The sequence below is a fragment of the Rhopalosiphum padi genome, chromosome 3, assembly GCF_020882245.1.
Source record: "Rhopalosiphum padi isolate XX-2018 chromosome 3, ASM2088224v1, whole genome shotgun sequence".
In the NCBI taxonomy this organism is placed as follows: Eukaryota; Metazoa; Arthropoda; class Insecta; order Hemiptera; family Aphididae; genus Rhopalosiphum; species Rhopalosiphum padi.
In genome coordinates, this window is record NC_083599.1 from 74,204,962 (window position 1) to 74,265,909 (window position 60,948).

A 60,948-nucleotide genomic window follows, 5' to 3' on the forward strand; every position below is an offset into this window, starting at 1 on the left:
AATCTCACGAAAAGAAATATCCATTAATCGCTCAAATAGCAAAAAAATATCTATGTATACCAGCAACGTCGGTTAGCTCGGAACGTTGTTTCTCTACTGCTGGAAATGTCGTCACACCTAAAAGAAGCTGTTTATCAACAGAAAATGTTAACTTATTAGTATTTTTGTACCAAAACCGTCAATTATTGTAGAGATATATTTTGTTAATTATTTATACTTGTAACTATTTTTGTTTTTCCTTTTTGTATCGAGAATTTTGTTTTCTTATTCACCGTTAAACATATTATTATTTATATATTTATTAGGTTATTTAAAATGCTATAAAAATTAATATTTTTTTGATTTATATACTGTGTGAAATCATCGAGCATATTGTCATATTTAATTATTTCCTTAACATTTTTATTAATGTTGTATGTAAACTGTATTATTATTTATTACTTAAAAAAACTTTATTTATTAAAATCAGATTAAAAATGAATAAAACAATCATATAGACCGGTAATGGAATTTTTTTTCGAAATTTTGCATGATAAATTATTTCTACAATCCACTATTTGGAAGTATTTACATTGAAAAGTAATGAAAATTTCTCCTAAGATATTGTCCGCTGTTAGAAGGTATCCATTAAGGTAAATTTTACTGTAATTATATTATGTACAAATATTAATGCAAACACACGAATACACGGACTGAAACAAATACACGAATACACGGACTGAAGCAAATACACGGGTACACGGATTTCAATATTCATTTACCCGTGTATTTTATTTACACGGACTTTAACACCGTTTTGTTAAAAACACGGGTATCCGTGTTTTTAAATACATGTGAAATAGGGACCTCTAATTTAGAGAATAGTATAATAATATAGTATTATAATCAATAAACACAATATTCAAATTATATCACACCGAGTCAGTCTTTTGATTAGGCATAATATGAGAATAAAAAATAACAATCAAAATTTATAAAAATGGAATAATAATATAGTATTATAAGTACTTAATAAACAAAATATTCAAAATGTTTATTAATGTGTCAGTCTTTTGACTAGGTTAATATTTTAAACAAAAAAAAATCAACATATATCAATTTACATTAAAATATTAACTAGGTTGAACTTTAATCTTCTTCAGAGTCTATGACATCATTGTCAGTCATTGATGTAAGTGCCATGTAATACCACATATATTGAGGAGACACATACTTGGAACTTAGGTCTCTTACATCCTTTAATTTGGCTAGTTTTAATCCTAATGGCCACATTGTACATTTTGTATGAAGGTGGTGGAAGACTTAATATTTTTGTGCTTGGCTTTTGAAGTATAAAATTTTCTTTGGCTGTTGAATGAACTGATATACTGACATTTAACCCTTGTTTTGTATACTCCATGAACCGATATGATAAAATAGAAAATGTTACTTTATTTCTATTAGTAACAATTTTTTTAAACAGTTGTTTGAAATGTTCTGCAAAATTTAATATCATATCTTGCTTTACATCAATTACTGAAAATGTTTTACAAGTGTTTTTAACAAGTTCTCGGTAAGTGTCAGGTAAAAATGCATGTTCAAGTTTTTATTTTGAGAACTACAGTTGTCAGTGAAAATGTAAACTGTATCCACTAAATTATCCATTATCTCAGATAAATAATGGTGGAGAAAACTAATAACTTCATTTTGACCTTTCCTAGCAGTCGCTTCGTCATATAAAAAAAAATATGTCATACCTGTTCTTCCTGAGCTAATACATAGGTTATAAACCCATAGCTGTCTTTTATAAAAAACGTCCCCACAAGGAACATGGGGTAGTGGTAAATTTTGTTGGAAATCAAAAGCAAGTACTTCTAATTTACTAGACTCTTCTTTTGTTTCTAATGTTTTTTGTTTGATATCCGAATAAAAAACCTCAGCTTTCATTAAATGGAGTTTTTTTCAGTTTCAAAATTTGTTTTAGCTACTTCGTCGACTGATGTTGTTATACAATTTTGCAAACGGTCACATGTCTGACATGTATCAGAGCGAGGATACCCAAATGACAAGTTGTAGTTTGTTAAAAAGTGTTTACGATACAAATCATATGAAACAATTGGTTTTACCCCTTCAATTTTATCTTGAATACATTTCCAAGTATATTCCAGGTTCATATTTAAGCATATATAGCTCATAAATTTTAGTTATATTTAAATCTGGTGATAAATATTTGACATTTTCATTTTTACTACGACTATAATGTGACTGTCGTGCAGGAAAACTTTCAATATGTGATTCAATTTGAAACATGACTATATCAGATTTTTTATTGCTTCTATTATTATGTTTTCCACGTTTATCTACTGGGGAAGGAACATTATTTTGCATTAATTTTACTATTCGTTCTACTCTACTTTTTCCAATTCCAAGTATTGAACAAAATGCTTTTTTGCACACACATTTTTCCACATTACCAATCCGAAATTTATAAAAGCAAGATATTTTTTTTGATTTGCTATTTTTTCTGGGCCTATTTCTACTAATTGCTTGAAGTTTGATTAACCCAAATATGTATGTGTCTTGTTTTTCTTTATGGCCAATTTTATTAAAATTTTCTAAAATCATATCCCTCTCTGAACTGTTCACTTTGGTAAAACATTTGCTTCTGCATTTACAATCAGGATCCATAGATCTGGGCATTACATGTTTACCACGTATACTAGTATGTTCAAGCCCTAGTGCTCTACTATTTTTTGAACTATTACGTTTCCAAGTTTCTTTTTTTTGTATTTTTTTCTTACCTTTGGGCTTATGTACCTCATCTTCTTCTGTTGAATCATCAATCACTTGAACACTGCCAACATTTGCACTGCCAATATTTTCATCAAAGTCAGTATCATATGCTAAAATATTATCCGCGGGAGTTGATTGTTTGTTGAAGTAATTATATTTTTCATACTCAAAGTTATCCTCGAAATCCGACACTTCAATAGGAGAATTCGGATTGCCATAGTCTGGATCATTATAGAAATCATCTATACTAGAACCACTTATACTTGAAATACTCATTACGTAAGGTATAATTTATTAAATTTAAATTCACTTTTATTAATTAATAAATAACATAAACATTAAAATATAACAACATGACTAGTAACTACAAACTACTGTTATATAGTTAGTAATTTATTATTTTTTAAACTACATACCTATTAATATGAATACAGAATTACAGAATAATGTCGTTGATTTTCATTATCAAACTATCAAAGCGGTATCTAATAGCTACTATCTATAATCATTAATTTATTGATAAACACGTTGTTTTACAGTGTTACCATCATTTGGAGCAACAACCAGACTTGTCCGGACATATCTTGTTGTTGCACCAAAAAAACAACAAGACAAGTCCATTTATATTATAACTCCATATATAACAGTCGGACATATCCGATTGTTGCACCAATCGATTCAGTTTTTTTTCCCTATTTTATTACGTGAAAATGTGATTTTGACCAAAACATGGACATGTCTCGTTGTTGCCCCAAGGTCTTCAATTATAAATTAATTTTAACAGCAATTTTAACTTAAATACCTCATTTAATAATGGTACTTTTCCTGAGTTCTGAAAACTTGTGTTGTTTCTCCCGTCTTTAAGAAATGTGACCCTTCTTTAATTTCAAATTACCGTCCAATTTCTAAATTATCTATTATCCTTAAACTATTTTTTAATTTAATTTAATTTAAAGCTTTAAAAGAAAATTGACTCTTTATATATACCAGTTAATTTGAAATCATTTGTGTTAAGATCTTCTGTATAGTTTTTAGAATTACGAAGTAATAACTAATAGATTAATTTTTGTAAACATAGATCATTACCAAATTGTTTCATATCAACTGACTTCAGTAAGGCTGCAATAAATATGTTACATAATTTATATTAATCACTTAAAGGGAAACTATAATTTATAGCACTAATGGAACGGCAAGAAGAGTGAGGACTTCATGAGTTATTTACTTCAACGTATAAAAAATATGGTAGTACGAATTACAATGTTATTATGATACAAAGCGATTTTATCTTTCCATAAATCCCCTGGATAAAATGGATTAAGAGGACGTGTCACCTGTAATAATACGGTTAACGTTTTATAACGGACTAACTTTATTGAAAAACATACCAAGACTTGTTAGGTTATGTTATCATTACAATGTTGTCATATCATATCATTACATCTCTCCCCTGCTACATAAATAAATAATAATTTTAAGTATTCCAGACATACTAAAAAATACTTATTAAATAAAGAAAAGTATAACAATCTTATATGTAAAAATTAGACAAGAAACAGGATGAGAAACATCTTAATAATGATATGTACCGGCGCGTTAATTACGTGGGTGGAAGAGAGTCAGGACGTTGCGAAAGAATTAGACAAGAAAACGATTAAAATAATAGGTTATAAGATAGGTTTATTACTTTAGAACTACGATTTACTTTATAAACTTATAGAGATGCTTAATTTAATACATAGAGTTTCTGCTTGTAAATAAATAAATGTCTTATTGCGTATAAAGAATCACATTTATTTACTGATACATGTTCTCATAGGCGTAGGGTGATCAAATATATCGGGGGGGCTGCAAAAATAATAATACTTAATAAGAAAAAAAAAACACTAAACTAAATGAAAATAAGACATTTATTTGTTTTCAACTATAATTCCAAGCGTCTATTAGTTTTTGAATAGATATTTAATATATCATTAAAATCAATATTATTTGAAATATCTCTTTCAATATTTAGTATTGCCAGTGAGGAAAAACGGTCTTGAGTCATAGTTGACCGTATATATGTGTTGATACGTCTCATTGTCGAAAATGACCTCTCACATGATGCTGAAGAAATTGGTAAGGTCAGAGCTAAATTTAAAAGTTTATATACATTAGGAAAAGTTGAAATAGTTATATTTTTTTTGAATAAATTTATTTGATTTTTTTGTTCAGGTCCCGGTTCAGGTTTATTATTATAGTTTTGAATACAGTTTTTGGCAACCATCATTTCAGCTTGAAGTGAATTCAAATCAACTTTCAGTAAATCCTATATTAATTAGAACACATTATTAATACAACTTTAAGTAATAAGACAGTTAGTTAGTACTTTCATGCTTCAGTTATGGGTTACATTAGTTTTATAAGTTTTCACTTAAGTTGATTTATTTATTTACATTTAACATACCTTATATTGTTGAATAAAAAATGAACTTTTTTCATAGTCCAGATTGAAAAAGTGATCAATAGAAATTGCCAAATTCAAACTCTCCGCAGAAAATCTTGTCTTTAGATTATTTACAACCTCGTCTATTATTGGATAGTAAGCATGTACTTTCCAGTAATCAATTAAATTAGTTTCATTATTAGAGTCCTCGTGTTCAGCTGCAGTTGTTGTAGTTACAACAAAATTTTTCAGAAATTCAGGCTCTGTTCTTTTCCGTTTAGATACTATTAATAATGAAAATATGATATATGTTATAATCAATTAATAACCTTACTAAAATTAAACTATTTATTACTTTTATTGGGGACTTCTAATTCTATATTATGTTGTTGAGCAAATGTTACTATAGTTTCCCAAATTGTCATATATATTTTACTCTGATTTCGACTATCTTCAAAAGTTTTTATGACTGCATTTATTAAACTGGCTGCTTGACCAAGGGTCCCACTGTCGTTTTGTAATTGTTTGCTAAGAATATTGATTATATTTAAAACATAGCTAATAAAATGAAGGTGTATAATAAATGATCCTTTTTGCACACATGAAAGAATACCTAAAAAATATAATAAATAATTGTTGTTTTATTTTTAACTAGTTTTTCATATTATATTGCTATATCTTAAATAACTTTTTACAAACTAATCGCTCTTGAGACATCTCTGTCGTTATTATCTTCAACTTCTTTATTTAAAATATTTATAATTGATTTAAAGTTGTCTATAACTGCCTTGCAGTTTTTATGGCGACAAACCCACCTAGTATCACTGATTTGTGAAAAAGTACATATTTTTATATTTAGAAGTTTTTGCATATCATGCAACTTTTTGTTCTTAGGTGGCATTGAGAAATGCACATATATGGCCTCCAACATATTAAAAACCTGCTTTGAATACTTTAAAAAATACACATATTTTTATAAATTAACTGTTGATTTATTATAAAGATAATAGGTAAGTTCAAAGTTGGAACTTACTTTAACATTCTTACACATATCAACTACAATCAAATTTAGTTTATGAGCCATACAATGAATGTAAGTTGCATATGGATAGTGTATTTTCATTTTAGTTTGAACGCCTCCTTGTCTGCCTGACATAACATTGGCTCCATCATAGGACTGCCCGACAATAGGAACTTGGTCTAACTTACATAATTTAAAAAAATTGAGAATTGCATTTACTAGGGTCTCGGCATCTTGTTTTTCAGATACATTTAAGAAGCCAATAAACCGTTCATATACTTCAAAATGTTTGGTATATCGAATACACACTGACATTTGTTCTTGTTTATGGCATCTAAAATATTATATTAAGTTATTTGAATAATTCAAATTGAATTACATTAATTTGAAAAGATAAAACTTCAGAAAATATACCTTGCTTCATCACACATAATAGAGTAAAAATCTGCACTTTTAACTTCGTTGATGATGTAGTCAAGAACATAATTTGAACAAATTTCAATAATAGTGTTTTGAGTTGTAGCACTTGTATAGTTTATAAATTTCTCATATTGGTTTTGGAAATCAGAGTTATGTTTAAAATATAATTTACAAGCTTCTTTAAAATTACCTAATAAAAAAATATAAATAAATAAAATAAATAACAATGATTGAACGTTAATATGGGACAGAGTATTCATATTATTTAAAAATAAATCCAATCTAGTCCTATAATATATAACATTTAATTATACCTTGGTTTAGTGAGTTTTTGTCTTCTAGGTGACCCCTAAATGCTATACCTTGGCGACTCAAATACAAAATTATATCTATTATGCACTTAATATAATTCCGGTTCTTAACTATATCTTCACGATTAGCAATTGTCAATAAAGTGTGAACAGAACCTGTAATTTTAGACTTTTTATGGGCCGACCACTTAGCCATACAAGTCAAATGATAAGGAGAACTACTATGAACTTCCAATTTTGATTTACAATTTTTTCCTTTTCCCTTTGAACCACTTACCTGTGATCGTAAGATAATTTTGTTAATAATACTAGTTTATATTTTAACATTAACAAAATAAAGGTAAAATATGTATTTATGTATAGTTATTAAACAAATTTTAAGTAATAATGGACTAAATAAATACATTTTATAAATACAAGCATTAAGCACTTACTTTTTTCCAATTATTAAATCCTTTGGTTATAAATATAACTTCTGATGTACCAGTACCAAAATTACGGCATACAAAGCAAAATATACTATCTTTTAGAATGCTGTATTCAAGCCACTCATACTGATTATATAATGTTGAAGAAAAAGCACGATTTTGAGACCCAACGCTAGTTTTAGGATATGCCTAGATAAATTTCCATCAGATGATAATTGGTAAGTGTATAGTTATTCTAATTCTTAGGTACACTATAATAGTCAAATATCTGTAACGAGATTTTTTGACCATTTTAAGGAGGTATCACAGATTGTATACAAATACAATTATATAACCTGTAGTAGTTCATTAAGATTTTAAAAATTTTATACATTTCATACTTTCATAGAAATAATTGATCAAAAATATTATTTATTCTGTAACCAGTAATATGAATAATTAGAATAAATAATTTATTAAAACAATAAATTATGACATTATGAGTGAATCAGATACCTAATTGAATCGTAAAAAAATACATTTTAGTAACACATTGCATTTTTTAAATACTTATAATGGCTACATGGCATAATTACTTGATTTAGTTAACGGAAAACCAAATTAGGTTAATTAAGTTAAGTTAATTAAAAATTTATTTTGAAATATTATTACTTTAGTTGCATACTATGGCTTGATCAGTGTAAAAACCAAAAAATAATAAATGAATATTATAATTATGGAAAACAAAAAATACAAAATTATACCATTTGCTCAGAACATTTTCAAAAGGAAGATTATTGTAATTATACACGCGGAGTTCGGTAATATTGATTTGATTTGAAAAAAAATTAAAAAATTTCTTACTTATTTGATTACAATTAGGAAAATTCTAAACAAATGGGCAGTGCCTGTGTTAACATCGTGGCAACCGCCAGATATGAATAAATCAACTACTGATACTACTGCAGCATCATCTGAAAAATCATTAGTTGGTAAAGAAATTAAAATGTTTAAAAAATAAATATGCATATGTGATTTATTAATTTTTACTTCATTTAATTTTAAACAATTCGATACAATATTAATTTACATTAGATCATAGTGAAAAACAAACAGACCTTGAAAGTCTCTCAAATGCTAAAATTGACCATACTGAAAATCAATTTGCGAGGAAAGAACCTGGGTGGAGCCCTCGAAACCCAAATCTTAATGATAATGGTAGTAAAATTTATTAATTTAACTTCAATACTAATAATTTTAACTATTATAATAGCTTGTACAATATTTTACTTTACAGGTAGAGAGCTTTTTAAAATTTCAGTAAATAAAAAATGTAATAAAAGAAAATTTATGCCACGCTCTTTAAATTTTGACAAAAATTCTATAAAACCAGAAGATTTACTTGAATGTAAGTTTCCTCTTTTTTTTACTTTAGAAATGTACCGTTTGAGAATTTAGTATCAATTCAAAAAATATTTTTAAATAAATTATTTAAATTAATGATTCATTTATATTGAATAACAAAAAAAAAAAAATATCTACAGTGGCCAAATAAATAATCACATAACAATTTTGATTTTATTTAAAAAAATAAACAATGGATCAATATATTTTATAAGATAGTTGAATCAAATAAACTTCAATGTTTGTTTACAGGTAACTTATTATCAGATACTCAAAATAATTCAGAACTTCAAAAAAAAATAACCAAATTAAAAACTAAGATACGAGTTTACCAAAAAATGATTCACACTAAAAATAAACAAATACAAAATTTAAAAACAAAAAATTGTAACAAAACTAAAATTATGGTAGAAAAGACAAATAATAATTTTTTGTTAAAAACACAGATGAGACTAATGAGTTTAAAAAAAAAAATCATGGCGATTTAAAGAGGATGAAAAAAAGTTTGCTTTGAGTTTATATTATAACTCTCCTAAAGGCTATACATTCATGAGAAAGTTTTTATGTTTACCTACAGTAAGATCACTTAGGCGATGGCTCCAAAATTTAAATCTAGCTTGTGGCATAAATGAAAACATTTTAGAAGTGCTTAAATTTAAATTATCATCTTCACCACTATCAGATAGAGCTGTGTCAATAGTTTTTGATGAAATGTCAATAAAACAATTTATATCCTACAATTCCCAAAACGATATGTTTTCGGGTTATGAAGATTTTGGCAATTTGGCAAATTTTATTGATTCAAAAAGTATTTTACAATGTAATCAAGCCTTAGTTATAATGTTAAAAGGTATAAAACATTCATGGAAACAAGTAATTGGTTACTTTCTTTCAAATGGACCTATATCAGGAGTTAAACTTAAAACTATTATATCAAGTACAATTCACAAAATATATTCAATAAATCTTATTCCAAAAGTCATTATTTGCGACCAAGGTACAAATAATCAACAATTAAGAAAACTACTCGGCGTGACAAAAAATGAACCATGGATAATTTATGAAGATAATAAAATATTCTTTATGTACGATACACCTCACCTTTTAAAATCGGTTAGAAATAATTTTAAAAAGTATGACTTCAAGCATCAAAACGAAATATACTCATGGACAGATATTGTAGCTTTTTATAATCTTGATAAAGATAAAGTGCCAAGACTAGCCCCAAAGCTTAAAGAAATACATATCAAGTTGCCTCCATTTTCTCCAATGCGTGTATGTTTGGCAGCACAGACTTTTAGTCACACTGTAAGCTCTGCAATCTTAACACTTGTATCAAATAATCAACTTTGTTCCAAAGCAGCCTATACTGCAAAATTTATCAAGCTATTAGATAATTTATTTGATGTGTTTAACAGCGTCTCATTTGATGAATGCAAAGTATTTCGCAGACCTCTATCTGAAAATACAATCCATTGGAAAATATTAAATGAAGCACTACAATTTTTTAATGAATTGGAAATAAAAAATGCAATGAATAAACAACCTCCGTGCATCACAGGATGGATTGCAAATATAATATGTTTAAAACATTTATATCAAGATTTACATGAAAATTTTAATTTTGAGTACCTTTTAGTAAGACGCTTAACTCAAGATTGCCTTGAAAGTTTGTTTTCGGTGATTCGTGCAAAAGGAGGTAATAACATCACACCAGACTCCTCCAAGTTTCATTCTGCAATACGAATGTGCATTGCTCAACAACTTCTTATGCCTCCCGTTAATGGAAATTGTGAGGTTGATGCATGTGCATTTTTAATTAGCTGTGCTGATTTACTTAAAAATAAAAAAAAGTTTAAATTTGAATTTCAACAAAAAGAAGTAAATATTTCTTCACCTGATGATATAGATTCCAGGTTTGATGATAATTTAAGTGACATGAACATAAAAGTTATACAGTTGGATATTCATGAAGAAAATGCTATAGCTTACATAGCTGGTTGGGCTTGTTCAAAATTAAGCCACACAGAATGTGTAAATGAACTGGCTACAAAGGATAAAGACCAATTAATGACAATGAAAAACAATTTTATAACTATGAAAGAATACGAAGAATGTAACTTACTTTTACCACTTCCAGGCACTTCAAAATTTGTTGAAAAAATAGTTTGTCTTTTCAATAATAATATAGAAAAATCATTGATAGACAACAAACATGGTATAAAGAGTAGAATGTTGGCTAAAATTGATTGTTACATAAAAATATGTCCAAACATTTGTCAAAATTGTAAACTTTTATTTATTGATAAAATTTTGAATGTAACTATCAATTCTTTTATAAAAAAATGTAATAATACACCAACTTTTAAACAAGTGAAAAGTAAAAAATAAAAAAAAATAATGCATTTATAATAATATGAATAATAATGTAAGTACCGAGGTAAGTACCTAATTAACTTGTATAGTTGTATGAAATATGAATATTTTTTGTAAATAAATTTATTGTATATTATATTATATAATAACTGTTAAATATAAAAATATTATGTAATATGTATTTAATGTTTTAGAGCTGATCAAATTTTTCTGTTACCTATATAGCAGAATATTACAAATTACAATCCTAGAGCGCGTTAGTTGCTTTATCAGGGGGCATACTTTTGTCGCGATTTTTAACACTAGTTGTCCCGTATTGTCATTTATAGTATTTGCTGTGGCGTCGCGTCATGGTGAACACGAACATGCGGGTACGGGCGCACGGCAGTCGACAGCTCGTCGTAATAATGTAATATCGAGTACATCATAGCATAGATTAAATATACATAGATAGCCCATAGGCATGGGCGATATGGAAACCGATAATTTAATTGAACAATACGTCTACAGATAGCGCAAATTGTTTTGTCAATACGAGTATAGACATGGATATAAAATTTCAAAGTTTATATTTTGGCATTCATCATAATGCGTATATACTTTGTCCAGCGAGAGAACACGATGCCGCTCGATCACAATCGGCTCGGTCTGCCGGCTGCGCGTCTAAAAATAAATCTATATTGTATAATTTTATATTAATATCCCAAACACTACGACTTTTAATCAATTTATTATTATGTTATTAGTTAGAATCTATAAACAATTATAGTTCCCGATCACGTTCACAAATAATGTGACAGTGACAACAGCAACTTATGACACCACTCATACATTTTTAAATCCTATTTTATTGATTTATTCCACTTGAATTTTATTGTATTGTTCACAATTTAATCATGACAACAAAAGGAAACAAATGTATGTTTTTTGGTTGTGGTAAAAGTAAAAGAACACAAGATAATCTTAAACTATTCCGATTCCCAAAAGATCAAACCAGGGCAAAAGAATGGGTTAAGCTATCAGGTTAGTTAAGTTATATTGTTGTAATTATTAATAATTTGAAAACGTTTATTTTACGGAATAATTTTTTATAACTTAAGATTTTATAAATATATTTAAATTAGACGTTTGAAATTCAAATTTATATAAAATCCGTCAAAAACACTACCTAACGTTTTCCTATAATTTCGGTTTTAGAAAAATAATACCAGGGACGTAGCTCAGCTATAATTATGTCGAGTAGGCCTCGTTATTGAGTTTGTTACTGTGATAGATGTGTTAAATTTGAGTTCAATAATAAATCATTGTATACGATGAAAAACGAATCTGAATGGAGACAATCTGTCAGCCTAGGCCCTAGGACATTGGCGCAACTATTGATTAACTAATTTTTGATTATTTAAAAATTAATAATAATTTAATCACGAGACAGTGAGAATGTGACAAACAAATTACTTGAAAATTTAATAGGAGGGTCCACATAAATTTTTCTAACTTTCATTAAAAAATTATAAAAATACATAGGCACAATTTTTTTTTATTAGCATTTGAAGCTCAAATATTGACAACAATTCTTCAAAATCATGAATATTTTTCACTATTTGGTAGTTAAAAATTTATAAATATTTTACTATCAAAAGCTAAGAATTGAAAATGTAATACTATGCTGTCCATAAGTTAAGCTTAGAATAATTATAAAAAAGTTTGAGTATTATTCAATTTAAAAAATTCTACAAGTGTTTAAAGTTTTAATTTAAATTTTAAATAAAAAATACACGTGTAAAATAACGTTTTACTACTAAATAATTTTCGATTTTTGTATTTTTAAAAAAATTACCAAACGTAGGAGCTTGAGACTTTTACTTAAATGTTTGAATTTGTTTCAATATAGAATATTATATGACAATATTTAAATATAATATATCCTAGACTGACAAATCATCTCCGTTCAGAATCGTTTTTCGTATACAATGATACCTATCATTGCATTCAAATTTAACTGAATCGAGGTCCACTCTACCCTCTACCCCTACTGTACAACAGAGCGAGTTCCCGATTTTATTTTTATATAATTATATTGATATTAATTAATACGTATTTTGACGAGTTTTATAAAAATACTAACTTCAATCGGTCATTTAAATATGTTTTTTTTTAATTCTTAGGTAATATCTTACTCGCTGATTTGAGTTTCGAACAACTAAATAACCGTCATGTTTGCCATTTGCATTTCAAACCCACGGATTATAATAATATTAACACACAGCAACGACTAAAATCAACTGCAATTCCAATGAAATATGATTCATCCGAATTTAATACATCTCCTGTAACTAATGTTTTAGTAAATGCATTGCCAAACCAAAATTATAATCCTGAATCGCCAAACTTACACGTAAAAACACCACTGAAGACGTATAAAAAAAAATCTCAAAGAACGCCAATTGAATCTCCACATCTTCCGGCTACTTTAAATAAATCTCCGTCTTCACCGATTTTAAACTTTGAATGTTCACCATCAACTAGTTTAATGGTTAAAACGTTTATAGATATGCCTTCTCCTATCAGTACATGTACAAATAAAGCAAAAAAAGTTCTTTTTCCTACCAAATATAGTTTAGAAACGAGCGAAAAAAATTTAAAAGAAATAATTAAAAAAAAAAATATTTTGTTAAAAAATAAATCGTCCACTATTTGTAAATTGAAAAAGAAAATACAAATGACTCGTAATAAATTTAAGTTGTGTAAATTAAAGAACGAAGTGTTATTTCCCAGTTTAGGCTCTAAAGTTATTGCAGAAATGCAAATTTTTCGTAAACATAATTCAAGGTTACCGTGGACATTAACAGAAAAAAATTTTGCAATTAATTTATATTATAAATCTGCAACTACATACAAATATCTTAGGAAATACCAACAAATTATTTTACCAAGTGAGACAACTATACGTAGGTGGATTGGAAATTCAAAATTTTGTCCCGGTTTTAATTCTCTTTGGCTAAAACAAATTAAAAATAAATTAAATACTATGTCAAATGAGGAAAAGTATTGTGTTATAGTATTTGATGAGATGAAAATTAAATCGTTTTTAGAATATTCAAAATATTTAGATATGGTTGAAGGCTTTGAGGATTTGGGGCACAAAGGAAGAACAAAAAAAATGGCTACACAGTCCATGGTTTTTTTAGTTCGAGGTTTATATAGTACATGGAAATTACCTTTAGCTTATTTTTTATCTGGTTCATCAATGAATAGTGTGATATTAAAAGATTTAATAGTAGATATTATTGAAAAATGTATTGAACTGGGTTTTCAACCTGTGGCACTAGTTTGTGACCAAGGTTCTAACAATTATTCAGCTTTAAAACATTTAGGATTTAATAAAGATAAACCATTCATTGAAATAAAACAACATACAATTTTTTCTATTTTCGATGTACCACATATTATCAAAAATTTTCGAAATAATTTTTTAAAAAATAATTTTAAATTTAAAGGTCAAGAAGTTTCTTTTTCGGATATAAAATTAGCTTATAACATAGATAAATCTAGTAGTACCAGTAGAGCCCTTTTAAAACTCACCGACAGCCATATGAATCCCGGACCGTTTCAAAAAATGAACTGTAAACTAGCTCTACAAGTTTTTAGTAACTCTGTAGCAGCTGTTTTAAAAACGTGTGTAACTACGGGTCAAATAAAATCTAAAACTGCTCCCGCGACCGCTGAATTTGTTAGAGAAATGAATAATCTATTCGACTGTCTTAACTCTAAAACTTTGTATAGTTCAAATACGTATGCATGTGCTTTAAATGAAGATAAACCTCAAATATATAATTTTTTGATGTCAGCTAAAGAGTGGTGTGAACAATTAGAGTTGGTAAAACCTATAAAAATATATGGAAAAGTCCTCCCATGTTTTGATGCAATGGTGTGGTCTATAAATGCTATAAGTATGCTTTTTATTCAACAAAAAAATGAAAGTTTTAAATATCTCCTTACTAGTCGCTTAAACCAAGACATAATAGAAAATACTTTTTCAGTTTTTCGTCAACGAGGAGGTTTTAACAGAAATCCTACCGCTCGTACTTTTAGAACTTCGTTTCGATTTCAAGCTAAACACAACCTTATGAAATCTACTGATTTATCAAACTGTGAAACTAATTATGAATATAATTTATTTGATAATAGTAGTTCACAGAGTACGACTATTTCAAATACATGTGATAACTCTAATGATTCTGACTCATGTAAATCTTTATCTGATAATGATGGTTACGATGATGAGTACAAAAATATTAACAACGATGATGAACAATATATAACCCTTGAAAGCTGTTCAAACACCTATTTTGCGGGATATTTGGCTAAAAAATGTATGGACCAATTTAAATGCACTAAATGTGAACTGATAATATTAAAATGTAATGAATTTTTTTTTGACGATCAAGAATATTTAATTTTTTATAAACAGTTCGAAAGTACCGATCCTGAAAAATTTAGTCTGAAAAAACCTTCAGTCTTATTTACAAAATTTGTTATGCAAGCTCAGATAATTTTAAAACATTTCATAGAAGTTAACCCTCAAAAGAGAAAATTGTACACAACAATCCAACTAAAAATTAAAAACGAAATTTTTTTTGATTTAAATGTTGATAAAGATTGTGAACAACATTTTGATTTTATTATTCAAAAATTAATTTATTGCAAATTATTAAGACATTTTAACTGGACTTCTAAACATTTAAAAGGGCGATCCAATAAATCGACAGTTAGTAAGTTAAACATTTTGAAAAATTTGTAGATTTGTTAACTATTTATCTATATGTTTTAACTTTAATTATTTTAAAACAATTACAACTTATAAATTGGTTAATAAAAACAAAAAACCCAAAAAGCAATTTATTTTATTTTAATTTGCAAAATAATATCTACAATAACAATTATTTTTATAATTATTAGTTTTTTGCATTTTTTTTGTGGACTATTTATTTTTTGATTGTATTTTAATATTATTATATACCTTTATTTACAAGGCGCATAATTTATATATTTAATTGATTTATATAGGAATTAAATACCTATATTAATTATTATATATATATTTTAATCTATAAAAATAACTATTTGTGTTATGGCTACTTTTGTTATATTATATTTTACTAGTGTAAATAGTGTTATATAATATTATACCAGCTACCATTATTATGTTTTTTTTAAATAAAAGTAATTTGTTGATATTAAATTAAAAGTTTATAAATGATATTGTAATTGTTTGTAATATTAATTGAAAATATTTTTTGAATTGTAATATAAATTACATAGGTATATTTATATATTATGTAATTCATATTACTTATTTATAAATCTGCCAAGTTGTCAATATTTTAATATGATTAATCGAAAATCGGTAAAAAATATTAGGTAAATATTTAGAAATAGAAATCATAATAATAATCTCAATGTTAAACAGCAATAAAGTTGCGGCGCTGCGTGATAAGCCTACATACGCTAGTGGCGCCCCCAACAATCCTATCGGCGTCCAGTGGAACTTTGATGCCGGGGTCCAAATAGTTGGCATATGTGGTTGCCGCTTTTCCCCTTGGCATGGGCTATCTATGTATATTTAATCTATGATCATAGTGATTAGTGAATAAAATATGCCATATAGGCCATATGCCCATAGAGCATAAAAATATTGTTTCGTACCTTCGCTTACTGAAGTAGTTAACAATAAAAATATTAATAATTATTATAAATATTAATTTTATATAGAATAGTATTGAGTCTTATTTTTGATATTTCAAAATACATTTAAATATTGGATTTAAAAAATATCGAAAATCGGACTCTATACGATTCTAGATAAAATTCTTCTTACAATTTTTATAATAGGTGTTTTAATTGTGAACCCCTTCAGTAAGCCGTATTCCTGGAAGTAAGAAACTACGTTTTACAGGAAAAAAAGAATAACTAGGATGGAATTTGAACAATAAATAAACAGTTTAACAAATGATCATTGTTTTATAATATTATATAATAATTATAACCACAATTTAAATTAATGATAAAAACAAGTATAAATGAACATAATTAATTATACCTTAGTACAAATGTTAAAATATTGTTGTAATAAAAAATAAAATTAATAAAAAAATAAAAAAATTTATATATGATTTAAAATCTTTAATTTACTTATTTTGGCTAATTGAGACGTTGTGGAATGCGTTCGAGTTTTTTTAAATATCTTACAAATTAACAATAAGTCTATAATATATAATTTATGTTCCATACAAGATTCAAACTCATTTATCCATTTATTTATTAAGATATCATTTTTTATTTTTAATGTTAATTTGAATCGTATTTTTTTCTGGTGTTGAATTTTATCAAAATTTTTTTCAAAAATGTCCAAAACGTGATTAATTATTTTATTAAAATCAATTGATGGTGCCTTTAGGGCGATATCATTTTGATAAGAAGAATAATTTTTATTTATTAAAAGCAGTTGGTTTTTATCATTTAAATTTTTATTAGTTTGTAAATTATTTTGACAATGGTGGCAATTAAATTGTTTATAACATTTGTATATAAGATATCCAGCAAAATAAGTAACTGAACAATCTTCTAGGGTGACCGTGACGATGTCTGTTTGAATTTTATCTACACATTTAAACTTGTTATCGGCAGATGAACTCGAAGAAATACTTGATTCGTCATCAGAATAAGTTTCTATAGTTTCTGTGTTAGTAGATATTTTATTTACATCGATTGATATAAAATCATTTGTGTCTTGTAAAGGTTCACAGTTAGTTGCTGTCGAAGCACACAAGGAAAAAATACAGCTACTTCTAATAGAAGTCCTTATTGTCCTCGAAGTTGGATTTTTATTATAGCCTCCTTTTTGCCGAAAAATACTAAATAAATTTTCAAGCATATCTTGATTGAGTCGATTTGTAATTAAAAAAAAAATGTCATTACATTTTTCTTCTTCAAAAAATTGTAAAATAGCATTAATAGTTTGCGTAAATCCTTTAAAGCATGGTGGTTGTGAAATTTTTCCGTTTTTGATTTTTTTCAAGTTTATAAAATATGTTGAAGCATTTATTAAAAAAGTTTTGACTATTCCCGTATGCGTTAGAGCAGAGTTATATGGATTATTACTATAAAGTGACCTACTATTTAAACAGTCGAATAAATTGTTCATAAATTCTACGAAATCTGCAGTATCAACTGCAGTTTTACTGCAAAGTTGACCAGTCTCTGCACATGTGCGTATAGCTGATGACATAGAATGGCTTAAGACTTGTGCAGCTAACTTTACACGCATTTTTTGGAAAGACGTTGGATGGATATGTGCGTCAGTGATTTTACCAAGAGCATTACTTTTTTTACTTAATTTATCTAAATAATAAGTATTTTTAATATCTTGGTATGAAAAAATTTTATCGTTCTTTTGAAAACAAGTTTCAATGAAATTGTTACGAACGCTTTTGAGTAAATGCGGAACATCGAATAAAGAATATATTTTATGACCATTTACAAAAAAAAACGGATTTGTCTCATTAACATTTAACAATTTTAAAGCACTTTGATTTGATGTCCCTTGATCACATACAATGAGTTTTGGGCTTAAGCCAATATCAAATAGTTTATTTAAAATGTCAACAATTAAATTTTTTAAGATTTCTTTGTTTACGCCAGAATTAGAAAGATAGTATGCAATAGGAAATTTCCATTGATAATATATACCACGAGCTAAAAACACTAATACACAATTTGCAGTTTTATTTATTCTACCGTAAGTTCCTAAATCTTGAAATCCTTCGATAAAATCATATTGTTTAGAATATTCTAAAAATTCTTTGATATACATTTCATCAAAACAAATGCTACATTCTTTCTCTTTATAATTGGTATGCTCAAATTTTTTTTGTATATGATCAAAAAAGTAATTATTAAAACCAGGTAAAAATTTTGATTCTCCGATCCAGCGTCTAATAGTTGATGGAGCAGGTAAATTAATTTTTTGTAGGCGTATAAAATTATAGGCAGATGGGGATTTATAAAAAAAGTAAAAGCTAAATTTCTCTCTGCAGTTGTCCATGTACGACGTTTGGTTTTTAGCTGCATAGTTACTAATGCCCTAGAGTTACATGATGGAAATTGATATGCATTTATAAGATTTTTTAAATTATTTTGAACCTTAAATTTAGAAGCATAGTTTTTTAATTTAGAAATATGACTGTTTTTGTTATGAATTATTTTCGATTTTTTTTCAATTTTTTGTTTTAATTTTATTTTTCTAGGCGTATCGGGATCTTTATCATACGAATGTTTTCTTTTAAAACTCGGACTAGGCATATCAATTAAATCGGAAATTTTTTCTTTTTGCGGCGTAGACATAATTGAATTAGGACTAGAGAATATTAACTCTACTTCAGTACTGGTTTTGTATTTGTTATACGTTTTGGTTGGTGTCAATAATGTTAAATCATCTTCATCTGCTGTTTGATATGACGTTAAAACACCTTGAAAAATAATTGTAATACCAAATAGTTAAAAATATTCATGGTTTTGACGAATTTTTGTCAATATTTGAACTTCAAATGCTAATAAAAAAAAATTGTGCCTATGTATTTTTATAATTTTTGAATGAGAGTTAGAACAAGTTATGTGGACCCTTCAATTAAATTTTCAAGTAATTTATCCCAGCTAAATTTTTTTTATCAACATTTATAAAAAAAAATAAAAAAAAATTGATTATTTCAAATGCCTATAAATAGATCAAAAAAATTCAAAATATTTTGAAAATCAAATCACGTAAAGAAAATGGCAATCTTAATAACTGGTAAAATGTTCAAGTATTTACGACTTATACTGTTTGAATAACAACAAATATCAAAAATCGTTTGAGGCTAAACCGTTATTTAACGCGGTTTTGTAAAAATTTAAATTTCAAACCCCGGTAGAGTTTTTTTTACAGATATTTGAAGAAAAATTTATGGAGAACCTTGTACCAAATTTTCAAAACTTAGTTATAAAAGAAAAAATTTTACGATTTTTCAACCACAAAATTACTTGCAAATTTTCGCAATTGTGACATATTTCGTATAAATTCGAACTTTAAGCACTTATAAAAAAAAATTGTGACTAACGATTTCGGATTTTTTTTTATCATTTTAAGAACAGCTCATAAGAAACCTTGTATTAAATTTTCAAGATTTTCTGGCCGGCCAAAAAATTTTTATCGTTATTTAAAAAAAAAATACTTAGAATAATTGAAAATTTCAATTGTCTATAAATAGATCAAAAAAAGTCAAAATTCTTTGAAAATTTAACTGTGTATGGAGAACGCTAATATAAACATTTGGTGAAAATTTCAAGTGTTTACGTCGATTAGTTTTTGAGTTATAGCAAAATAAAAAATTAAATTTTGTCGAAAACTGGTTTTGCGTAAAAATTCCCGTTTTTCTGTCACTTTTTTTTTGTTTTTCTCGATTTTTTTGAAAACTGTTGGAAAATGTTTATTTTTCATCTCTATAATGCACCAAGGATATCCACTTTGCCATCGGAAACCACCCCCAAAGTTTGAAATTGAAGCATTATTTCGACTAGTTATGCTGTACACAGGCACAAAAACAAAAAAACCAAAAAAAAAAAACACACATCATTGTATAAAATCAATACATTCATCAGAATCTAAAATTTTATATTCATAGTACATACTTATATAACTAAAAATAATTTAAACGTTATCAAAAATTTGGAATTTCAAATTCTAGTCGGCAATTTTAAATAGTAAAATATGACTCACTGGACCCCAGTCTTATATAATAAAATAATTAATTCGTACCAGATGACGTAGACGGTTGATTTTCATCTAAAGAATTAAATTTGAATGGAACTGCCTTTGGTTTTAATTTCTTTTTTTTATCGTACATATAAATAAAATCATCCGGGCTAAAATGTTCTTGGCAAATGTATCTACTGTATAGCTTTTCCACATCCAGTGATAGTAAACTAACATTTCCTATTATATAATTGGTAATAATTACTCAAGTTAGTACCTAGTCTAATATTTTAAAATGTATAATACATAATAAATAGTAACTTGTAAGTATATTATTTACCAGAATTTATTGCCCAGGTTTCAGATATTATTCTATCTTTTGGAAACCGAAACATGCTTAGCCCAGGATACTTGATTGTATTTTTAAAGCAATTAAAATACTGGCATTTATTGCCAGGCATTATTAAAAACAATATAAACCACAAATTAAAAATAATAAAAATGGATGGTACACGGAAACAATATAATATTATTCTGTTTGAGACCTTATACTACGAATGTCCATTCGTAAACTGTTCAACTTTATACAGTTGTCATATTATTATAGACAATAATAGGCATTATATTATTATAATATTCAATATTGTACTGTGCCGTTAAATTTATAATAATTTATTTATAAATATCGTGAATATTGAATAACAATGCCGTCGCCGGCGCCCGCGCCCCGCCATTCAAAACCAATACTATGGCAAGGTAAGTTCCCCACCGAACTGACAGCAACGACAACAGCGCTCTGCAGCGGCTGACAGCACGGAATCGGTTGCCACTATTTTCTACGGCATGGCGTATCTGTATATTATAAAATCAATGCTATTACCATTCTTACCTAAAGTAGTTAAAGCTGTTAGAGTTCCTCCAGATGGAGCTTCAATGTCATCTTGCTGAACAACTAATAGTATTAAAATATAATATAAAATTAGATAAGTACTTCAATGATATTATTACTTTTATTAGTTTAATATTATTTTGTGTATTTAATATTATAATAATATAAGCACCTGTGATATTTTTCAGTGGTATAATATTATTTTCCAGAAGGTCATGCATTTCATTATATTCTGTACTTTCTTCAAAATCTAATAAATCAATGATTATTATAAAATGTAACACAATAAATTTATATTCATCTGTACTATGGTATTCATAGTATTATTGTACCTATTAACATTCTTACCTAAAGTATTAAACACTGTAAGATTTCCTTCAGATGGAGCTTCGATGTCATCTTGTTGAACAACTAGTAATATTAAAATATAATATAAAATTAGATAGGTACCACGATGATTTTATTAGTTTAATAGTATTTTATGTATTTAATATTAATAAATTGTATTATAAAGACTATTATCGTTCAATAATTACTATACAATAGTAATCATTACAGTAATGCAATTCAGTATTATGTTACAATATAAGTAACTTTTTAAAATGTTAAAATAAAAATAATTTAATCACCTGTGCAAGGATTATCGTTTATGATGTTTTTTATAAAAGAGTGTTGCATCAATACTTCAATATCATCTTCATGGCCTGATAAATTTGATGCATCACACTCCCTTGATTCAGGTTTATAGTCTTTATCAAGATCTGAATCATCTACATCTGACATGTCTGTTGGTCATAATATTAATTAAAATAATTTCACTTACCTAATTTGTTACCCACAGTTAAAATGTTAAATTGTTTTAAATGTGTATTTCTGAATTAGTTATAGATACTTTACCTGAATAATCTGATGATATTTGTTTTTTTTGCTCGATAAAATGACTTGATTTATTATTTGTGGCTGTTAATTAAATAGAATATTAAAGTAAATATCATATTTTGTATTACTTATTATAATATATTATTATTAACAATTAATTGGAATATTTACCTGATGAAGAACGCTTTGATGAACTGGTCATTTCGACCATTTGAATAGTTCTTCTTTTCATAATTGGTTTTTTACAAAATAACAATTAAGTGTAAATTTAAAAAATAAAAACCAGGCAAGTACTTATACTGTTTAGTAAGGAAACAATAATAATTAATAAACCAAATTGGAGCGAAAAGTTTAATAAACACCAGCATTTTTACATAAGTTATAGAACAATACCGTGGTTACTAATTAATAATATAAACATTTTCAAAACGTCATAATATTAAGTTATCTAAAAACAGACTATAATAATATTATTATATTATCATCTGTACTATTTTTGTACAATTTGTGATAATAGTAATTATCGTTTGTGTTATTATTATAATACATTAATTATTATTATGAGAATTTTTGATATCACTAATAATGATTTTGTATTAAACATTTTATTCTTGACTTATGCTATTTATAGACATATGATAATCACGCTACTAAAGGCATAAGTCATAATAAGTCTTTTATACCTGTACCATTTTTTTTTTGTTTTTCAATCCGGAGATTGGTTTTTTTTAGCAAATGTTTCACAATAAATGACTTCTCCATTTTTCTCTATCATTCGCCATATTTTTAAGCTCCCTGTAGGAAGTGACTCCTGCATCCTGCATTATTTGACTAATGTATCTCGTCCTAGGTCTTCCTCTTGATCTTGTACCCTCTATCATACCTTCGATTATTATACTATGCAGTTCGTCTCCGTGCCTCAACGTGTGTCCTATCATCTGCCATCTCCTTCTCTTTATGGTGTCTATCAATGTTCGTTTTTCATCTATTGTTCTCAGGATGTCTTCATTTGATCTTCTATCAGTCCAGCTTATTCTCTGCATTTTCCTCCAACACCACATCTCGAGAGCTTCTAACATATCTTTTTCTTTCTTATTAATTGTCCAGGTCTCACTTCCATATAATGCCACACTCCAGACATATGTTTTTATGAGCCGTTTCTTCGTTGCTATGTTCATATTTTTTGATGTTAGTATTTTTCTCTTTTTAAGGAATGTGCTTTTTGCTTGACCTATCCTATTTCTGATTTCTTTAATAGATTTCCCGTTGTCTGTTATAATGCTGCCCAAGTATTTGAAATGGTCTACTTGGATAATTTCTTTGTTTTCTAATGTTATATTTATAGATGGTACGTTTTTCTTGTAGCATACTAAGGTTTTGGTCTTAGCTGAATTTATTTTCAGACTATATTCTTTAAACGTAAAATTCATTACATTTAATGCTGCTTGTAGATCTTCCTCAGATGTTGCGAGAACGACTATATCATCAGCAAAGCGAAGCATGGTTATTAGTACCCCTCCTATTTTCACTCCGATTCCTTTTTGTTCTAACCAATGCTTTATGACATTTATTGCTCTTTCAATAAATACATTGAACAATGCAGGTGAAAGTGGGCACCCTTGTCTCACACCTTTTTGGATTCTAGCAGTCACTGTTGTTGTATTAATGTTGATAGTGGTTTCTTGTTCTTCATAAATCTTATAGAGAATACGTCTGTCTTTAAAATCTATCTCTGTTTCTTCCAAAATTTTAAAGAGACTTGTCCAATTTATGCTATCGAATGCTTTTTCTAGGTCTATAAAAGCCATATAAGTGATTTTTTGCCTCTCGATTTGTTTTTCAAGTATTACTCTCAGACCTAAAATAGCCTCCCTGGTTCCTTTGTTTTTCCGGAAACCATATTGGTCGTTGTCTAATCTAACTTCTATCCTTTTACTTATCCTTTTACTTACAATTATTGTCAGTAATTTAGCCGCATGCGATATCAGGCTTAAGGTCCGAAAATTTTCGCATTGATTGGCTCTTGGTTTTTTTGGTAGGATGACTAATCTACTGCATCCAAAATCTCTTGGAATTATTCCAGTCTCGTATATTTTACATAACAGTTCGTACAGAGCGTTCTTTATTTCATCATCTGTCTGTTGTAGGAGTTCTGTGTTTAGTTTGTCCGGGCCTGGTGCTTTGTTTTTTTTCATTGTTTGAAGTGCGTCTTCAAATTCTGATTTTAGGATCCTTGTATTTGCATTTAAATCAAAGTCACCGTCGGTTGGGTTTTCAACGAGTAGGTCGTTGTTTTCTTCTTCTCTGTATAGTTCTTCTACGTATTCTTTCCATCTATTCGCTATTGCTATTTCATCTATGAGTAAATTTCCTTCTTTATCCTTTACGTGTGTGCATTGTGACTTTTTTTCATTAAAGTATCGTTTGATGAGTTTATATGCCTTGTCCTGTTGATTGTATTTCATCATATTGTCTATTTCAACACAATTCTTTTCGATCCACATTTCTTTGGCCTTTTTCGCTTCACGGTTGATTTTATTTCTTAACGTCTTATATTGTTTTTTACTTACTTCATCTGTTTTGTTTTTAAACAATCTTCTTCTTTCCAAGATGAAAGCTTTACTCTTTGGGTGTTCTAAGTCAAATAAGTAAATGAATCTTTTTTCGAGACTAACAATTAATAAATGAGCCAATTTTTTACAATATATTAAATTTGTTAACTGAATTAACTTGAGCCTTAAAGCAATAATTGTAGCAAAAAGTAATTACACAGTAATTTGTAACAAATCCTAAGAAACAAGATTGTTCACCCTGTAGCTAGTCAAGGGCTAAAGCTAAAGGCTCCATGGCTAAGCAATACTCTTCGAGGAACTTCCATTCGGATATTTTAAGTTTCTTTCGTTTTAATTCCTCAAATGCATTTAAAAGTTTATCTTTATGAGTCAAAACTTTTTTAACTGCAAAAAATAGTGAATTCCACCTTGTTATAATAGGCACCGGAAATTTACAGTTAAATAAATCAAAAATTTTGTCTGATGCAACAGAACTTCTACTGACTAAATTCCAGAAAGCGTATAATTTTTCAAACATAGGCTTAGATATTTGTTTGTAAGAATGGTCTTCAATTTTATTTACATCGGTAGTCGCGATTAAACTCAAAGTATGAGCAGAACATGTTAGATGATCTGGTAAGCAGATTTCATCTTAATTATCAGAAGAATTAATTACATCTGGATTTGAAAATATGGTTGACAATTCTGTAATATCAATATTTTCAAAAGTATCATCAACCTCTAAATTATTTTCTTCATTACTTGATTCATCGTTATCACTACAAAACTAGTTATTTGTTAAATTATTTGAGTTGGAAGAATTTGACTGTGGCTGAATTGAAAATGTTCTAAAGGCTTTATTAAAATTTGATGCATTATCGGTTACACAATGAGAATTTTTAGAACTATTGATGTTGAATATTTTAGTAATTTTATTTATAACCTCAGCAATATTCAAATATGTGTGACTACCTTTAATACGCTTACAACCCAATCAGTGGCGGCTCGTGCTATAGGGCACACGGGCACGTGCCCCACCTAAAAAATTGAGAAGAAAGAAGAAAAATGTATATTCAATTATTAAAATTAATATTGAATAAGTATTTCTTCCATCATGATATAAGTTGGTACTTGGTAGTTTGAATATTATCGAAAACAATGTTTTATCAAATACGGGTGCTCCTAGATACGGTACGTGTATACTATATATACGCATTGGGCGGCGGGCACAACGAAGTTGTGCCCGGATAATCCAATCAACAGTACTAGATTTCCCCCACTTTTCGACACGAATTAATACGGCATTGCCGGGCACAATCCGATTGTGCCCGAATTCTAATTTTATTACGATTTATAATATTTTGTCGGTTCTATTGCCTTCGTATTGTTATTGTCGACCGTCGCCGGTTTTGAAAACATGATAAGATAACAATTAATTATTATTTCTTCATTCTAATAATTCTGTTAAGTGTGTTTTGTTTATTTTATTATACGTTTAGTACTTTTGTACTGTCATTTATCGCCTTATCGGTGCATTTTTCAATAATATTATAAAATAAGTATTTTTACTATTTAGTGTATGGTGCATAGTGTATAGTGATTAATATCTAATTAATTAAATATTTTTATTATTTGTCATCATGGATACATATGTTACGATCGAGCATTTACTGAATATCCACTTTTCAAGTTTACCTCTTGAGAAAAAGATTGAAATAAAAAAAGAAGGTAGGCCAATGCCAAATTTAAATATAATACAAATTAAGAAAACAAAGTCTAGAGAATTTAAAAGAAGTTTTAATAAAGACATTTATTCAAAACATGATTGGTTATGTGGTTGTTCTAAAACGAACCGTTTGTTTTGTTTTCCTTGTATACTTTTTTGTCGTACTTCTGGTGATAAAAATTGGTCACAAAACGGAATAAATGATTTAGCTCATTTGAACGATAAAATTAGTACACACATAAAATCAAGTTTACGTTTAAATGTTCATTTAAATTTGAAACTTTTGGGTAAACAAGATATAAGGCAACAACTTTCAAATGCATTTAGGCTTAGTATACAAAAATATAATGAATCCCTCGATCATCAAATACAAGATGGAACTTCAAAAGCCGTATTGTTAATACTGTACACGAAAATCGTGAGTTATTAATAGAATGTATGAAGAGATCGAAAATACATTTAATCAAAATATTGCAATTATTCAGGCGTGCGCTATACGTAGAATGTTAAATGATGAAAAATTTATATTTTGGTTAAATGTTTTTCATTGTTTAATGCCACATGTAGATATATTATATAACCAGTTGCAAAAACGGAAAATTGACTCTATCGAAGTGAAAAATGCCATTTCTCGATTTGAAGAAAATATTCAAAAAGAAAGACGAAATTTCGATAATTTTAATATAATTATATACATATATATATGTATATATATACATATTAATTTTAATAAGTAACTCAATGTAGACAAAAAAGAAAACGTGATGATGATACACTACTTTCTAGAATTTGTGTTGCAAAAGAAGTCTGTGATATTCTTATTGTCTGTGTTAAAGATAGGTTCGAATATAAAGCTCATTTAAACGCGTCTCTATTATTTATGTCCACTGAATTTCCTTTGTATGAAAAAAGTTTTCCACAAACATATGTTGATGAAACAATTGAAGCTTACTCTTTTTTAAATAAAAGTAAGCTTCAAACTGAATTGGAACTTATATATAAACGAACAGATTTTCGTAGCGTAATAGGTGCTGTTAATTTACTACAGTTTATTATTGATAACAACTTGGAACAAATATTTTCAGAAACATTTAAACTTATACGTATTATAGCAACAATACCTATGACATCTGCAGAAGCAGAAAGATCGTTTTCGACATTGAAGAGGATAAAAACATTTCTTCGAAATAGTATGGCAGAAGAGCGATTAACAGCATTAGCGATGTTATCAATTGAAAAGAAAATGGTGAACCAAATATCAAATTTTAATGAAGAAGTCATCAAAGTATTCATGAAGAAAAAAGACAGACGGATCGATTTGGAATTCAAAAATATAACTACTGTATAATATTGTGTTAATTGTTAAAAGTACTTATAACTTATATTTAAATTATAACGGCATAATAATTATATTCAATATTTATTTTTAAACCATAATTTTTTTTTTAATTATTTGTTTTGCAAGATACTTTATAAGAGTATAAGGTTTTGGTAAAAATTTTTATTTCATTTAAAAAATCAACAGGAATTGATGGTAAGTTCAAAGTTCTCATAGTGGAAAAAGAAGGAAATATTTGTGCTCCACCTTCAACGAACCCCACGAGCCGCCACTGAACCCAACACATACGAATGTCTACTAAAATCTTTTTCATTAATGAAATGGCAGGTCATGCCTAAATAGCTTTTATTATTACAAGACCATATATCAGCTGTTGTACAAATAAATGATTGTTCTGAAATACATTTTGTCAACATTGTAACATAGGACATGTACCTTAATTTCAATTCTTTGCTAATAACTTTTGAGTCTGGAAGAAATGATGTGTCTGATATGCCAGTGAGACCCATTATTAATTGCCTGAATGCTGGTTTTTCACAGGTAATTATTGGCCTCATTTCTTGTACGATATAATCAAAGACTAAATTGATAATCTGTAAATAAAAATATATGATTGAATGAACAATTTATTTATATACTTACATGACACTTTGATAAAGACTTCGAAGGAGATAACTGTAATTTTGGCTGAAACATAGATGCTAATGACACATCTCTACTATGGTTAGACTTTTTTACATTTTTCATCTCATTTTTATACTTTTCTAATTTTGATAATATTGATGCATGTTTAAGCTGAAATATTAATTAAAATTTATTTTAACGTTAAACGTTAAACAATAGCTATCAGTTTAGCAAAACTATAGTTTAGCTATTAGTTTATTATAAATATTAAATATAAATGTTTAAATAATAATACTGAATGTATCTAAGAAATTATTTTAATCAATACTTCAATAGGTATAGAAGGTATACCATTTATAAATTATAATAAGTTAATTTTTATATTTTCTTTAATTTAAAGGACAACTGTAAAGTGAAAAAATAATAAAAATTTGTCAAGGTACCTGATATTCCTTAAACGAGTAGATTATCTAAATTAATTTTATTTAAAAAAATATTTTGATATTCTTAACAATTAGATAGGTAAGTAGTTAAAATGCAGGTTAGATACTGATTATTTAGGCAATATCTAATAGGTGTATTTTTAATTATATTATTTTTCTTATATACATACATACATACATTACATTATATATATTATATTATATTTTATTATATATATAATACCATTGATTTTATACTATACAGATAAGCCATTATATTGTTTATTGTGGCAGCGGCTAATTGCATTCAGCCGTTAGACGTCGCTGTGTTCGACTGCATTCAAGAGGGGTAAACATAGGATGGGTGCTGTTTTGCTATACGCGTACTACGATAGGCGATAACGTACTGCGATTCTATTTTTAGTATTTGTTTTGATCGATGATATATTTTTCTCTGACGAAAAACACAACAGTGTTTTGGATAATTGAATCAATTGAGTGCTAGTCGCATTACGTGATAAATGATAATGAACCAAATTTGTAAAATATAATATTATCATTGATTTTATGGAATATAAAAAATATTCATTTTACTGTACTTCATTTAATTAAGCTGTTTCCACATCCAGATTTACATACACGGCAACTTCAGTATATTTATCTTAAAATATTTAATTAATTTTATAATTTATAATGTCGGGTAATATCTGTCAATATGTAAATTGCAACAAATCGAAAAAAAACTTTCCATCATTGAAAATGTTTCGATTTCCGAGAGATGAAACTAGATTAGACGCATGGACCATTAATGCAGGTTAGAACATTTTTAATTTATGTTAGTTATTATAGGTAGATGGTTATAAGTACTTAAATTTGTTTAATTTTATATTGACATTTATGATATTTATAGTATTAGGACACGGATTTTAATGAATTTGCATTTACAATTGTATTAGTATTTTAAATCGACGTAATAGACGTATTAATTTATTGTTTTAGGGAATTTAAAATTATTATCTCTTGATAAATCTAAATTGTACACTAAATATTTATGCCAAAAACATTTTTCACCTAAATCTTTTATGAGTAAAGAAATGTCGAAGTTGAAGCACACTGCTATTCCTTATAAATTTAACGATACAGATCAACCATCAACATCTAGTGGTAATGTTACTTTAAAATTATCATAATTGCTTATAAACAGGGCTCGGAAGTTGTAATATTCACATGGTTTTTTTTTTTTTTGGGGGGGGGGGGTGGGGCTAGAAGACTTATTGTGATTTTTCAGTTGACATACTTGTTCCATTTTTAAACTTGCATATATTTTAGTACTTTATAAAAGCATCATGTTTCGAGCCCTGTCTATGTAAATCGTTATGAATTTATGGTTCTGAGCAAATACGAGATAGATATTTATAAAATATCCTAAACCGACCAACAGAAACATACTACATTGAAAAAAATAACAAAAAAAGCAGAGCATTATTAAAAATAACCGATACGCACATAAATCCAAATTCATTTCAAAAAATGAGAGTAAAATTTGCTGTTCAAGTACTAAGCCACACTATGGCTTCAACAATTCGTACTTGTGTCTCTACAAACGAATTAACTAGTGAACCAGCTTCAGATACAGCAGACTTTGTAGATTTTATGAACAGGCTTTTTGGTTGTTTGAATAGCAGATCTTTATATAGTAAAAATATTTATAACTGTGCTTTGTCCGATACAAATTGTGTAAAACAATTTTTAATAAATGCGTCCTCGTATTTTGTTGACATGTACAAGTTGTCTAAAAAAGAAAAAATCACTCGACCTCCGTGTTTCAATGGGTTTACTCAAACCATAAATGGTGTGCTACAGTTTTTTGAAGATGAAAAAAAACATAACATTAGCTTCTTATTCACAAATCGCTTGAATCAAGATGTACTTGAAAATTTGTTTTCAATTTTTCTACAGAAGGGGGGTTACAATAGAAATCCTACGTCAAGAGTTATAAGAACATCGTTTAGAAGCACAGCGATTTATTCGTTAGTTTGTACTTCAAAGGGTACAAATTGTGAACAGAATTTAGACACAGAAGTAGATTATACAATACACATAAATAACCAACAATCTAGCATTACATGTTCAGATAACAACATAGACTTAAGTGACACAGAATCTTTATCGTCGTCGTCATCTAATGATTCACATAATAATTTATTTAAATAAAGATAAAGAAAATGTAGAAGTAATACTGGAAGGCTGTACTGTAGTTTATTTTACTGGGTATTTAGCACATATTTGCTTAAACAATGTTAGTTGTAATAGTTGTAAATTACAGTTAATAACTGACACCGATATTAATAATAAAGATCAATTGTTTATAGTTAATAAAAATTTTGAAAATATTAAAACAAATGGTCTTAAATCTCCATCAAAAAACTTGTGGAACTTGTTATTTGTGCGATTGATATATTTTAAGATAAATTTGGCAAAGTTCAACATAAAAAAAATATTAAAAAAATATTTATGACATGGTTTAAACGTCGTAACTTAATAAAACATTGGCTCCATGAAAATGAAGAATGCGCAGACCACAAACTCTTCATTCTAGACAAATTATTGACTTGTAAAATATTTAAGAAATGCAAAGATCATTCAATAACAACAAGACAGTCGAAATTAACTAAGTTAAAAATTTTATCTCATGTATAGTATTATTAATGAAATAAATTATTTAATTTAATATTAATATCTATATATGATTATTTTTATACTTGTCGTATTGGTTTGGTTTAAAACATTTCATAGTATATTTTATAGTATAGTAATAATTTAATAATTATTATTATAGTAATTGGTGATTTAAATAATATTATGTATTATTTCATTTCAATATTTCATCAAACGGAAAAAGCCTATCCAAACCGGTTTTCTAATAATCTAATCTAAGAAAGCCAACACCGTCGGCCGCCGCGCGTCGTGAATAATAATATTACTTTATCGACTATAAATAAAGCTATGCGATCTATCGGATTTTTGCTTTACTATTATTCATGTTTCTAAATCAACAGCCGTATGGCTTATCTGTATACTATAAAATCAATGATAATACCTATCAATATCATAGATATTTTATATTATTAGTGACTAAATATTTTGTTAATTCCAATCAAAATTAGCTAATGATAGGTATTTAAATTGTATATTATTTGTATTGATACTCAACAACCCATTATATAAAATATTTTTTTTTATAAAAATGTTCTCAGAATCTTTTTATAATTAATGTAATTTATTCATCATTAATTTTTAAAGATGAAGAATGACCACCCAAAGTAATAATGTTTCAATTTTAATACCTACTTAAAATGGTTAAAATAAAATCAAGAACTTACCTTTAAATAACTTAGAAAATTACCAGAAGAATTATTTTGGCCTTGTAAAGTTTTTTGGCAAAGTACACATTTTTCAATTAATTTTGTTCCAATATTTGACACAATATCGTAAAATTTGCCGTCAAATAAGTAATGGTTAGACAAATTAATTGAGGAATGTTTTATTCCCTCAAAATCATCCGCTTCTGTTGGTGGTGCACGAGCGTCATCGAATTGACCTGGGTCGTCTACAGCTACTTCATCAGCTAAATCAATTGCTGTTGATACACTTCTGGATTTTTTGGAATCATCCATTATGTTGTGGTTAAAAATAGCTTCACACTTGACCCGTCATCGGTATCGGTGTTAGCGTTTCGCTAACATTAAACTTATTTTAGGAACCACTTGTTCAAATAAAAATAGATTGTTTTGAAACTCCACATACCTCTTATCTAAATAATAATAAACTAAAATAACAACAAAAACAATACAAAAACATATTTATGTGGATATTATGACTGGTAAAAGTACGCAGTATCGATTATGTTAGCGTCCCGCTCGCACGATACTAACCGTGTTATAATTTTTTGAATTTTATTATTTTTTTTTAATACTTTTAAATAATGGACAAAAATTGTGAAAAAGTGTGTGCGTGGTTAAGTGAGGTTGAGGATGATTACGCGTTATTTGATTCCGATGATACCGATGCCGATTCTGACTTTTGTATTGAAAATGTGGAAAGTGATAGTGATGAAAGCACCGATCAAACTACATCAAATGTACGTCGTCGATCACCTTCTCTTTCAGGTGAAAATATTACTATAATTTCCGAACCAGAGTTTTTCTTAGGGAAAGATAAAATAACTAAATGGTATAAAAATAATCCCCCTTCTAACGTCCGTACTCGTCGTCATAATATTGTTTTGCATTTGCCCGGAGTGAAAAAAATCGCTAGAGATGCCAAATCAGTCTTGGATTGCTGGAAGTTTTTTTTCCTGATACTGTAGTTATAGATATAGTTGAGTGTACTAATAAATATTTAGCGAAAATCCGTGCAAATTATCAAAATAAGAAGGATTTGCGTGATACTACGAAAGCAGAAATAGATGCCCTTTTAGGATTATTGTACTTGGCTGGGTATTTGCGTAGCAATCATTTGAACCTACACAATTTGTGGTGTACTGACGGTTTTGCTCCTGAATATTTCCGGGCAATCATGTCAGAAAAACTTTTTTCCTTATTACTTCGAGCTGTTAGATTTGATGATATTGAAACAAGGAACGTTAGAAGAGCAATAGACAAGCTAGCACCTATTCGTACAGTTTTCGATGATTTTGTTCGGCGATGTAAAGCAAATTATACTGTAGGAGAGAATTGCACTATAGATGAGATGCTAGAAGGGTTTCGAGGGCGTTGCAGTTTTCGACAATATATACCAAATAAGCCAAATAAATACGGTATCAAAATTCAAGCACTCGTTTATTCTCGTACATTTTATACGTCTAATATGGAGGTTTACGTAGGAACTCAGCCGGATGGCCCTTTCAAATGTGACAATTCTCCGTCAAGTATTGTAAAACGACTAATATCGCCGATATCAAAAACTGGCTGCAATATTACTATGGACAATTGGTACAATTCAATTCCATTGGCTAATGAGTTACTAAAAAATCATAATCTTACCGTAATGGGCACTTTGAGGAAAAACAAAAGGGAAATTCCTCCGGTTTTTTTAGAAACTAAAAAAAGAGAGGTAAATTCGACTGTTTGGATATGGAAAAGACCTTTTACTTACAACTTATACTCCAAACAAAAATAAAAATGTCATTATGATATCAAGTATGCATGATCAAGGTATCATTGACCCGGAATCCGGAGACCAAAAAAAACCAGAAGTCATAACGTACTATAATGGTACTAAAGGTGGAGTGGATGTAGTAAACGAAATGAAAGGCGAGCACTCGGTGGCAAGAATTAGTTGTCGATGGCCCCTAACTATTTTTTTTTCATTGATGAATATTGCTGGGATAAACAGTCAAAATATACCGCGAAAATACAGGTAAAATGATAACTCGTCGAGAATATAAGTGGTGCATTCCAAGGGGACTCGGACGGCTGTATAATATTGTTGCTCTCCAACTCTTCCATTTACCTGACGATCTCCTGACGGTGAGCATACGGTAATCTGTATGGTCGAATATTAACAGGTTTGGCACCTTCCTTTAGGTGGAATACGTATTGCCCCTGTAAAAGAAAATGGATAGCTGGAAAATATCTGGATATTCGCCAATCACCTTCCAGAGACTATTTGATTCTTCCGCATTTAGCTCTTGATATTGTATAGCTCCCCGAATGCGAGCAATGCGTTGCGTAACTTTCGTTATTTCGTTAGAATTTGTCGTGATCAACGTGGGGATTTATCGGAATTCTTCAAATGCTATGTCTTCTATATTAAAAGGTGGTATTGTAATGAGCTCTTCTGAAGTGAAGATGGCAATAGCTAAGATTTTTCATTGCTTAACTGTGTTTACCACATTTCCAAGACCAATGTTTCCTTCTGGCAAGGTTTGCGAGTGAACTACCAAATCTGTTCCTTTCGGTTTCAAGCTGGCGATTGATACAATGGTTTTTAATTAGGATTATAAAGACAGAGTAATGCATGTTCACTCAATTTTGATTTACAGGTAACAGGTCGAGAAAGGTTATGGATATAGGCCAGTGGTCGCTGCAGTTGTATTCGTTTAGTACTTGCCATTCTATTTGTGGTGCAAGTGAGCTGTTGGATATTGATAAGTCTATAGCGGAAAAGATTTGTTTGTTGAATCATGTCTGGTGTAATCTCCCGTGTTGAGTAGTTTAAGTTGATCATTATCTAGAAATTTTTCCATTATCTTTCCTCTGAGGTCAGTGTGGTTTGATCCCCACATTGTATTTCGACTATTGAAGTCCCCTAAGAGTATAAAAGGTTTTGGCAGTTGTTGGATGATTTGGTTGAGGTCGTTGAGTAGTAGATTGGTGCTGTCAGGCACATAAATATTACAGATGCAAAATGGTTTCTGAGTTCAATAATAACGGCAATTACTTCGAGGTGATACTGAATTTGGATTTCTTTGCTTTTTATGAGATTCGTGATGAAGGTGGCGACACCCCCACTAGCACAGGGGGTATTTTGGCGATTTTTGAAGTACCCTTCATATCCACGTATGAGAAATTTTTGATCGGGTTTAAGGTTAGTTTCTTGGAAGCAAAAAGCTATTGGTTGGATATTGTATTTTGCTCGTTGAATATCGGTGAGATTATATTCCATTGTATTATTTGGTCCATATTTGTATTGTGTATTGGGAGCATGTTCTTGGGTATTAGAGTTGTGTTTGGGTGTCTTGTGGAGAGAGTACTTGGAATAGTAGGTTAGCGAATTTCGTTAGGCGAGATTTCATTGTTTTATCTTTTGTAATATTAGGTCGAATTTCTTCGATTAGACTAATTAAAGATATTATATCTATTTCGACTTGTTGACATAATGAGTGGATGTTGATATGTTTGTTGGTAGATTGTTCTAATATGTGTTTGAATTGAAGAAAATTTATTGGGAAGTTTTGGTTTTCTTCGAAGAAAAGTTCAATAGGTTTGAATGCTTCATCGTTATTTTCGCCAGGTCTTGTAGATGAGTTTGAGCGTGATCGTATTTTCGGTTTTATTTTATTTTTGATTTTTTTCAGGATTTGGGGGAGAGGGAGGAGCTTTTGTTTTTTGGGATGATGAGTCCGATATTTGTCTTTTGCATTGTGTTGTGTGTGTGGTATTGGGTGGAAAAAGTTCTTGAGAGGAGTCCATGATTTGGATATTATTATGTTGTTCTTCGTTGATTTGGGGTGTATTATTTAATTTTTCTGGAGTTGAGGTTTGTTCAAGATATATGTTTTGATTATCTTCTGTGGTTGCAGCGAATGTTTTTTGGGTGCAATTTTCGTTTGTAAGGTTAGTGTTGTTGGTGGTTGAGGGCTGTGTTGTGTTGGTGTCATTTTTGAATTTTGATTGACTTGTTTACTGGTTTTAAGTGGGTTTAAAATAGATTTGTTTATGGATGTTTTCGACGCTACGTTTGATGTCGAGCGTCTTAAAAAGGTATGTGTGGTTTTTGAAGGCGGTTTGTCGCCCATCGTTGTATTGTCGCCTAATTTTATCGATATTAAGATATTATAGCGTACTACGAAATATACATTACCGATAAGAATTGGTGCGGCGGTTCAGCTGTTATGTAACACTGTACTGCTATCGGGAGCTATAAATGCGGAACGCGATAAGTAAATACACATGTGGCTTCTACGGTGTCCAAACACGTACTGATTATTATCTTGTTTGGCTGAATTGTTAGTATTAATCTGCGCTATTCCCAGTTAAGTAAACATGCTATTATTACACACTTTTGTTTTGTCATTTATCCTAATCTTTATCGCTTCTTAGTATTGTTGATTATTTTTATAAATAATATGTGTATTTCTGAATTCAATCTATGGGTTAGATATTAAAAATATTCATTCGATCGAACGTTATCGTATGTTATGTATGTGTACTCTGTGAAGGACTGATGATTCCGAATTTATTCGGTCCATAATGTATAGAAATAATTGAAAACAGGATAATGTACATATACGTTTGTATATCTATTTTTATATGGCCTGGTGAAATTTCAAAATGGCCTGCTTGAAACCTCGCACACCCGAAAAAAACCTGAAATGACGCCCCTGTGGCTAAGGATATTCTGTTTTATAGGGAATATATTAAGATTGATTAATTAAAAAACAGTTATGAAACGCAAAAATTTACTGAAAGATTAAATTTATTGTTTGATGTTTTGAATCGAAAATACTCAGCTGAAGGGATTAAAAAAAATAGCAATGATTTTAAAGTAGGAAAATATGCTAAGTATAGTATATATGTAATTATAATTCAAAATCAATCCTATAATTATGGCTCATAGGTTTTAGAAGATTCTATTGAATGGCTTGATTCTTGTGAAGATCAAGTTGATCAACATGGTATAACAGGAGATGAGTTTTTAACGAAATCAACTGCTGAAGGATTAAAAGTCACCATACAATCAACATTGGATCTTTGTAAATAGCTTCTGGATGAATGTGGTTTTAAGTATATATTAACTTATAAAAATGAACCAGTATCGTTTGGAAGTAAAACAAATTATTTATCTACTTATCTAATAATTAAATTTATAATAAAATATTATTGTTTTTTTTTTTAATTACATAGCAAGTTTTTGGTACTTTGAGGCAAGCAATAGGTCCAAATGATCACCCGTGTACACCAACTTTCCTTCAAGTATACAAAATATTGGCTGTCTATTCCATACTGAAGCCTCCAAAAAGTGGAAATTGTTCAATTTTAAATTCGGAAACTCTCAAAATTACTATTAGTGATTTAAAAACCATTTTTAATACTAAAAATACACTTCCTATATTACGTGAAATATTTTTTCTTATACTAATTATACTTAATTCTAAATTTGCCTTTTACTGATCCTTTGGAAGCAAAAACTGCTATGGGTTAATGTAAATTTTCTGTTAAACTCTGTATCATTAATACCAATACATGATTAGCCTTCTCAGATGTTTTAACATCAAATCCATCTCCAAAATCTTGTAATCCATGATACGTCAAACTTCTGGTATTAACACCCAAACATTCTCTTAAGAAAATTTCGTCAAACACTAAAATAACTTTTTTCTCATAATCAGTTTTATTGCTAAATTTTTTTTTTAAGAGTGAAAAAATCTTCATCAAAGCCACAACCAATTTTAACAGCTAATAAATGCTTTCGAAGTGTATTTATGCATGGTAAAGGTAATATGTTTTGCTCCCTTAGAAATGAATAACCACCTGGAGACCTATGTTAGGCAATTAACATATGGTTTATTAATAATAATTTAGATAAAGTATTAAGTAGATAAATTAAATTAATTTTATACCTTATTTGAAATAGTATGCATAATAACATCCAATTTTCGTTGTATCTTCGACTTTTAGTATTTTTTACCTTTGCTGCCATAACTATTTATTTTATTAATTCAGACTGCCCTTTAGAAATATCTGAACTTTCCAAAATGTTGTTTAGAGTCAATTGATCAATGTCCTTCATCTTATTTTGAATGCTGTTTAAATTAGTTTCTAATTTATTAATTTTTTTAATTGCCCGAAAATGTTTTTTTTTAATAGTTTGTTTTAAATTTTGAATTTTTTGCAAAGTTAATCTTTTTTTGGGGGAAAAATGTCTTGACATTTTTTTTTGCATTGTAAATAATAGGCGTTTGCACCAAATACAATTATTACAATCACTAGAAAATAAAATACTACATATTAACACAAAAATACATTTGATTCAATGATGTATTTAGTATTTAATTTACCTATCATCATCTTTGAGTATTATTGAACAATTTTTGTGTCTCCATTGACCATCAGATTCAATAATATTTTGGCTAAACACGGATACTTAATTCAACAATTCCTTTGAAGGTGTTACTCTGTCACAACATTTAATTTCATCAAAAATATTTAGTAAGTCCTCTACATTATCTTCGGTTTTTATAACATTATCACTTAACCCAACTTCCAAAAAAGCTAATTCTTTCCCATTTATGTGTATAATTAATTTAGAATCTAAAATAGAATAGTATGAATTAAGATTAAAATAAACATGAAGTGTTTGATATGTTATAACAGAATAATTACCTTCAGTAATAATGAGTTGTTTTTCTATAGATATTTTATAATTGTCTTTAAGTAATGTTACTTTATGAAATGTAGGCATCAAAATATTGGGTGTATACAATACTAAACTAGCAAACCAATTATTTGGGATAGTTAACAATAAAATATTTTTTGAAATCTTACTATATAAGGAATTTGGTGATGTTATTAGTTCTACCTATTGAATTAAATTTAAGAATTTAAAATATTGAAGAATATGTAGTTGGTATAACATAGAGTAATATTACTCTATATGAGGTATAAATGTATAATAAATTAATTACTTTTTGTTTTTTAGCCGGCAAAAGAACTAGATCACTATCGATGACCTGTTTCATCATATTAAACAATGTTTTATTAAAAAAATATATTATATAGAACCTTTTATAAATTAATTATATATAATTTAACAAACTTCAATATCAGACTGTATCATAGGACTAATGTTTTTAATGTTCACTGGAAGTGCATCTTTTTTTAGTTGTGATTTTTTCAAACATATCTAAGGAAACAGTATTATTTTTAACTCAATTGTAAATATAAATGTAAATAAAAAATAATTAAAATTCATACCGTATACATACTTATTTACTTCTTCACCACTTGACCATGTACTAACAATATCAGATGATTAAAATGTGTAGCACAAACACGATCACTTTTTTTCAATTTTATACCTAATAATGCTTCCCATAACATTTTTTTTAATTCATCTTTTGGTACACTAAAGTATGGTTTTAAAATGTTATGAGGTTCACACACACAACAATTTTTTGGCATTTTATTAAATATATAAAATAATTAAACACAGAATATAAGTATTCAATAGTCAATACTCAGAATATCAGTTCATCTCAGTAGTCAGTAATTATGCCATATAAGTGATGAATATAATTATTAAATTAATAATATTGATATACATAATCTACATATAACCTAGATTTAAAGATTATTTTATAATTTATTAATTACATATAAACATAAAATTGCGGGAAATATTCAGATAATATCAATTATAATATTATCAAACTATAAAATATAGCTTTCTTTTATAACCACAGATATTATATTATTTATTACAATATTAAATTTATGATTTTGAAAATCGCGGGTATCGTATAATATATACGGCCATAGAGAACGCTAGTATGACGCGACTTTCTTTTAATTCTTGATAGGAACATTTAGAGCCGTCATATCCGTGCTCATTGTGCAACCATAGTATCTATATCCGTGTTCGGGACACTACAAGTGTGGTGGATATATCATATTATAAAGTCCCAGTAAGCTCCCCTTTCCATTGTCCGGCGCCCAATTGTCTGCCGCCGACCAGGCCACTATCCGTCGTGTCAACCTACAACTTTCAGAATACGCTTTTGTCTTTTCCAACGGTCGAATTGAACGCAACGTCGCGTTAATTCGTCCGGTGCGTGTTTGCATAAAACCTCGTGTGATCACGAGGTGTGAAGCTCGACCTCGTGTCCACTTGCAAGTTGCAATTAACTTAGTATAAGTTACTTCACCAACTCAAGTCTCCTGTTAATAACATTTCAACATCATCCCGGGCAACTTGCGGTTTCAACTCAAGATTAGGTCAGTGCTGTCACGGCAGGTTATATTGTTATACCGATCTATATCGTTTTCCCATTCATGGTCAGTGACTAAATCAAAATCTTTGTCTTATATATTGCAAATTTAGGGTTCAACAATTTGTATCCATCATTATTATTATATTTTTTTATATATTACGGCAGATTAAGAACTTTGGACAACAAACCAAAAGATGGCTATTAGAATTGTACAACAACTGCATAAAATGCGTAAAGACACCAGTAATATGGAGAAAAAGCCGAATAATAGCACTAATAAAACCGGGTAAGCAACCCACGGAGGCGAAAAATTTTCGCCCAATCTCCCTCTTATGCCATACATACAAGTTGCTAGAAAGATTAATACTCAACAGAATAAACGACGTAGTGGACAAATCACTTATAAACGAACAAGCCGGTTTCAGAGGAGGAAAGTCATGCACTGGTCAGATACTGAACCTGACGCAAAATATTGAAAATGGATACGAGGAAAAAATGGCGACTGGCGCAGTTTTCATAGACCTAACAGCGGCATATGATACGATTAACCACAGAATTCTTTTCAAAAAAATGTACGAGATAACAAGGGACTACAATTTAACGTCCTTCATCGCTGAAATGTTAAGAAATAGAAGATACTTCGTGGAGTTGCAAGGAAAGAAAAGCCGTTGGAGGACTCAAAAAAATGGACTTGCACAAGGTAGCGTATTAGCACCTTTGCTACTTAACATATATAGTATATATCAACGATCAGCCAACACCATTAGGAACCCAGCGTTTCATATACGCTGATGATCTAGCGCTCACTGCTCAGAATCGCTCGTTTGGAAATATAGAAAGCACTCTTAACAACGCACTAGAGGAAATGTCAATTTATTACAAAAAAAATTGGTTAAAACCAAACCCCAACAAAACCCAAGTATGCACTTTTCATCTAAGAAACAAAGAAGCAAAACGAAAATTAAGAATAATATGGGAAGATGTTGAGATTGAAAATACCGAATACCCAAAATACCTTGGTGTCACACTAGACCGAACCTTATCATTCAAACATCATTGCGAAAACGTAAAACAAAAAACCCACGCGAGAAACAACCTGATTAGAAAGCTCACAGGAACATCATGGGGAGCAGACCCAAATACTGTAAGAACATCAGCACTAGCACTATGCTACTCAACAGCCGAATATGCTGCCCCCGTATGGGCCAGATCATGTCATGCGAAAAATGTTGACACTGCTTTAAACGAGACATGCAGAATAATCTCAGGATGCCTCAAACCAACACCGGTCGAGGAAATACAAGTACTATCAGGAATAGCACCACCAGATATTAGGAGAGAGATTGCATCAGAGATAGAACGACACAAACAACAAAACGATCCCCGGCACCCACTACATGGAAAGAGCCCGCCGAAACCACGACTTAAATCCAGGAAAAGTTTCCTTACTACGATCCAACCAATAAAGAACCCACCAGAAAAAGAAAGAATCAACAGATGGAAGGAGAGAGAACAAAACACTACGAGGGAATTAAAAGAAGAGCTACCTAAAGGAAGAAACTGGAAATGGGAAAAATGGAAAGCATTAAATCGTTTAAGAACAGGAGTTGGACGATGCAAAACCACACTCAAGAAATGGAAAATATTAGGAGAAGACGACACAACCAACTGCAAATGTGGTGAAATACAGACAATGGGCCACCTACTACAATGCCCTCTAATAGGAACCACTTGTGACGAAAATGACCTATACCTGGCAAATGACAAAGCGGCAGCAGTCGCGGCTTTTTGGATGACCGAGATCTGAACGACACGAAAGAAGAAGAAGATATATTACGGCACTTGGGGTTATTACCCTCAACGCCAGATTTATATTATATTTTAGTTGTTTAATGTTTTTGGGCGCCCGCATATTAGGTTAATTAATTTTCATATACTATTGTACAATTTACAATTGATGTAATATATATATATCCCGTAACTGGTATAGTGCGGTGTTATATACCACTGCATTTTTTTTGTCCTTCATATCAATTATAATACTGATAATATTACATGGAGGTTACGTATACCTCTGTATGGAGGTAAAATATATATGAAAATATGGGTTTTTAAGGTTATGTTCACTATCATACCTTGTTATTGTTGATATAAAATGTTCAGCGGTATCTCACACCGCACTGTACTATTGGCGTAACATTTTTGTAATCAAATATATTTTTATGTTTTTTTTTGTATGATAAATATTTTACTTTAAACTTACACAATGAACACTGCCGGTCCATCTCAAATCTCTGTTACTAATCCGGACTTTGAAAATGTCATTTCAAAATTTTTAGAAGATAATGCTGAGGTCAGTGATGATGATACTTCCGAATTCATAGAAAGTGAACATGATTCTGAATCCGACCAGAATGCTGATGATATAATTGAAAGTGACGATGTAGAGTCTGATAGGTCTGATAATGATGAATCTACGCGCATTTCAAAATATTTTTATGGTAAAAATAAATATAAATGGTCAGCAGATGAATTTGTATCAAAAAAATACTCGGACTGCTCGTCATAATATTATTACGCAAATTCCTGGTTTACGTGGTCCTGTAAAAAACATGGGTGATACTGCAAATCCTTCAAATATTTGGAATACATTTTTTACTGATTCTATTATAAGTGAAATTTTGACCTGGACCAATGTAAAAATTGATAGTATCCGTGAAAAATATAAACAAATGTCAAGTTTTACAAAAAACGTTGACGAAATCGAGCTACGATCACTTTTTGGATTATTATTTTACACTGCTGTTTTTAAGTCAAACCATGAAAGTTCAGAACTTTTATTTGCTACTGATGGAACTGGTCGTGAGATATTTCGTTTAGTTATGAGTCAAAAAAGATTTTTATTTTTAATAAACTGTTTACGTTTTGATAATCCGAATACAAGAGACGAAAGGAAAGAAGAGAATCCCATTGCTGCTGTTTCTGAAATTTTTGATGAATTTATAAATAATTGTAAATTAAATTATTCGCTAAGCTCATGTGTTACAATAGATGAAATACTAATAAGCTTCCGTGGGAGGTGTAAATTTAAAATCTACATGCCAAATAAACCTGCAAAATACGGGATAAAATTAATGTGCTTAACCGATTCCCGAACTCATTATTTACATAATGCATATATTTATGCTGGTCAAAACACTGATGGAATTACACTAGACCCGGTGGAAAGAAAGTTTCCAAAACCTACTCAGGCATTTTTGAGATTGTCGAAACTAATAGAAGGGACAAATCGAAATATCACAGCAGATAATTGGTTTAGTTCCATTGAACTAGTCGAACATTTAAAAAAAAAGGGGGTTAACGTATGTTGGCACTCTAAGGAAAAATAAGAGAGAAATACCACCAGAATTTCTACCAAAAAAAAAAAGTATCGTAGGTACAACGACATACGGGTTTACTAAAGATTTAACACTTATGTCGCACGTGACTAAACCTAGTAAAGCAGTTATATTAATATCTTCTATGCACCATCTAAAAGAATTTGATGAAGATGTACAAAAGCCAGAAATTATTTCATATTACAATAGAACTAAGGGAGGTGTGGATTCATTAGATGAAAAATGATCGGTGTACTGTACCGGTCGTCGTACTCGCCGATGGCTATTGGCAATATTTTATCGTCTTTTAGATATCTCTAGTGTAAACTCATTTGTCTTACACAATTCATTCAAAAATAACCCTATATTATCAAGATCTGATTTTATGAAAAAACTTGCATTTGAGCTAGTGAAGCCTGAATTAGAACGAAGATACGAAAATAGTTGCATTTTGCGAGACATAAGATTTAGTATAGGAAGAGTTCTAGGAATGAGAAAAAATCTAAAAGACACGCCATTATATGAAGGTAAATTGAAAAAACAAAAAACTTGCCGCATATGTCCACCTAAACTAAAAAGGAAAACGACATTCCAATGCTACCTTTGTGGAGACCCCTTATGTCTACAATGCTGTAAAACAGTTTGTTCAAACTGTATGGGATGCTAAACAAATTAATTCCATGTTCTCATTTTTTAACATTTAAATTGTTACCAAGAAATGGTTATTTTTATTTTTAACTACTATTATATTAGTTATATTATTATACATTATATTCTGTTATTTATGTTTACTATTATATTTGAAGTTTCTTATATTTATTTTTGTTTTCAAAGGTTTAACATTTTGTTTATTTATTAAAATAAAACATTTTAATTGGAGTTTTGTCTTAAGTTATTTTTACCTAAAAAATGATTTTTTACGTTATTTTTTTTTTAAATATATATATATAATTTGTTATAGTTTCTTGAATTGTGTGGGAAACCCTCCCGCTTCCGTCCACAACATAATCCGCGAGTCGTTGCCGATAACCTTCGTAATCGTAGGATCGGTAACGGCGAAAACAATTTTAATATTATAATATAACAAAAATTAATTTAATAAAATTACACTCAAGAAATATAAAAATGCACACTGCAGACTGTAAAACGATTTCTGTCGTTTGTCATCGGTCGCAATAACAATTACAAATGAAATGAAATGAATAATATCGAATGAAAATGTATAATTATTTGTATATTGACAAAAATACGCGCTAAATAATATAATATGGTATTGATATTATCATGAAATATATATACGTACAACAAAACATACTATTTTGTATTATAGGGAATTAAAAATAATATTGTATAGTTAATAATATGTTTATAAATAAGTCGACAAACTTATAAAGTAATACGTGTCTGTAATTTGTTGTATTGTATTTTCATAATAATACAAATGTATTACTATTATTAAAATTTATAGTAATTATAGAAGTAGTATTGATACGTTTTAAAACACGTTCAATGCCGACATCGGATATGCTCCGACACTGGATACCGACGCGCCTGGCCGGTGTCGGAGCGTGTCCGACAAACGTTATATGTATTATTATAGTGGAATAAAATACTCGGCTTTGAGTGTATGACTATAATATTTGTGTTGGCTACTCAGTATATATTTTTAAATAAGTTGGTACAATTGATTTTTAGTTTCCGCCTTTTTGTTGATTGTGGGAAGGTTTTATCTATAACCATGTATTGATACAAAACACATGTTATTTTCTATCGTCCAATGCTATCAATATTCTTTTTTTTTCAGAAAAATGTAATAAATGCATCGACAAAACAATCTATACGTCAATATTTCCACAATTATTGTTCGTATGTTCATGTCGTATGTATCATAATAATTATATACATGATTAGGCGAACGTAGATTATTGAAATAATATGATAACAAATTCGTAATTCGTTAACACCCGACCTTATTTTTTTAAATTAACAAATTTAATTAACAATAATACAAATGGATCTTCCTCCTGGTCCATCTAGAGAGCGATCTCGAAGTCCTATATATAATAAAACAAAAAAAAAACTAAAATATTAACCGACGAAGAACTCTTATTACTTTTGGAAAATGATAAATGGTTATCATCGGAGGATGATTTTGATGGCAGTTCTGATGATAATTTTGAGGGCAGTTTGGTTGATGATTTCGATAACATGGCAGAAGTTGAAGAAGGTAATTCAAATAATGATTCTCATTATATGTATTTAGATAGTAGTACGATGAATGAGATGTCTGATAACTCTAATAATAGTCTTAGAAAAGAGCCTAACAATTATGAAACTTCCTGGTTATCTGATCCTGCAAATGCAAACTATATTCCATTTACAGCTACACCAGGTTTGAAATGTGTACCCGAAGGAAACGCACCTATTGATTATTTTAGATTATTAGTTACTGATAGTTTTTTTGATCTTCTTGTTGAGGAAACAAATGCATATGCACTTGATATTTTTTTAAATCAAACACACGAAAGTGCAAGAATAAATAATTGGGTAGATACCAACAGAAAAGAAATGGAAATTTTTATTGGCTTATTGTTTCATATGGGAACAATTAGATTAAGTAGATTGGAAGATTATTGGAAAACCAGTCGACTTTTCAACATTCCGTGTTTCCGTGAATACCTATATGAGTCGTAACAGATTCATGTTAATATTACGAGCATTGCATACGCTCGTTGCATTGCACTCGTAATCCGAAAGAAGGAGAACCTACTCCTCATAATAGGTTATATAAAATCCAGAGTGTTTTGAATTATTTTAATTCGAAAATGGAAGAAGTTTATGAACCGTCTAAAAATTTATTTATAGATGAATCTATGATTTTATGGCGTGGGCGTTTGGTATTTCGCCAATACATTAAAAACAAACGACACAAATATGGCGTAAAATCATATATGTTGACCGAACCCTGGGGTTTTATACATAGGGTTATGGTTTATTCTGGACAAGGTCATGATATATCTAATACTATGAGTCATACAGAGTATGTGGTTTTTAAACTTATGAATGGATTATTTTATGAAGGCCGATCACTATTTATGGACAACTATTATAATAGTGTCCATCTATCAGAACTGTTGTTAGAAAAAAAAACATTTGTCACAGGAACTCTACGATCAAACCGTAAAAACAACCCTAAAGATGTTATTGATAAAAAATTGAAAAAATGAGAGTCTATATATCGGTATACAAAAGAGGGTATTTTTGTCCTAAAATGGAAAGACAAGAGAGATGTTCTGATGATAAGTTCTGAATTTTCTCACTCAATGTGTGAAGTTAATTCTAGGACAGAAACCTATAATCGTAAAAAAATATAATGAAAATATGTCAGGAATAGATCGCCAGGATCAAATGGCATCATACTACCCCTGTGAAAGGAAATCCTTGAGGTGGTATAAAAAAATTGGTGTGCATTTTATGCACTTATTGTTAATAAATTCATATTTTCTATATAATAGAAACGTAAAAAAAATATCACTGTACGACTACAGGATCTCAGTTATTGAAAGTTTATTACCTAAAAAAGACAATAAAACACAGAAAAATTCTGAGGTGAAAAAAACCGAAGCACATTTACCCAAAAAAGTTGAAAAAAATGAAAAAAACAGATATTATAAAAAACTCTGTAAGGTTTGTGCTGATAAAAAAATACGAAAAGAAACTATACGAGGTGTGTTCAATAAATACCCAGACTAAAATTATTAAAAATTATATTTCAAATTAAATGGATCACCTTCAAAATAGTGTCCTTTAGCATCAATACAATGCTCCCAACGGTCTTGCCACTTTTTGAAACACCTTTGAATTTCATCTATAGGTATAGCCTTTAGCTCTTGTGTCGCGTTATGAATAGTTTCGTTAACGTCTTCAAATCTGTGGCCTTTGAGGGTACTTTTCAGTCTCGGAAACAAAAAAAAATCACAGGGAGCTAAGTCGGGTGAATATGGTGGATGAGGTACCACTGGTATATTTTTAGATGTCAAAAATTCACGTACGGAAAGTGCAGAATGCGCCGGTGCATTGTCGTGACTCGTGGTGCAAAAACCACGACTTTGATTTCCACGCTTCTGGTCTTTTACGGCGCACTTCCTCTCTTAATCTTTCTAATACTTGTTTATAGAACACTTGATTTATTGTCTGACCTGTAGGTGCAAACTCATAATGAACTAAACCAAAAAAATCAAAAAAAAACTATGAGCATTGCTTTGATGTTTGACCGGACCTGACAACATTTTTTTGGACGAGGTGAATTTGCGGTCTTCCATTGCGATGATTGGACCTTGGTTTCGGGATCATATCCATACACCCATGTTTCATCGCCCGTAATTATTGATTTGATAAAACTTGGGTCATTAGAAACCCGATTTTTTAGATCCAAACACACTTCAATGCGATGTTCCATTTGCTCCTCGGTTAACAATTTTGGCACTAATTTTGCGGACACTCTTTTCATACCCAATTCATCTGATAAAATCGAATGACAAGTACCAATTGATATGCCAACTTCATTAGCTACTTCTCTGACAGTTAATCTTCGGTCGGATCTAATTTTGTCTCGAACTAGAGAAATGATATCATTTGTTTTTGATGTTGATGGACGCCCAGGACGATGGTCATCTTCAATGGATATACGACCTTCTTTAAAACGTTTGAACCAGTCAAAAGTTACACAACGGCTTAGTGCAATATCTCCAAAAGCTAATTTTATTAATTCAAAACATTCCTTAGCATTTTTACCAATTTTGAAACAAAATTTAATACACGCGCGTTGCTCCGAAATATTATCCATTGTGAAATCGCGATTTTATACAAAACGACCAACTTCGAACGCGTATTGTCGATGACTGATTTGAGATAATGATAATTATTATATACTGCCGTCATAAGCGAAAACGCCGTAGGTCACCGAAAAACGATTTTGAGAAAAACGCGTTTTTGTATTTTGTATTTTCATAAAATCATAACACCTTGTACATTCTAATTATTTAAATATGATATATGGTTTCTTATGTAATTTTACCCAACGAATGCAATGAAACAATAATAAATATGATTAAATTAATAATTAACAAGATATTTTACTTTACTCGTTGTACCTTAGTATTGGTATAAACTTTTGCTACACTATTCAAAAGCAAGAATGCCGTAACTCGTAATTAACAATTTCTGATATGATAAAATTATTTATACATTTTAATTTTAAAGAATTCACAAAACAACAATATTATTTTTAAGTCAATTTATAAATAAAAAAAAATACTTTATAATACATAATTTTTATAATAATTAGCATGTTGGAATATTTTCCCAAAAAATTTTTCTGTTGGCTGGGAGAACTTGAGACAGATTTTGTAAGATACTATCGCGTTTTTCTTGTAAAACCCCTCGTGGTTTCGTTAATGAGGTTGGATGCGGCATTCCATTGATTTTCATAACATTTTTTCTTAAAAAGTCTAATTCTGAATATTCTTCATCGTAATCGTTTTTAGTGAACAATATAAATTTCCCACGTTTAACTTGAACAGATACTACATCTTTGAGTAAAACACGATTTGTTGATTTGATCAATTTTTGCTGAGCTTTATAATCCTTCCATAAAAAAAAGTCCGAGTGTTCCATTTTTTTAACAACAACTTTAGATTTATTTGCGTTGCCAATAGCAATGGCAAAATCATCAAAGTCATACGTTTTCTTTTGGTGTTTCAGTGACAGCTCGACCTGATGGTGAAAGTGATCCGCTGACATAAAAGTATGGCCCGGCTCAAAATAATTTAAAATTATTTCATTAGCACAGATTTCTTCGGAATTTATTATGTAAATAAGAAAACTAAATAAGCACCAATTTTTATTTTGGCTGCTACAATTGTCAAGCCAAATCGTCACTGTATTTGCATCTCGATTACTTAATAGAAACGCATAAAATGTGCTTATCAAATCTTCTTTATTGCGACCATTAATGCCTTCGTGCCAAATACAAGCGAATGGAAATAATTTAGATTTTTTCCCCAAAGGTACGAAACTTTCATGATACGCAACAATTCGTTTTGTGAATATAACCTTTTTAAAAGAATCGACACGAGGTAACATAATTACCTTCTGTAAGTCAACGGACAAATAAATATTTTTTTCGTCGAATCCCATGTCTGCTTGTTTTTTGTATAAATCTCTAGCTTTTTTAGTTTTGTTTATATGAGTTGTATAAATTGTACAAACATCACATTCGGGCAAAATTTGAGTTTTGTGTTCATGAATATTAAAGCTTTCGCAAAGTTCACATTCTTCATGACCTAACTGCGCGAATGAAATATTTTTTTCTTTTACCTTGCATCGATAATATTCATACGAAATATAATTACGGTCTAATTCAGGGAACTTTTCTATAAAATGTTGGTGCATAAAAGTTATAGTGACATCACTCGGTAAATAACGAATGTTTGGCGCGTGTTCACGGCGATAATGTGAAATTGTTGGATTAAATGATTCAATGTGATCCATAACTAAGGTTTCATATTTAAATTTATTAATTGCTGGATGTTTACCCCGTTTATCAGAAGTTGGTGTAATTTGACCTATGGGGGTTGAAACAAGAACATTAAGCACACGATCATTAGTCTTCTTAAATCCTAAAGTAGTTAAAAAAAAAGGCTTACAAACTTGCATTCGCACATCAAATTCATCAGATAAAAATAATTTCAAACTATTTAGTCTTTTACAATTTTCATTATTTTTATGTAATTTTACGTCAAAACGTTCGCAAGTATTTAAAATATAAGATTTTCTTTCCGACCAATTCATTTCCCAATACTGTTTATTTATTTCTATTCTGCGATTTTCCGTTATTTTTTGTGTACATTTGTTTCTACATTTATCATGTTCACACCCAGGTAAAATAGTATGTTTATATTTCGGGCATACGTAAACTGCGCCCAAATGATCTTTTTTTTTGTAAACTGCGCCCGAAATTTTATCTACGTTAAAAAGGTATAGTGTAAACTGCGCCCGAAATTTTATCTACGTTAAAAAGGTATAGTGTAAACTGCGCCCGAATTTTTATCTATGTTAAAAAGGTATAGTGTAAACTGCGCCCGACTTATAAACTTATTAAATTTTGACTTATTAAGGCTTTATGTTTGACGATTGTGTACTTTTACAAGTATATTATAGAAATTTTATTTTCGTCAAGAAATACCAACACGTTATCGAATATCTATATTGCAGTAATACTAAAACTGACAACTGATGGTTATCACTACTTCCGGTATAGTTCTGCTAGTTACTGTACCTATCGTATTCATTTTAATCAGTAAAGTCACGATGGCTGAACAATTCATGTCGCAGCGCGAAAAATGCTTAAAAATTATTTCTAATTTTAAATTTCGTAAAATTAATCGGCCTCTAAGTTCGGGTGAGGTTAAGTGGCGATGTACGGTCAAAACTTGCAGAGCATTTTTAAAAACAGTAGGGGATGACGACAGAATCACTGAACAAAGTTTAAACCATAACCACGAATCAATGAGTGATCAAAACCTTCAAAAGCAATTCGTGACTGGTGTCGTAAAACGCAAGGCGACTGAAGATATATGCACCAAACCAAGTAAAATATTTTGTAATGGTATTAAAAATATAGCAACGGAACATTTACAGGTGAGTGATGTACGTAATATTAAAAGAAATATATATAATGCTAGAAGAAAGATATTGCCTCCATTCCCGAAATCAATCGAAGAAATTCAATTAATTCTTGACGAACGCGGTGTTCAAACAAATAGAGATGAATTATTTTTATTAATAAACAACAAGGAATTGAAATATATTGTTTTCAGTTGCATTTCTAATTTAAAAGCTCTTGCACTATCAAAATGGTTGTACATGGATGGTACATTTTCATACTGCCCTAAATACTTCACACAAATGTTCACAATACATGGTTTTATCAACGGCTATTACATACCACTCGCCATATGTTTACTCTCCGATAAAAGTACAATATCATATACTAATTGTTTAAAATCTATTTTTGAATATAGTTTCCAAAATAATATTATTATATCACCATCTGATATTGTAATAGATTTCGAAAAAGCTATTCATTTTGCATGTAAAACAGTTTGGCCTCAGATAAAGATACACGGATGTCGCTTTCATTTAGCACAGTCTTGGAATAGAAGTATCCAACAAAATGGTTTAAGTAATGACTATAAAGATAAAAATAGTGATATTAGAAGATGGTTAGTTCAATGTTACGGTTTACCATTTCTAAGTCCAGGAAGTGTATCTGAGTATTTTGTAAATTATTTAATGAAATCAAAGCCTGATGACGAAAGAGTGACACGATTTGCGGATTATTTGGTAGACATATATATAAGTGAAGAAGCTCAGTATCCACCTGAAGTATGGGCTCAAGCATCAGCAGAGCCAACTTTAACCACAAATGCATGCGAGTCTTTTCATTCTCACTTTAATTCCAGCTTTTATACAACTCATCCAAATATTTTCATTTTTATAGAAAAATTAAAAGAAATTCAATTAGAAGTATATATTAAATTAAATAGTATAAATGAACCGTTTAAATTCCAAAACTCTAAAACCAAAAAAAAACGTGAAAATTTAGAAAAATTAATCAATAAATATAATAGTAATCAAATTTCAATTGATAAATATGTATCCACCATATGTTATTGTTTGTAATATTTATAATTATTTTAATTTTTTAAATTATATTTCATTTTTAATTCCAACTAATATGTTATAAAATATGACGTAATTATTTGTAATATTAATAATTATTTTATTTTTTTAAAACTATATATATTTTTAATTCCTAATATGTTATAACAATATGGCGTTACCTATTATTTGTAATATTTAAAATTATTTTAATTTTTTTAATTATATCTCATTTTTTATTATTCATATTATAAATTTGTGACGAATTAAATATTTTACCTGTAATTTTACCCGGGCGCAGTTTACATGTCACCTTTTTACACTTGATAAAAACTCGGGCGCAGTTTACATGGGTGATTTTGTGTTTACCTGTATCTTGGGCGCAGTTTACAATCGCCGTATATTTCATAAGCTCTATTTTTTTTTCTTTACGAGTTTTAGGAGACGTGTTATATTTCTTACGTTTTCTTATTTGGCCACGTTTGGTATAGGACTCATTTTCGGAATTGTTCGAAGTTGATGTATTGTCGTGAGCTGGATCGAAATTTTCAATTACGAATCCGTCATCAAAGTGCATGGGCAACGCTGCAATATCAATTATTTCATCAAGGTCATCTAATGTTTCAGTTGAATCTGTAATTGTATTAAGGAAGATGATATATTTCTGAAAGTTTGTTTTGAAATATTAAAAAACATAATTATAACCGATGCTTACTTGGTGAGGCAGGTACAACCAGAAGATTTGGATCGTAAAAAAAAGGTTCATCATTTTCATTATTCATTTTAAAAATTTAAAAATTATTACATTTGAACGTGGCTACGATACAATGTAAACTAAACTCCACCGTAGAAAAATAATTAAATATCGAATAAGTTTATTATAGATAAAATGTTCCGATAGTCGACTTGCTTTGCGATACGTAAACCGGTCCGTGTTACTAAGCCAAAATGCCGCCAATTAAAATTTGTACTATGTACCAAGATAAAATGCCGTATCTTCAATATTACTTACTGCGTTAATGCTTAGTATGGTGATTTTACGGCGTTATTACCTAGTAACCATGCATTTTTCTACGGTTTACGGCGTTTAAGTTATTTGATTATTGATTGTATTATATGTTTGGAGTAATATTTCAGACATACGGCATATTCATCTACACAAGCCGAATTTCACAATAATTTTTTGTTTATAACCTCATTTTTTATTTTTTTGGACTTACGGCGTTTTTGCTTATGACGGCAGTATACTGAAATAATGGTCATTATCTCTAGTTTATTTTGGTGCAATAACATTTCCGATAACATTAAATGTTTTTCTACAATAATTTTAGTCTGGGTATTTATTGAACACACCTCGTATATTACTGTGATCAATGTGAGGATGAACCAGGGTTATGCTTGGAACAATGCTTCAAAGAGTTTCACAAATAATCGTTATAATTTTGTTTAATTATTTTTTACTTTTATTTTTTTTGTTATTATTTTATTACTTATAGACGAAGGCTAGTCTGCTTTGCATTTGAAATGATTTATAATATTTATTTTGATATTTATATTGAGATCATATTATTATATTAATTTGTTAACTATTAGAATTGTTATTAAAACATTTTAAGTATTTGTTATGTGTCTTATCATTCGTTTTATCTTATATCAAAAAATAAAACCATCGTGTTTTAGATTCTAATAATAATTTACCTTTCATGATATCAAAATCTTTAAAATAATAATTATATATTTATATTGATAATTATACTAAAAATAAATATGTAAGTATAATATTATATGTATTATTATTTACAATTCAAAAAATAAATGCTTTAGCACATAGCGTATTGGATACGTGCCAACGTCGGCCATATGATGCATCGCCACACCGTATGGCCGGCGTCGTCACGTATCCGACGGCGTCCATGTTTTTCAAATATTAGCGTGGCGTGTAGCGTAATACGCCAGAATAATGTTGGCATTGAACGTGTTAATATTATGCGACCATATTATGGAAAGTTCCAGTATACCATAATTATCATTAATCAGTCATCACATGATGTTTAATTAATTTAAGGAGTTTTGTTATTTATTAATATTTTAGAAACAAAAATCATAAATATTGAATAAAACATAAGTAGGTATTGCAAACAATTCTCAAATGAGTTTCTACCTGTGGATAAATGATTTTTTAATTTAAACATTTTTTAAGTAGGCATGGAAATAGGTACCATATTCATTTCATAGTTATAGAATAAAATTGCATTATTATTTGCATATTATTTATTATAATTGACAATAAAATGATGTACAAGTCACTATAACCTCATATAGTTGTTCAAATTATAACTATAATTTTTTACTTATATAATTTTATATTTTATTCTACAGGAATCACGTTTCTTTGGAGTTTTTTTAATGTGGCAGCTGTTTCGTCACTGTACTAATATTATTAATTTTGTTTAAGAGGACGCCAAACCAGCGGAAATACCGTACAAAAAAATACCAATTTTGTTCCAATAATACGGCTTACTGAATGGTTTTAGAGCAAAATACCTTAATTAAAAGCTATAGAGGAGAGTTATATCCGGTGAAGTATAAGACTCGATTTTTGATATTTTAGTTTTTTATACCAATTATTCACAGGTAAAAAAGTGAAAACCAAAAACAAAAAAATGAAAAAAAGGTTTTATGGATTTTGAAATGAAATATTGAAATCGAGTCCTCTAATTATATATAAAACATACATAACAAAAACTTCAAAAACATTTAAACATAATATAGATATCTGATCATGAACAATATGCATAACATCTTTCTGATGTTGATTTATTGATCGAGCTATCATACTTTCGTACATCGTCATATCAGCTACTCCATACATCCATCATCGAGATAGATAACAATACTCATGACAAAATAAATAGGTATGATCACAACAAACTGAATTATGTACAGTCTGCGCATAACAGAGTGGGAGCCTTCCGCGTCTTTTGATTGGCTTATACTTTATGGCGCATTTTTTGTTTTTTTGATTGTAATAGCATTGTTCTATACTTTAATACATATTTGGTTTTCGTCTTTTTTCATTTGATATTAATTATTACCACGGTTCCGTGATTAATTTCTAATAATTGTTGTTCGAACATAGTTATTTGTTACAAGTTTAATTGTGGTAAAGTTATAAAATATGCCAGTTTGTATAGTTCCAAATTGTTTTAGTGGCAGTAAACGGAAAGGGTTGTATTGTGACCCAAAAATACATTTACATCGATTTCCTAAAGATGTTGGAATGAGAGCTTTGTGGGTGGAACAAATTCAACATGTATCAAATGTGATCAAAGAGATTAACTGTGATACTGGTAAATAATTTGTGTTTAAACTGAATTTAATAATGTTTTTATTAAGACCTGGAGCTTAATAATAAATCATTGAAGGATTGGGCCATATGAATTAAAATATTTTGTTTAAATTATTTAATGTTAAAAATTTAATTGTTACATTAATTAAATTAACCAATTTTATTTTAGCTGCCGTATGTTCTTTACATTTTTCTCTAAATTCTTACGAACAAAGAACCACAGTGCAAAATATGTTGGATTATTCTCCAAAATGTGGCAGAAAACTAAAACCTACTGCTATCCCTTGTTGGTTGGTCTTAATTTAACTTTGTGATTTTTGTATTAAGTTAACAATTAAAAATATAAATTATTTTTATTTTGTTGTTTATTTAGTGGCGAAAATCAACCATCTCCAATTAAAACTCCAGTTGGATTATTTTCTGTGACAGATTCAGCTGACGAATCTAACAAGTATATATTTAATATAACCACATAACCATTATAACCACAGAGAATAATATAATGTGGTACAACTTACAGTAAAAACTAATCATTTAAAATGTTGATATATACTTTATATATATTTTGCAATTGTTAAACCTGTATTTAGGTGAAAATTATTATGCCAGGTGGATTTGTTTGGTGTATCGGACACTATACCTGGTGTCAAATGCCTTGATAATAATGAGCCAGATATGTTTCAAAAGTATATTTTTCATAAATATTTTTATTTTGTCTTCTGTGATCTTTTTTAATCTTTATTTGCTTTTGTATTTGCATGAGGTGTAAACAACAACAAAATAAATGAATATCCCTATCATGACAAGTACTACTAGAACACTGAAACTTGCTCATTCTTGATAAAAAAATACTTGTTCTTGGTTCTTCAGGGATAGCTTCTTTTAAATAACCTGTTGGATTAAGAATTTGTGTTTGATATTGATAGATCATCCTGAATAATAATTAATTATTAGTTTTAACATTTTGTAACTGATAATATATTAAAATCATATATATGTTTTCTTATTGTTTTTATACTATTGTTATATGTTTTTTATGTAATATGTAGACTAATATTACTTACCTAACTAATTTGTATAGTTATATGTTATATTAATTTTAATTATGTTTATTGAATGTTCATACAACTCAGCATAAATCTTATATAAATGTATTGTATTTTTTAACTATGTTTTAGTTATATATGTGTATGTATACAATTTTTAAATTGTTAAACTAATTACCTTTAATAAATTATCTTTAGAATAAATAATGATTTTAAAAATTCTAAGAAAGAGAATAAAGAACTTATGGCAGAAAATCTTAAATTAAAAAATATAATTCAGATGAAAAATCAAAAAATTGAGTACTATAAACAGTTTGTTAATTTGGAAGATCAAAGATTCGAATCCCGTTTTAGTGACATTTTATCTAAATTATTTACTTGTACTCAAATTAATCAAATACTCCACCCGAGTAAAAAAGTTCCTAAATGGTTACCTGAAGACATATCTTCTGCGATTATATTGCGTAGTATTTCCCCAAAGGCGAACAGATATTTAAGGAATAAAAAACAGTTCCCATTACCAGGTGAGTTTTAACATGAATTGATTTTACGTAATGAAAACTATACAAATGAAATCTTTTAAAAAAATAGTATAATAATAATATAAAGTAAAAAAAATTGCATTACTATGCACTTTTAAAAAACTGAACAAATAAATTAAATATAAATAATAACCGTTGATAAAATTAAGACGATGGGCTTCAACTTTTGAAGTTGAACTGGGTATATTTGAAAGTGTATTAACTCTTATGAAAGCCAAAGGTAGTTTAATAATAATAATTTTTTATTTCACATTGACATTGTCCAACATAATTTGTAGCCTACTATTTTAAAATAACTAATTTACTTATTCAGGAACATTAATGACAGACAATGAAAGGATTACTGTTATTGCTTTTGACGTAACATATATTTCTAATAGAATATGTTACGATAAAAAAAAAATGAGCAGGTAATTGGTCCACATAGATGTGTGCAGAATGTTGTTGTACGAGTTATAGTCTTGAATGTTAAATACAATTACTATAATATATTAAACGATTAACCAAATATTAACATTAAATTTATATTTAGGTCTTGTAAGTAATTGGAAACAACCAATTTTTTATAATTATGATACCCATATGACTAAAGATCTACATTTCAAATGAAAATACGTCATTTAAACATCCAAATACAGGCAATTGTGTTCATGTTTTTGCAGATGTCCCACATCTCTTAAAATTGGCCAGAAATCATTTACTTGACAAGTTGTTTATCTAACAACATACAACAATAGGAACAATAAAATATTGTATGTTTTTTTTAGTGGGTTCATACTTCCTAATGAAAAGTATGTTGGTAAAGCAGTTTTCCAAAAACTTATATCAATTGATGCACGGAAATCAGATTATAAGTTGGCACCTAAATTGACTGAACGGCATATTGAAGTTCAAGGAACTTCCAGGATGAATGTCAAACTAACTGCTAATGTGTTTTCCGATACAGTTTCTAAAGCTCTTGCTTATCTTGGTACATTGACATATTGGTACATATACATAACTATATTGATACATTGAACTGGAAAGATGCAAGTATTTTAAAATATTCATAATTTAACTAATACAATTAACAAATTTATTTTCACTTAATAAAGGCTTCGGAATTGATTTCATTATTTAATAACTGGTTTGATCTTTTCAACACACAACACAAATTTGATGGAGGTGTTCCAAGTTTTAGACTTGATGAAGTCAATCAATATGAATTATTGAATAAAATGACCAGCTTTATTCAAGAAATGCGAGTACATGGAAAAAAAACACTGCTCCCTTTTCAAAAAAGTCAATACAAGAAATATTTTATGTTTTTGAAAATGAGTACCTAATAAAAAAATGTTATAATTATATAGGTATACTGGTATGTAATAATTCATTGAAAAACTTACTAGAAGATTTAAAAAGCAAATATGCTTTGCAATATATTATTACTAAAAGACTGAATCAAGATGTCATTGAGAACTTGTTTAGTTTTTTAAAAGGCATGGCTGGTTCTGCTAGTAATAATATAACAGCTCTTGACTTCAAATACAGGCAAGTCTAATTTTGATCTGTAAACATATTTTTAATAAACATTACCAAATAATTTAATTTAAGGTTGTTCATTTTGGGAAAGCACTCAGACTTTGTTTTCACTGAAAATACAAATTCTCAAGGAGATATGGAAAAGAGTCTGTTAAATGAAAGTGACTGTTTAACTAGCCTAATGTTGAACTCAAGTTTATTTGATAAAACTGATAATCCCAGTGAACATGATAATGAAATGGCCAATATAAAATCAAGTCCTGGTGTATCCAAGTCTTCAGTTTCAAAAGAATGTTTTGACTTACTGACCGAATTTGAAGTACGTATACAAACTAGTTATTCATTAAGTAAATTAAAACTAATTGTAGACTTGAGACATGCATTAATTAACATCTATTAATAAGTGTAATTTATACACATATTAGTTAAGTTATAATTAAAAAATAAAATAAATTATAAAACTAATCTGACAAATATTTATTCTTACCTTTTAGATGGAAAACAGCGAACCTTTCAATGAACTTGAACTAGATTGTGCCCAATATGTAGCTGGATATGTTGCTAACCGTTTTGCTAACAAATATCCCCAGAACTTATCACACAAATTGATGATAAAACTGTTAGTTGTTGGACTAGTTTTAGATCAAAGGGTGGTTTGAAAATGCCTTCTGACAATATGATGGAGGCTGTCAGAAAATTAGAAATAGAATTTCAAAAAGCTTCATCAAAATAACATAAACTATTATTGAAGCAGCTAGTGCTGCATTAACGTATAGGGTAAGATTATGCCTAGGGCTAGATAAAACTATAAAAGGGGCGGTCAGAGGGGGGCTATTTTTTTTAATTATAGCACTGTGGTGAATGTTTTAAATCTTAATACAACGGTGCACATAAGCGCAATTTGAGGGGGCTTGGAGGGCTAAGCCCCCTCAAAATCATTCATAGCCCCCCCACCAAAACGATTTATATAAATTCCCTTCCACCTTTATATATCTCAGGAAGCATACACATAGTACATGCATGAAAATTATAATAGCCCCCTCAAATTTAAAACTCAAATTGCGCCTATGATGGACAGTGGCGGATCTATGATTTTGTTTTGAGGGAAAGGGGAAATATTTTTTTACATTAGTACATATTTTTATACAAAAACACTTATATTAGTATACATGAGAGTGAACTAGAGACGTATTTGTGTCAGTTGGATAGTATTAATTTAGGACATTATGTCAACGATATTTTAGATTATATTAGTGGGTATATTGTAAGAGGTATACTAAATAAAATTATTTGTCCGGAATGCATTCATTAACTAA

General features: G+C 29.0%; 6 protein-coding genes and 1 pseudogene across 7 annotated transcripts; 2 read left to right on the plus strand and 5 right to left on the minus strand.

Moving 5' to 3' along the window:
• Window positions 1-16,598: 16,598 nt before the first annotated feature.
• On the minus strand, window positions 16,599-21,387 carry LOC132925647 (uncharacterized). Its single transcript, XM_060990021.1, is given in 5 exon segments — window positions 16,599-16,745; window positions 18,677-19,206; window positions 19,209-19,640; window positions 20,990-21,166; window positions 21,267-21,387. Coding segments are annotated over 5 exon segments (1,407 nt in total).
• Window positions 21,388-28,557: 7,170 nt separating this feature from the next.
• Window positions 28,558-29,135, minus strand: LOC132926580 (uncharacterized). The gene is made up of 2 exons (XM_060990951.1): window positions 28,954-29,135; window positions 28,558-28,904 (listed from the first exon to the last, which is right to left on the minus strand). Exons 1-2 carry the CDS (start codon window positions 29,056-29,058, stop codon window positions 28,560-28,562), a joined length of 450 nt encoding a protein of 149 aa, XP_060846934.1. The 5' UTR covers window positions 29,059-29,135; the 3' UTR covers window positions 28,558-28,559.
• Window positions 29,136-33,342: 4,207 nt separating this feature from the next.
• Window positions 33,343-34,538, plus strand: LOC132925649 (piggyBac transposable element-derived protein 4-like). Its single transcript, XM_060990024.1, has 2 exons — window positions 33,343-33,526; window positions 33,763-34,538. Exons 1-2 carry the CDS (start codon window positions 33,343-33,345, stop codon window positions 34,536-34,538), a joined length of 960 nt encoding a protein of 319 aa, XP_060846007.1.
• A 3,538-nt stretch (window positions 34,539-38,076) lies between these two features.
• Window positions 38,077-39,021, minus strand: LOC132925650 (uncharacterized; annotated as a pseudogene).
• A 126-nt stretch (window positions 39,022-39,147) lies between these two features.
• On the minus strand, window positions 39,148-40,324 carry LOC132926457 (uncharacterized). Of its 2 annotated transcripts, XM_060990815.1 has the most exons (4): window positions 39,900-40,324; window positions 39,769-39,813; window positions 39,467-39,662; window positions 39,148-39,394 (listed from the first exon to the last, which is right to left on the minus strand). In XM_060990815.1, the coding sequence occupies exons 1-4, from the start codon at window positions 39,918-39,920 to the stop codon at window positions 39,228-39,230; spliced, it is 429 nt and encodes a 142-aa protein (XP_060846798.1). In that variant the 5' UTR covers window positions 39,921-40,324; the 3' UTR covers window positions 39,148-39,227. The 2 variants fall into 2 exon arrangements, with proteins under 2 accessions (XP_060846798.1, XP_060846797.1); XM_060990814.1 differs by having other exon boundaries at window positions 39,148-39,662.
• Window positions 40,325-48,494: 8,170 nt separating this feature from the next.
• LOC132925651 (protein GVQW3-like) lies at window positions 48,495-49,296 on the minus strand. The gene is made up of 2 exons (XM_060990025.1): window positions 48,735-49,296; window positions 48,495-48,673 (listed from the first exon to the last, which is right to left on the minus strand). The coding sequence occupies exons 1-2, from the start codon at window positions 49,294-49,296 to the stop codon at window positions 48,495-48,497; spliced, it is 741 nt and encodes a 246-aa protein (XP_060846008.1).
• A 2,081-nt stretch (window positions 49,297-51,377) lies between these two features.
• Window positions 51,378-60,365, plus strand: LOC132925652 (uncharacterized). The gene is given in 4 exon segments (XM_060990026.1): window positions 51,378-51,391; window positions 59,705-59,951; window positions 60,127-60,216; window positions 60,219-60,365. Coding segments are annotated over 4 exon segments (498 nt in total).
• The last annotated feature ends 583 nt before the right edge of the window (window positions 60,366-60,948 follow it).

Bases quoted from the DNA above. Each gene is read 5' to 3' on its own strand.
- LOC132925651 (XM_060990025.1), bottom strand. From the start codon at position 49,296: ATGGATAATATTTCGGAGCAACGCGCGTGTATTAAATTTTGTTTCAAA. The intron at 48,674-48,734 runs GTCAGGTCCGGT...TTTTTGGTTTAG, and splicing joins ACCTCGTCCAAAAAAATGTT to TTCATTATGAGTTTGCACCT.
- LOC132925649 (XM_060990024.1), top strand. From the start codon at position 33,343: ATGGACAAAAATTGTGAAAAAGTGTGTGCGTGGTTAAGTGAGGTTGAG. The intron at 33,527-33,762 runs GTGAAAATATTA...ATAAATATTTAG, and splicing joins TCGATCACCTTCTCTTTCAG to CGAAAATCCGTGCAAATTAT.
- LOC132926580 (XM_060990951.1), bottom strand. From the start codon at position 29,058: ATGAAAAATGTAAAAAAGTCTAACCATAGTAGAGATGTGTCATTAGCA. The intron at 28,905-28,953 runs GTAAGTATATAA...TTTTATTTACAG, and splicing joins AGTCTTTATCAAAGTGTCAT to ATTATCAATTTAGTCTTTGA.
- LOC132926457 (XM_060990814.1), bottom strand. From the start codon at position 39,920: ATGATACAGTCTGATATTGAA. The intron at 39,814-39,899 runs GTTTGTTAAATT...ATGATGAAACAG, and splicing joins TGATACAGTCTGATATTGAA to GTCATCGATAGTGATCTAGT. The intron at 39,663-39,768 runs GTAATTAATTTA...TTAATTCAATAG, and splicing joins TGCCGGCTAAAAAACAAAAA to GTAGAACTAATAACATCACC.